This window comes from Thamnophis sirtalis, unplaced genomic scaffold, assembly GCF_051295495.1.
Source record: "Thamnophis sirtalis isolate CommonGarterSnake01/CBP01778 unplaced genomic scaffold, rThaSir2_p1.2 scaffold_2, whole genome shotgun sequence".
Lineage (NCBI taxonomy): Eukaryota > Metazoa > Chordata > Lepidosauria > Squamata > Natricidae > Thamnophis > Thamnophis sirtalis.
In genome coordinates this window covers 52,702,968-52,772,480 of record NW_028261382.1, presented here as the reverse complement: position 1 = coordinate 52,772,480, position 69,513 = coordinate 52,702,968, and the positions used below count along the sequence as shown (strand labels likewise).

General features: G+C 45.1%; 5 protein-coding genes across 7 annotated transcripts in view; 2 read left to right on the top strand and 3 right to left on the bottom strand.

The window, feature by feature from the left end:
- The window catches only part of DDX55 (DEAD-box helicase 55), a 24,811-nt gene extending 4,578 nt beyond the window's left edge, over positions 1-20,233 (bottom strand). The window contains exons 1-11 of the mRNA XM_087705542.1: positions 20,055-20,233; positions 17,305-17,355; positions 17,122-17,208; positions 16,105-16,196; positions 15,946-16,008; positions 13,827-13,976; positions 10,657-10,846; positions 6,317-6,399; positions 5,289-5,420; positions 4,290-4,382; positions 1,966-2,080 (exon numbers count right to left, since the gene is read on the bottom strand). Coding sequence (XP_087561668.1) covers positions 1,966-2,080; positions 4,290-4,382; positions 5,289-5,420; positions 6,317-6,399; positions 10,657-10,846; positions 13,827-13,976; positions 15,946-16,008; positions 16,105-16,196; positions 17,122-17,208; positions 17,305-17,355; positions 20,055-20,162 — 1,164 coding nt within the window. The 5' untranslated portion in view covers positions 20,163-20,233. The remainder of the gene's footprint in view (positions 1-1,965; positions 2,081-4,289; positions 4,383-5,288; positions 5,421-6,316; positions 6,400-10,656; positions 10,847-13,826; positions 13,977-15,945; positions 16,009-16,104; positions 16,197-17,121; positions 17,209-17,304; positions 17,356-20,054) is intronic.
- Positions 20,234-21,726: 1,493 nt separating this feature from the next.
- On the bottom strand, positions 21,727-31,471 carry TMED2 (transmembrane p24 trafficking protein 2). Of its 2 annotated transcripts, XM_087705544.1 has the most exons (5): positions 31,177-31,471; positions 28,501-28,693; positions 26,996-27,016; positions 24,949-25,056; positions 21,727-23,576 (listed from the first exon to the last, which is right to left on the bottom strand). In XM_087705544.1, the coding sequence occupies exons 1-5, from the start codon at positions 31,354-31,356 to the stop codon at positions 23,452-23,454; spliced, it is 627 nt and encodes a 208-aa protein (XP_087561670.1). In that variant the 5' UTR covers positions 31,357-31,471; the 3' UTR covers positions 21,727-23,451. The 2 variants fall into 2 exon arrangements, with proteins under 2 accessions (XP_087561670.1, XP_013911179.1); XM_014055704.2 differs by lacking the exon at positions 26,996-27,016 and having other exon boundaries at positions 31,177-31,467.
- A 3,079-nt stretch (positions 31,472-34,550) lies between these two features.
- RILPL1 (Rab interacting lysosomal protein like 1) lies at positions 34,551-57,541 on the top strand. The gene is made up of 7 exons (XM_087705537.1): positions 34,551-35,028; positions 40,299-40,449; positions 41,818-41,936; positions 42,742-42,960; positions 48,300-48,478; positions 50,360-50,452; positions 57,067-57,541. The coding sequence occupies exons 1-7, from the start codon at positions 34,687-34,689 to the stop codon at positions 57,209-57,211; spliced, it is 1,248 nt and encodes a 415-aa protein (XP_087561663.1). The 5' UTR covers positions 34,551-34,686; the 3' UTR covers positions 57,212-57,541.
- A 1,649-nt stretch (positions 57,542-59,190) lies between these two features.
- Positions 59,191-64,594, bottom strand: SNRNP35 (small nuclear ribonucleoprotein U11/U12 subunit 35). 2 transcript variants are annotated; one of them, XM_087705538.1, is made up of 2 exons: positions 64,277-64,594; positions 59,191-60,665 (listed from the first exon to the last, which is right to left on the bottom strand). In XM_087705538.1, the coding sequence occupies exon 2, from the start codon at positions 60,526-60,528 to the stop codon at positions 59,776-59,778; it is 753 nt and encodes a 250-aa protein (XP_087561664.1). In that variant the 5' UTR covers positions 60,529-60,665; positions 64,277-64,594; the 3' UTR covers positions 59,191-59,775. The 2 variants fall into 2 exon arrangements, with proteins under 2 accessions (XP_087561664.1, XP_087561666.1); XM_087705540.1 differs by having other exon boundaries at positions 59,191-60,530.
- A 3,341-nt stretch (positions 64,595-67,935) lies between these two features.
- Positions 67,936-69,513, top strand: part of RILPL2 (Rab interacting lysosomal protein like 2) — an 8,257-nt gene continuing 6,679 nt past the window's right edge. Inside the window, exon 1 of the mRNA XM_087705536.1 lies at positions 67,936-68,422. Within this exon, the coding sequence (XP_087561662.1) occupies positions 68,051-68,422 (372 nt within the window). The 5' untranslated portion in view covers positions 67,936-68,050. The remainder of the gene's footprint in view (positions 68,423-69,513) is intronic.

Sequence of the window (69,513 nt, the reverse complement as noted above, 5' to 3'; positions counted from 1 at the left end):
TCAAATAAGTTAATTCCTCTTTTGTTATTATTTCTACCCTCTTTCCCCGAAAATAAGACCTCCCTGATAATAAGCCCAATTGGGGGGGGGCTTTTGAGTGCATGCGCTAAAATAAGACCCTCCCCTGAAAATATTGCAACGCAGCAGCAGCCATGAGGTGACCACACTCACTGCCTCCTGCACCTCAAAAGTAATAAGACCTCCCCGAAAATAAGGTCAAGTGTTTATTTCAGGGGTCAAAAGAAAATAAGACCCTGTCTTATTTTGGGGGAAAACACGGTAGATAGATGATAGATAGATAGATAGATAGATAGATAGATAGATAGATAGATAGATAGATAGATAGACAGACAGACAGACAGACAGACAGACAGACAGACAGACAGACATAGAAATAAATATAATGATGGATAGATTGATAGAGATAAAGAGATGACGATAGATAGATAGATAGATAGATAGATAGATAGATAGATAGATAGATAGATAGATAGATAGATAGATAGATAGATAGATAGATAGATGTTGATAGATGGATGTTGATAGATAGATGTTGATGGATAGAAATTGGTAGAAATAGATAGATGATAGATAGATAGATAGATAGATAGATAGATAGATAGATAGATAGATAGATAGATAGAGATAGACAGACAGACGGATATAGAAATAAATATAATGATGGATAGATTGATAGAGATAAAGAGATGACATAGATAGATAGATAGATAGATAGATAGATAGATAGATAGATAGATAGATAGATAGATAGATATAGAGAGATAGATGGATGGATGGATGGATGGATGGATGGATGGATGGATGGATGGATGGATAGATAGATAGATAGATAGATAGATAGATAGATAGATAGATAGATAGATAGATAGACAGACAGACAGACAGACAGACATAGAAATAAATATAGATGATGGATAGATTGATAAAGAGATGATAGATAGATAGAGATAGATAGATAGATAGATAGATAGATAGATAGATAGATAGATAGATAGATAGATAGACAGACAGACATAGAAATAAATATAGATGGATAGATTGATAGAGATAAAGAGATGACAGATAGACAGACAGACAGATGAATATAGAAATAAATAATGATGATGGATAGATTGATAGAGACAAAGAGATGACAGACAGACAGACAGACAGATGGACAGACAAACCGACATGGTTTCCCCAAAAATAAGACCTCCCCAGATAATGAGCGCAATTGGGCTGTTGAATGCATGCTTTAAAATAAGCCCTCCCTGAAAATATTGCAACACAACAGTAGCCATGAGATGACCACATTCGCCACCTCCTGGGCCTCAAAAACAATAAGACCTCCCCGAAAATAAGGCCCAGTGCTTATTTCAGGGGTCAAAAGAAAATAAGACCCTGTCTTATAAGACTATGAACAGGGCCCATCTTACCTATTTGAGGGGTAAAAAACCCTATTTCATTAGATATAAATAATAATAAGGCTAAATGACACCCACAATAGATAACTCATTTCTTAATTTCCAATATTCAGGTTTTCCCTATCCTCAAGCGGATTCTCTCTTTACTAGTTTTGGATCAAAATCTAAAAGAGGGACGTGGTGGGTCAGGGGCTAAGTTGGTGAGCTTGTCGATCAGAAAGGTTAGCAGTTCGAATCCCCAGCACCGCGTAATGGAGGGAGCTCCCGTGACTTGTCCCAGCTTCTGCCAACCTAGCAGTTCGAAAGCACGTTAAAAAAATGCAAGTAGAAAAATAGGAACCACCTTTGGTGGGAAGGGAACAGCGTTCCGTGCGCCTTCAGCGTTGAGTCATGCCGGCCACATGACCACGGAGACGTCTTCGGACAGCGCTGGCTCTTCGGCTTTGAAACGGAGATGAGCACCGCCCCCTAGAGTCAGGAACGACTAGCACAGATCTGGAGGGGAATCTTTATCTTTACTTTACAAGAGAGACTCTCTCACCTTTTGGTTAATGGCCAGGAATCTGATGTAAGCTTCTTCCATAGGAAGTAAGAAGACGAGCGCGCTGCCCAGGTGGCCGATGCGGGCGGTGCGGCCACAGCGATGCACGAAGGCGCTGCAGGAAAAACGGGGGTGAGAAAATGCTCGATTGGGCAAGGAGAAGCTTTTCAACAGTTCACACTCCGTTTATTTAAACCCGCAGGGAATCCTCCTCGTTGAAATGGCTTACCAGTAGGCCCGGGGTCTCTAACCCTGGCCACTTTTAAGACTTGTAGACTTCAACTCCCAGAATTCCCCAACCAGCTGAGCTTTGAATTCTGGGAGTTGAAGTCCACAAGTCTTAAAAAGGTGGCCAAGGTTGGAGACCCCTGCGCTGAGCAGTAAGATAGTCCTATAAGAGCCACGGTGGTGCAGTGGTCAGAGTGAGGTACTGCAGGCTACTTCTGCTGACTGCCGGCTGCCTGCAGTTTGGCAGTTCGAATCTCACCAGGCTCAAGGTGGACTCAGCCTCCCGTCCTTCCAAGGTGGGTCAAATGAGGACCCAGATTGTTGGGGGGCAAGAGGCTGACTCTGTAAACTGCTTAGAGAGGGCTGTAAAAGCACTGTGAAGCGGTTTATAAATCTAAGTGCTAAGTGGGAAGGAAGGAAGGAAGGAAGGAAGGAAGGAAGGAAGGAAGGAAGGAAGGAAGGAAGGAAGGAAGGAAGGAAGGAAGGAAGGAAGGAAGGGCAATGGTTGAGCAGTGGTTAGAGTGCAGTACTGCAGGCTACTTCTGCTGACTTCCGGCTGCCTGCAGTTTGGCAGATTGAATCTCACCAGGCTCAAGTTTGACTCAGCCTTCCGTCTTTCCAAAGTGGGTAAAATGAGGACCCAGATTGTTGGGGGCAAACAGGCTGTCTCTGTAAATCGCTTAGAGAGGGCTGTAAAGCAGTGTAAAGCGGTATATAAGTCTAAGAGCTATTGCTATTGCTACTATTCTTTTTTTTTCAATATATTTTTATTATTTTTACATTTAAAACAAAGTCGAAGTGACCATACATTCACATTATATACAGCTAGTCTCAACCATTGACAATTAGCCTACTTAATACATTATCAATCCTTCTGTCCAATCACAATATATACAGTTTGTTCCAGTCTTATCACCTTGTCTTATACCAGTCATAAAATCTGTTCCAGACTTCAAAATATTCTGATTCCCCTTTATTTTTAAGTTCAAGAGTGAGCCTTTCTGCTTCCGCGCAGGCCAACACTTTCCTGATTATATCTAGCTCTGATGGTGTATTTTCTTTTTTCCAATATTGTGCATAAGTTATGCGCCGCAGTTAGTACATGTATCATTAAATAAAGTGTATCTTTCTTAAACCCCTCCGGTATTATACCTAGGAGAAAAAAATCCCGGTTTAAACAAGATTTGGTCTCCCGCCATTTGTTCTAACCACGATTGAATCATTTTCCAATATTTTTTTTTGCCTTATTGCACGTCCACCACATATGATAAAAAGTGCCTGGTGGTTTTTTTTACGTGACCCGTCAAAACCGCGTTCCACAAAAGCGCGGTCGACGAAAGCGCGTATGTGATGTCATCACAGCGCGACGAAAAAAATTAAAAATTGAAATAAAAATAAAATTACAGCAAGCCGATTCACATAAAGGTAAGGGTTAGGATTAGGGTTAGGGTTAGGTTAAGGGTTAGGGTTAGGTTTAGAGCGTTAGGGTTACGTTCAGCGTTAGGTTAAGGGTTAGCGTTAGGTTTAGCGTTACGTTAACGGTTAGGTTTAGGGTTAGGTTTAGGGTTAGGTTAAGGGTTAGGTTTAGGGTTAGGTTTAGGGTTAGGTTAAGGGTTAGGTTTAGGGTTAGGTTTAGGGTTAGGTTTAGGGTTAGGTTAAGGGTTAGGTTTAGGGTTAGGTTAAGGGTTAGGTTTAGGGTTAGGTTAAGGGTTAGGTTTAGGGTTAGGTTAAGGGTTAGGTTTAGGGTTAGGTTAAGGGTTAGGTTTAGGGTTAGGTTTAGGGTTAGGTTAAGGGTTAGGTTTAGGGTTAGGTTTGGGGGGGTTAGGGTAACGTTTTCGCTTTATTTTTACATTTTTCAATCACAGCGCGATGTTTTCGTCGTGCTGCGATGACGTCAAATACGCGCTTTCGTCGACCACGATTTTGTCTACCGCGGTTTTGTGGTGGAACCTTTTCTTACACTGCCAACAATTTGGGGCCAGGTTTTTAAACACTTTGGAGAGCCGTGCTGGAGGGAGATGCCATCTGTAGACTATTCTTTTGTGGAAGCATTTTGCCTCTGGATGCTTTTATAGAGGGGGGGAGAAGGGGATTACCTTGCACTGCTTGGGGGGTCGTACTGCAAAACCCAGTTCACCTCCGGGATGTCTATGCCACGGGCCATCACGTCGGTACACACCAGGATGCCGCTGGGAAATTGAGAAGGACGACAAAACGTTGAGAAGGGGATGGAGATCAGAGCTACAGCAGCAATGTTGCTTAATATTTGAAGCACAGCAGGAAGCCACATTAGAGCCAAGGTGGCGCAGTGGTTAGAGTGCAGCACTGCAGGCTACTTCAGCTGACTGCAGTTCTGCAGTTCGGCGGTTCAAATCTCACCGGCTCAGGGTTGACTCAGCCTTCCATCCTTCCGAGGTGGGTAAAATGAGGACCCGGATTGTTGTTGGGGGCAATATGCTGACTCTGTAAACCGCTTAGAGAGGGCTGAAAGCCCTATGAAGCGGTATATAAGTCTAACTGCTATTGCTATTGCTATTAAACCAGACATAATAATTATCCTTAGATTTCATGTATCCCATTATTACATTTTAGGCGAGTTATAATACACCTTTCCGCATCGTTTTCCCATTAAGTTGGGTTGGGTTGAGTGAAAGCAACTGGCTCAGCTTTCCTGCCTAAGATGGGACTAGAACTCACCATCTCCTGGTGACTGGCCCAAAGTCATAGCAATAGCAATAGCAGTTAGACTTATATACCGCTTCATAGGGCTTTCAGCCCTCTCTAAGCGGTTTACAGAGTCAGCATATCGCCCCCACAGTCTGGGTCCTCATTTCACCCACCTCGGAAGGATGGAAGGCTGAGTCAACCTTGAGCCGGTGAGATTTGAACCGGCGAACTGCAGCTAACAGTCAGCTGAAGTGGCCTGCAGTACTGCACTCTAACCACTGCGCCACCTCGGCTCTCATTCCTAAGGATGGACTAGAACTCACTGTCTCCTGCTGATTGGCCCAAAGTCAGCCAGCCAGCTTCCATGACTAAGGTAGGACTAGAACTCACCGTCTCCCGGTGATTGGCCTAACTCCCTATTTCTCTACCTTGGAAGTTTCCGGAACTCCGTAAAGATCCTGTTCCTTTTGTGTTTCATCTTTCCATGGATGCACATGATTTTCACGTTCTTAATCAAAGACTCCAAAGCTTTCCCGTAATATTCCACGCAAGCACAGGTACTGAAATTGGAAACAGAGAGCTAGGTTTCAAAAAAAGAGAGAACCATTCTTTATTTATTCCTATAAGCCGCCAACTTGGGAACAACGAAAATTATTCGGGGTAAGCCTCCATCCTCCTATCCATTTTTTTTTCCTAGAAAATTTTTTTATTTTCCATTTTCATAGCATATAATCACATGTATACTATTACATAGTCAATATCATGTTGTATTATTAAGTAATTACATCAATTCATCTTACCATCAACTACCAAAGGGGGGAAAAAAACCAGTTATTGGCTCTTCTGCTCTCCATACACCATATTTATACCTTATCCGACACTTTCTTCCCCCTCTCTCCTCCCCCTTTCTACATCCTGTCTTCCCTCCATCATTTTCTACTCTTCTTCCCCTTCCTTTCTCCTTCTCCTCTCTCCCCTTACCACTCCTCCTTATAAACCTCATCTTCCCTTCACCCTCTCTCCTGTCCCTCTCTTCCTATCTTTCTTCTCTCCTCTGCTTCCCACTCTTCTACATCCCGTCTTCCCTCCATCATTTTCTACTCTACTTCCCCTTCCTTTCTCCTTCTCCTGTCTCCCCTTACCACTCCTCCTTATGCACCTCATCTTCCACCTTCACCCTCTCTCCTGTCCCTCTCTTCCTATCTTTCTTCTCTCCTCTGCTTCCCACTCTTCCTCTCCTTGGTGTATTTCCGCTTCTGAGCAAACTCCCTTTTTGTGTTGATGGTATTTTATAATTCCATTTCAATATACATAAAAAAGAAAAAATAGCAGTATACATGTACAATCATAATACCTTAAAATCCAACACCCCTCCTCCAACCTAGTATACTCCGCTCCCTCCCACCCTCCCCCCCAAACTGCCCCCCTCCCCATCCTCCTATCTATTTTATCCTACCTGAAAAAGAGAAGATGCTTTTCCGGTTTGTGTTGACGCAGGAAGTGAACCAGCTGGTTAAATTTCTCGTCGGCCTTGCAGATCTACAAACACCAAGACGGGAGCAATTAGAATAGAATAGAATAGAATAGAATAGAATAGAATAGAATAGAATTTTATTATTTGTATGCCGCCCTTCTCCGGGAGGACTCAGGGCGGCGAACAATTCAAAAAGGGGAAAAGGGGAACATAAAAACGAAATACAAATAATAAGAAAGCAACAGTCGCACAACCATACATGTCGAGAGGGGAGGGAACTCATCACCCCCAGGCCTGCCGGCAAAGCCAGGTTTTGACGGCTTTTCGGAAGGCCTGGAGAGAGGTGAGGGTCCGAATCCCTGCGGGGAGCTCGTTCCAGAGGGCCGGAGCTGCCACAGAGAAGGCCCTCCCCCGGGTAGTAGCCAGATGGCATTGGCTGGTAGACGGAACCCGGAGGAGGCCGACCCTGTGAGATCTAATGGGTCTGTGGGAGGTAATTGGCAGCAGGCGGTCTCTCAAGTACCCAGATCCAATACCATGAAGGGCTTTATAAGTGACGACTAGCACCTTGAAGCATATCCGGAGACCGATCGGTAACCAGTGCAGTTTGCGGAGGATAGGTGTAGCGTGGGTGTACCGAGGTGCACCCACAATCGCTCGCGCGGCTGCGTTCTGGATGAGTTGAAGTCTCCGAATACTCTTCAAGGGCTGCCCCATGTAGAGCGCATTGCAGTAGTCCAATTTAGCGAATGATACTCAAAGTCCTTTGTGGAATCTCTCCTCAAAATTCCTGGGCTCCAAGATCACCGCAGATGGGGACGGCAGCCAAGGACTGAAAAGGGGATTTTGCTCCTGGGGAGGAAAGCGATGGCCAATCTAGGCAGCATCCTAAAAAGCAGAGAGATCACCCTGCCAACAAAAGTGCGCATAGCCAAGGCTTATGGTTTTCCCAGTTGCAACGGATGGCTATGAAAGCTGGACCATAAGAGAGGTTGAGCGCCAAAGAATGGAGGCCTTTGAACTCTGGTGCTGGAGAAGAAGACTCCTGCATTGAGTCCCTTGGATTGCAAGGCCATCCAAGCGGTCAGTCCTAGAGGAGATCCACCCTGGCTGCTCTTTAGAAGGCCGGATCCTGAAGAGGAAACTCAAAGACTTTGGCCACCTGATGAGAAGGAGGAAGGACTCCCTGGAGAAGAGCCTTATGCTGGGAATGATGGAGGGCAGAAGAAGAAGAAGGGAACGACAGAGAAGGAGGTGGCTGGATGGAGTCACCGAAGCAGTTGGCCTGAGCTTCAATGGACTCCAGAGGATAGGAGAGGACAGGAAGGCCTGGAGGAACGTTGTCCGTGGGGTTGCAATGGGTCAGACACAACTTCACAACTAACAACAACAACATAGAAAAGATGAGATAGATGATGGATGGATGGATGGATGGATGGATGGATGGATGGATGGATGGATGGATGGATGGATAGATAGATAGATAGATAGATAGATAGATAGATAGATAGATAGATAGATAGATAGATAGATAGATAGATAGATAGATAAGATGGACTGCAAGGCCATCCAACCGGTCAGTCCTAGAGGAGATCAACCCTGACTGCTCTTTAGAAGGCCAGATCCTGAAGAGGAAACTCAAAGACTTTGGCCACCTAATGAGAAGGAGGAAGGACTCCCTGGAGAAGAGCCTCATGCTGGGAACGACGGAGGGCAAAAGAAGAAGAAGGGGACGGCAGAGAAGGAGGTGGCTGGATGGAGTCACCGAAGCAGCCGGCGTGAGCTTCAATGGACTCCAGAGGATGGCGGAGGACAGGAAGGCCTGGAGGAACGTGGTCCATGGGGTCATGATGGGTTGGACACAACTTCGCAACTAACAACAACATAGAGAAGATGAGGTAGGTAGGTAGGTAGGTAGGTAGGTAGGTAGGTAGGTAGGTAGGTAGGTAGGTAGGTAGAGATAGATAGATAGATAGATAGATAGATAGATAGATAGATAGATAGATAGATAGATAGATAGATAGATAAAGATGGACTGCAAGGCCATCCAACCGGTCAGTCCTAGAGGAGATCAACCCTGACTGCTCTTTAGAAGGCCAGATCCTGAAGAGGAAACTCAAAGACTTTGGCCACCTAATGAGAAGGAGGAAGGACTCCCTGGAGAAGAGCCTCATGCTGGGAACGATGGAGGGCAGAAGAAGAAGAAGGGGACGACAGAGAAGGAGGTGGCTGGATGGAGTCACTGAAGCAGCCGGCATGAGCTTCAATGGACTCCAGAGGATGGGAGAGGACAGGAAGGCCTGGAGGAACATTGTCCATGGGGTCACGATGGGTCAGGCACGACCTCGCAACTAGCAACAACATGACCCTTTTCACACTTATGGTGGCTGCAGCATCCCCATAGTCATGAGGTCAAAATTCAGAAACGTGGCAACTGGCTCATATTTACTATGGCTGCAGCGACTCGGATCACGTGATCGTCATTTCCAGCCTTCTGACAAAGTCCATGGGAAACCAGATTCATTTAGGAACCGTCTGATTAACTTAACAGCTCCAGTGATTCACTAAACTACGGTGGCAAGAAAGGTCGTAGAGTGGGACAAAACTTCCTTAACAATCGTCTCGCTTAGCAACAGAAATTTTGGGCTCCAAAAAAGACATGGAGGCTCTAGAAAGAGTGCAGAGAAGAGCAACAAAGGGGATTAGGGGACTGGAAAGTAAAACATATGAAAAACGGTTGCAGGAACTGGGAATGTCTAGTTTAATGAAAAGAAGGACCAGAGGAGACATGATAGCAGTCTTCCAATATCTCAGAGGCTTCCCCAAAGAAGAGGCAGTCAAGCTATTCTCCAAAGCACATGAAGGCAGGACAAGAAGCAATGGGTGGAAACTAATCAAGGAGAGAAGCAACTTAGAACTGAGGAGAAATTTCCTGACAGTTAGAACAATTAATCAGTGGAACAGAATTTGCCTCCAGAAGTTGTGAATGCCCCAACACTGGAAGTTTTTAAGAAGATGTTGGATAGCCATCTGTCTGAAACGGTATAGGGTTTCCTGCCCAGGCAGGGGGTTGGACTAGAAGACCTCCAAGGGCCCTTCCAACTCTTGTTATTCCTATTCTGTTCTATTCTATTTTACTCTATTCCATTCCATCCCATTACTATTCTTCTTCTATTCTAGTCTATTCTTCATTCCAATATTCTATTCTATTCTATTCCAATCTATTCTATTCCACTCCATTCCATTACTATTCTTATTCTATTCTATTCTTCATTCCAATATTCTATTCTATTCCACTCCATTCCATTACTATTCTTATTCTATTCTATTCTTCATTCCAATATTCTATTCTTCATTCCAATATTCTATTCTTCATTCCAATATTCTATTCTTCATTCCAATATTCTATTCTTCATTCCAATATTCTATTCTATTCCACTCCATTCCATTACTATTCTTATTCTATTCTATTCTTCATTCCAATATTCTATTCTTCATTCCAATATTCTATTCTATTCCAATCTATTCTATTCCACTCCATTCCATTACTATTCTTATTCTATTCTATTCTTCATTCCAATATTCTATTCTTCATTCCAATATTCTATTCTATTCCAATCTATTCTATTCCACTCCATTCCATTACTATTCTTATTCTATTCTATTCTTCATTCCAATATTCTATTCTATTCCAATCTATTCTATTCCATTCCAATTCTTATTCTATTCTATTCTTCATTCCAATATTCTATTCTATTCTATTCCAATCTATTCTATTCCATTCCATTCCTGTTCTATTCTTCATTCCAATATTCTATTCTATTCCAATCTATTCTATTCCATTCCAATTCTTATTCTATTCTATTCTTCATTCCAATATTCTATTCTTCATTCCAATATTCTATTCTATTCCAATCTATACTATTCCACTCCATTCCATTACTATTCTTATTCTATTCTATTCTTCATTCCAATATTCTATTCTATACCAATCTATTCGATTCCATTCCATTTTTATCTTATTCTATTCTATTCTTCATTCCAATATTCTATTCTATTCCAATCTATTCTATTCCATTCCATTCCTATTCTTATTCTATTCTATTCTTCATTCCAATATTCTGTTCTATTCTTTCTTATCCCATCCTATTCTCTATTCTATTCCATTCTTTTTGATTCGATTCTAACTGGTCATGTCGAGGGCTACCTGTACAGCAAGATGACCGACGGAAAGTATCTTGCCTGGAGACCCGGATCAAGGAGATCTACAGCCCTCCCCCCCCCCTTTTAAAAGCCCCTCCAGAAAACAGAATTAACCTCACCATGTAATAGTTCTGCAGCCGAGTGGGCGTCTTCTGGGTGTTACTGGCCGCCATCCCTTTCTCCTTCACCGAGATACGGACGGGGTTGCGGAGTCCTGCTCTCACTAAATTCTCCACCTCCTGCGTCTGCGTTGCGGAGAAGAGCCCCGTCCGTCTCTGCTTCGGCAGAAAATCCAGGATTGTGTTCAAACTGCAGGCAAAACCAAGGAACGGTGCCGGAAGCATTCGGTTGGCAAAAAGGGGAAACCTACGCCAAAGCCTTACGCGTTTTCTCAAGCTGCAAAAGCGGTTACCGTATTTTTCAGAGTATAAGACGCACCTTTTCCCCTCAAAAAAAGAGGGTGAAAATCTGGGTGCGTCTTATACACCGAATACAGCATTTTTGGCCCTCTTTGCAAAAATGGCCATGAAGAGCCTTTAAGAGGCTTCCAGAATGCTCCTAGGGGGCTGGGGAGGGCAAAAAGGGTCGTTTTTTGCTTGTTTTTGCCCCCCCCCCCGGCGGCACTCTGGAAGCCTCCTAAATAGAATAGAATAGAATAGAAATTTATTATTTGTATGCCGCCCTTCTCCGGGAGGACTCAGGGCGGCAAACAATTCAAGGGGGAAAAAAAGGGGAACATAAAAAACAAAATACAAATAGTAAAAGTAAACAACAGTCGCACAACCATACATGTCGAGAGGGGAGGGAACTCATCACCCCCAGGCCTGCCGGCAAAGCCAGGTTTTGACGGCTTTTCGGAAGGCCTGGAGAGAGGTGAGGGTCCGAATCCCTGCGGGGAGTTCATTCCAGAGGGCCAGAGCTGCCACAGAGAAGGCCCTCCCCCGGGTAATAGCCAGGTGGCATTGGCTAGTAGACGGAACCCGGAGGCTATGCATAGATGGCACCTAAAGGCTATGCATGCCCTTTTTTGACAAAATTGGGCCCGTTTTCGCGAAAAAATGGGCTGTTTTGGGGAGGTCTGCAGAGTGAAAAACCTTTTTTTTTTTTTTATTTGCCTCTTCAAAATCTTGGTGTGTCTTATACTCCCAAACATACGGTAGTTAAAAAAACAAAAAACACTCCTGAACCCAGACATAGAGCTCCAAGGATATATATATAACCTTTCTTTCCTTTCTTCCAAGGAACTCTCGGGGTTCCAAATAATTTGGAACCCATTGCAAAGAGAATCCCGAGGCAGGTTGATTCCTCAAAGGGCAGTTTTATTTGGAAATACCATCTTGGCACAGAGTGGTGGAAAGCCAACTCTTGAGAGTTCCTGCGCTTTCCACCCCCACTAAAAAGCGAAAGTTTCCTGTTCTCCCAAACAATAAGTCAAGCCGTCCAATCTGGGTGCTGGCTGGTTGCCTGGTTACTTTTCTCCTCCTCCTCCTCCTCCTCCTCTGGCCAGCCAGCAGTTGGAATGTCCTTGGCTCCTAAGAGAAGTATTTTGGTTTGGCTACAAAACCCCAGCTATCTCTACAAACACACACACACACACACTCCTCAGCTCCAAGCTGTGTCAAGCCTGAAGCCATGTGAACAGAAATCCCTATAGAAAGCTACCGAAAAGGCAAAGTACAAAGCCACATCAGTTTCAGGGTTGACAGGGGGCTTCCGGTTGGGTGGGGCCTTGTGGGGGGTTGTTGTTTTTAACAGCTCCGGAATCTTGGCTGCGTTAAACTGTCTAAACAGCATCCATCAACTGTTTGGCAGTTTGATTACCTCTTCTTCGGGCTTAGAAGAAGAAGGCGAGCAAACTATGTTTGGGCAGCGCTCCAACTAACCCCCCCCCCACCCCAGAACATAAATCTGGGAAGTGGGGGCCGCCCGGCAGCATAGTATTTCTCCGCGTCAAGAATCTCTTCTGCTTTTTTTGCAGAACGAAGGCGTTCGCCCACCCTCAGGACAAAGACTGATTTATTACTGATTTCAAAGCGGGCAGAACTAATACTCGTGAACTCCTAATTGTATGTATAAATCTTTAACTCCATTTTTTAAAAAAGAATTCCTTCTGACAATTTACTTGCTAGAAAGACACATAAAATGGCGCCGAACAGCTTTGTAGGAGGGGGTCAGGCTTTGACGACATTTTTACGGAGCTCAGAACATTTAAAGATCAAGAAGTGATTTATTACCAAACGAAATAGTAATTGCTGGATAATCGGCTTGCCTGGATTTACTAATTGGGCAGAGTTTAGTTTAGTTTAGTTTAGTTTAGTTTATTGATCTTGTATGCTGCCCACTCCCGAAGGACTCCGGGCGGCTTACAATAAACAAGGGAAGGGGATAAATAAACAAGACAACACCTTAAAATACGCAACATCCACAGTTACCGTGGGGCTGGATGTTTCACAAGCCCTCCTCCGGCCTGCTGGAGCAGCCAGGACTTGGTGGCTTTGCGGAAGGCAAAGCCCTAGACAATTCTGTTGTGGTCCGCTGACAGCCTACGGAGCTGGCAGCAGAGTCGGACAGTGAGGAGGCTGGGGAGGAACCTGGGCCAGTCCTGGAGTCTGGGGAAGGCTCGGACGAGGGCTCTGCATTAAAGGCAGAGAGGGGGCCAGGGCCACCTGGGAGTTACGTGCCTGCCTACAGAATTGGACATCAGCGAGGCAGAGGAACAGGGGGAGCCTTTTCCCAGTGTGTGAATGCGCAGAGCTGCCGGAAGGCAAGAACAGTTAAGACGAAAGAGGCAACATGGGAGTAAGGCTTCGGGGTGATTGGCCCCTCCATTAAGACACAAAAAGAGGAGAAAAACGGACGTCAGACTTTGCAGGAAGCAATTTTGTTCGTCCTGGTCAGTTCAAAGTCTGAGAAACTCTGTTTGACTCTGTGCTCCGTGTGGCCTTGCAAAACTAATTGGCAGTTAGTTCTTTGGCAGCCGTTTCAAGGGAGATAAAAGTGGGTGCTTATCAGCCTTATCCCGAAAGACTTTGGCAGACTTCTGTGGAACTCTTCACAAACTATTTGTGACTCACATAAATGAACATAATTCACAGTTCTTTAAATAAAAAGAGGGTTTTGGGGACTAAGTATGTGGTTTATGCTTTATCAGGAAGCCTACGTCAGAACTAATCCAGCAACGGTTGCAAAACACAATTCCTGGAAGCTGGAGCAAGCAACTTCGAGAAAGGAAAATTAAACCCATCGATCCAGTTTATAAGAATGAATGCCAACCAATGCAAGAGTTTACCTCGCTTCGAACCCCATGTCCAGCAACCGATCTGCTTCATCCAAGACCAAAATATCCAGAGATTTTACAGCCTTGGCCAAATCCAGGCCCTCCGATTTCCTCCTGAACATGTCCTCCAAGCGACCTGGGGTGGCCACCAGAATGTTTCCACTGTTCAGGATAGAAAAAAAAAAGATGATTTGTAGGTTGGTTTTTGAGATGGGTACTTGGGAACAGCTTAGATCCTGCAATGATACTGGTCTGACCCCCACCTTGTCCGTTCAGGAACGAAAGCCAGACAGAACGTACAAAGGAATGTTTTAATCAGTCCCGGCTCTTGTTGGCTGCAAGCCCAAATAAACAAAGATAATAGCTCCGGCAGAAAGTCCTATAACTCACACCACAATGCAAACCCGGCTTCTCTTATCTCAAAACCACTTATCCAAGTTGGCTTCTCTCGGTTTGTGAACGCGAACAAGAACAATCACTAGAACAGGAACTGAACGTTGACTTCTGCAACCAGGGCGTGGCGCCAGCAGTCTCTTTATACTCGGGAGAGGATCCCAATGAGCAACAGCTGCTCGCAATCATCTCCTGTAAGTACTCAGTTGTTCCTTCCGTCGAGTAACCCTTCGACGGGGTGCATCCTGCAACAACTCTCAAGTGTTTCCCTGAACACTCCCTGTGATCCAATGCTCTGCCGCCACCTGGTGGCCAACGGCTCCTGCCGGGCCACAACATATACCTTCAACACTTTCAAGGTGGTGCAGTGGTTAGGGTGCAGTACTGCAGGCCACTTCAGCTGACTGTTATCTGCAGTTCGGCGGTTCTAATCTCACCGGCTCAAGGTTGACTCAGCCTTCCATCCTTCCGAGGTGGGTGAAATGAGGACCCAGACTGTGGGGGCGATATGCTGACTCTGTAGGCCGCTTAGAGAGGGCTGAAAGCCCTATGAAGCGGTATATAAGTCTAACTGCTATTGCTATTGCTATTGCTATTGCTATTGCAATCTATCTATCTATCTATCTATCTATCTATCTATCTATCTATCTATCTATCAGATTGTTGGGGGCGATATGCTGACTCTGTAAACCGCTTAGAGAGGGCTGAAAGCCCTATGAAGCGGTATATAAGTCTAACTGCTATTGCTATTGCTATTGCTAAGGTACAATGTCTGCCTATCCTAGATCTTTGGGAAGGACTCCATAGGTCAGGGGTCAACAACCTTAAACACTCAAGAGAGACATCTGGATCAGTTTCCCACAAAAAAGAAAACACCGGGAGCCACAAAACTCTTTTGACATCTAAAATGAAGATAATGCTGTCTATATCGGCCTACCGAGGGTCGGAAAGCTCAATAAATCGTGTACCAGTGGGTATATCACACATTGGTGGTTGTGACCCATCTTTTGAGCAACAGGGAGCCACAGCAGAGGGATGAAACAGCCACATGCGGCTCCAGAGCCGCAGGTTGCCGACCCCTGCCCATAGCAGAGGTGGGTTCCTACCAGTTCGCACCTATTCGGTAGAACCGGTTCGTCAAATCTACCGAACCGGTTAGAAGAGGTTCCACCAGTGGACCCGGAAAGCCGGCCACACCTACAGAAGAGGTTCCAAAAGTTTTTGAAACCCACCACTGGTCCTTGGATATGACTATTCTACACTATCATGCTCCTATTTATAAAACTCAGTGTGTTAAAGGTAAGGATGACTACTGCGGTTGTGGTGCAATCAGAACATTGCGTGTGTTGAAGTTGTTTTAACGCAAACCAAAGATGCCTATTAAAAAACAAGTTGACATCCTATTCTTATGCATGCCAGTGCTGTGTGGGAGGGAATTTAAGGTGGTTCTGACGAGTGTCGTCGGCATCTTCATATCCGGTCACATGGGCGGCAAGCCACTCCCATCCGGTCACAGGGGCGGCAAGCCACTCCCACAAAGGAGGCCACACCCACAGAGTAGGTTCGAACAATTTTTGAAACCCACCACTGGCCCATAGGTAGATAAAGGTGTCAAATCTAGTCTAAACACCTGGCTGACTGTGTGACCAATAATAAAGTAAATTTTATATATAGCCCGACTGTCAGTGACTCCAGATGATTAATAGTTTTACAGCAATGTAAACACCGTTTAACTCACCCGCGTTCCTTGAATCTTTCTACATCTTCCATCGGATTTTTCCCGCCAATCAAAAGGCACTGGCTGGAGAAAAAAAAAGAAAGAAGAAGCAGCAACATCTTAAGTAAAAAAAAAACAAACGAGGTCACCCCGCTTTCCTAATCATCAGATGGAACTTACCTGAACTGTGGGTAAAATTTAAGGAAATGGGAAAGAACCTCATCTATTTGGATAGCGAGCTCTCTTGTGGGAGTGATGATAAGCGCACCGATCTAAAATCGCAATCCACACCAAAAAAAAAAAAAAGAATTATTACTATAGCTTCAGCTGGAGCCACATGTGGCTCTTTCAACCCTCTGCTGCGGCTCCCTGTTGCTCAAAATATGCCTCATAACTGCCAATGCGCAACACCCACTGGCACGCAATTTATTGGGCTTTTCCACCCTCGGAAGGCTGATATATGCAGTGCTATCTTCATTTTAGATTAGTTGTGTGGCTCCAGGTGTTTTCTTCTATGTGGGAAGGTGGGCCCAAATGGCTGTTTGCGTGTTTAAGTTTGCCGATCCCTGATCTAAGTTATATGAGTAAGACATCTGTTCTGTCCCCGCTTCTCCGCTCGTTAAACAGACGACAGGCAAACAACTTAAAAGGAACTCTCTTTATCAGTTCTCGGCTCAGACTGGCTGCGAGCCCAAAATAAACCTAATTGCAGTCTCTGCCTGAAGATAACGGAACGAAAAACAAATCTTTCTTACGGCAACACAAGTTGAACAAAACGAAAGCAAAGCACTTCTTCCAAAGTCTCTACGAATCAGGGTTACAGAAAAACAAAGCACTTATCCAAGTGTATCTTACATAAACCACGACTGATGATCAATCAATGTTGAACGAACCAAGGAACATTGACTCCTGCAATCAGGGCGTGGCACCATCCGTCCTTTTATCCCCAGAATGTGCCCCTAATGAGCCCCAGCTGCATAGTTCATCTTGCATCCTGAAAAGACTCACAGAAGACTGCTGCTGAGTCACAACAGACATCTATCTTTCTCTCTTTCACAAAATGCAGACACAAAAATAATACTTAATATTTCTTAGGTAACACCCAGGATTTCGGTGCCGGGTGGCAGAGTTAGAAAAGTTGGATTCCCAGATTATCCCACTAGGTCTTAAAAAAAAAGAAATGAACCCAGATATTACCTGCATTTTTTTAAGCTTTTCTTCACGCCGGAGAAGTATTTCTATGAGGGGAATGACAAATGCTAGCGTTTTTCCACTGCCGGTTACCTGAGAGGATGAAAAATAGAGACATCCAAGAGGTTCCTGAAGAGCTCAGAGAAGAAAAATCATGGCTAAAACATTTTTTTTTAAAAAATCACTCACTGCTTCAGCTGCCACGTCTTTATTAGTCATAAATAAAGGGATTGTTGCACTCTGTTGAAGAAGCGAGAGGAGAAATTATGAGGAGCCACGAATGCTTTGAAAAAAATGCATCAGAGGAACGATGTGGAAAGGCAGATTTCTAGTTTGGCAGTTGATTCAGACATCAAAATTTTATTCATTCATTGAATAAATACTGGAAGAAGGAAGACTTGCCTACAATTCAAGAATGGACATTGAAAGTCACAAATTTAGCCGAGAGGGGTAAAATATCTACATATCTTAAGGACCACTCAAACGAGAGATATAAATGAGACTGGAAAAAATGGATCGATTATATACAAAATAAATATGGGACTAAGAAATTCCAGACAGCTTATGATTAAGATCAGGAATGATATAAATTGTTTAAAGTTAGCCTAGCAATGAGGAGCTAAGTTCAATGTAAAGATGTTATCAACTTTCTATTCTTTTTTCCAATATATTTTAGACTGTTTTTGTTAAAGATTTATACCGTGTATGGGTTCTGGGAAGGTTGGGGGGGGGTCGCTGGGGGGAGGGAGGGAAGTATATTAGGCTTGAGGAGGGGTGTTAGGTTTTAAAGTAATATGATTGGACATGTATACTGTCTTCTCTTATTTTTTCTTTAAAACTAAGATATGTTAAGTATATTGATATGGAAGCATAAATACCATCAACATAGAATGGAGTTTGCTCAGAAGCGGAAATACACCAAGTGAATGAGAGGAAGAGTGGGAAGCAGAGGAGAGAAGAAAGATGGGAAGAGAGGGATAGGAGAGAGGGCAAGGGGGGAAGATGAGGAGGATAAGGAGGAGTGGAATGTGGAGAGAGGAGAAGGAGAAAGGAAGGAAAGGGAAGTAGAGTTGAAAAGGATGATGGAGGGAAGAAAGGAGGTAGGAGAAAGGTAGAAGAAAGAGGTGTATGGAGAGCAGAAGAGCTAATAATGGGTTTTTATCTTTCTGGATGTTGATGACAAGAGGAACTGATGTAATTACTACTTAATACAATAGGATATTGGCTATGTAATAGAATACATGTGATTATATGTTATGAAAATGGAAAATAAAAAAAGTATATTTATTTTAAAAAATTCATTCATTCAATTTTTCATGGCTGCCCAACTCAACAAGTGACTCTGGTTGGCTTACAAAGTCTAAACTTTTAAACCAATGAAAACATTTGGGAAGACGTTCAAACATTACAAGCCTCCCCCAAATGATATTTAAAACATCTGACTGGCTGTCCAGAGCATCCAAAAAGATGTTTATTTGTGCTTTCTTTTTTAGGATTTAGGCTTTTTTAATGCTTTGTTAATTTTATTGTTTTACTGGTTGCATTTTTTTTGTATGTAAGCCATTGAGAGTCAGGTAACATGCACATTTCATATATTATTATGATTCGCTGTGCAATCAGCCAGATGTTGGGACTTGATTTATGATTTTTGTCTCCCTAGCAAGTCCCTTCCCAAAAATTGACAGAGGAGGAGGATACACACACACATATATAGATAGACATGTATGTATGTATGTATATAGATATATATATATATATACATATATAGATGGATGTATAGATATAGATATATACATATATACATTTACATATACATACACACATACACACACACACACACACACACACACACACACACACACACACACACACACACATATATATATATATATATATATATATATATATATATATATATATACACACACGTTTATACACACATACACACACATTTTACACACCTTAGGAAGCAGCAAAGAACAACAAACCAAAGCCCTCCAGGTTATTACAAGTAGTCCTCGACTTATGGCCACAATGGAGCCCAAAATATATGTTGCTAAGTGAGAAATTTGTCAAGTGAGTCTTGCCCCCTTTGTTAAGTGAAATGACTGCTGCTGTTAAAGTGAGTAACCCTTCGTTGCTAGTTGAACCTGGCTTCCTCATTGACTTCGCTGGTCAGAAGGTCCCAAAAGGGGACTGTGCGACACTGCGACCGTCGTAAATATGAGTCAGTTGTCAAGCATCCAAATGGAAATCACATGATCAAGGCGATGCTGCAATGGTCATAAGTGTGGGGGGGAGAGGAAAAAGGAGGAGGAAGAACAAGGAGAATAGGAGGAGAAAGAGAAGAAGAGGAAGAGGAGGAGAGGAGGAAGAGAAGGAGAAAGAGAAGGAGAAGAAGAAGAGGAGAAGAGGAGGAAAAGGAGAAGAAAAGGAGGAGAAAGAGAAGAGAAGAAGAGGAGGAGAAAGAGGAGGAGGAAAAGGAGGAGAAAGAGAAGAAGAGGAGGAGAAAGAGAAGAGAAGAGGAAAAGGAGGAGAAAGAGAAAAGGAGAAAGAGAAGAAGGAAGGACAAGAAGAGGAGTTGGAGAAGAGGAAAAGGAGAAAGAGAAGGAGAAAAGAAGAGGAGGAGGAGGAGAGGAGGAAGATGAGAAAGAAAAGAAGAAGAGAAGAAGGAGAGGAGGAGAATGATTAGTATTAGTATTATTAATATATAATCCCTATATGGAAGAGCCTGGGTGGCTTTCCCTTAATCCGAAGAGGCAACAGACTCCCAGCCTTTTGTAGGCTCCTCTTCTTCTTCGTCTTCCTCCAGGCGGGCTGGCATCCAATTCCATCAGCACGGCGGGAGGGGAGGCTGGGGGGAGAGGCTGGGGACGATGGGACTTGGAGTCCAGCCCTGCGGGGAAGCGTCAAGGGAAGCCCCCCCCCCCGCGGCCTACCTGCACGGGCGTCATGTGCGAGAAGCGCAGCTCCCGCAAGGCCTGCAGGACTCCCGGGCTGAGCTCCACAGGCAGCGATTCCCACGTCCCCTCCGTCACCTGCTCCATCTTGCGCCCTGTTGGGGTGATTTTGGGGCCCGGGAATCCAGTCCGACCTCCTAAGAGCCCCCCCTCGCGGCGAGCGTCCTTCACTTCCGGTCCCCGGCCAGGAAACAAATCCCCGCACGGAAGGTTCCGCCCCATGATGAATCGTATCGCAGATCCAAATGAAGAATTTCTAGTCCCCCCCCCCCCAATCTCTGGTCAAGCAGGAGAATCCCCCCCGCTCCCACGAGACCATTCTGGGGCACCCAGTCTCTTCTTGAAAACCCCCAGAGGTGGAAAAGCACCTTTGGGAGTCCAGAGATGGAGCACACCCAATCAGTCTCATCATGTACCTTGGCAGAGTTGCCAATACTTCAGTTGCTATACTAATTCCCACAACTCTGTCAATATAATTTACTAAGACTGTATTACTAATATTCCTAGTACCTACCTCTTCCCACTTATGACTGTAACTATCTTTGCAATATATATTGTTTTGTTTCCTAATTGCTTATTAGTAACCTATGAATGTCAGTTTTCCCAGTTGCAATGGATGGCTGTGAAAGCTGGACCATAAGGAAGGTTGAACGCCAAAGAATGGAGGCTTTTGAACTCTGGTGTTGGAGAAGACTCCTGCATTGAGTCCCTTGGACTACAAGGCCATCCAACCGGTCAGTCCTAGAGGAGATCAACCCTGGCTGCTCTTTAGAAGGCCAGATCCTGAAGAGGAAACTCAAAGACTTTGGCCACCTAATGAGGAGGAGGAAGGACTCCCTGGAGAAAGAGCCTCATGCTGGGAACGACGGAGGGCAGAAGAAGAAGAAGGGGACGGCAGAGAAGGAGGTGGCTGGATGGAGACACCAAAGCAGTCGGCATGAGCTTCAATGGACTCCAGAGGATGGGAGAGGACAGGAAGGCCTGGAGGAACATTATCCATGGGGTCACAATGCGTCAGACATGACTTCACAACTAACAACAATGACTATCACTAAGTGTTGTGCCTTATGATTCTTGATGAATGTATTCTATTTTTCTTTATGTACACTGAGAGCATCTGCACCAAAGACGAATTCCTTGTGTCCAATCACACTCGCCCAATAAAGAATTCTATTCTGTTCTATTCCATATTTATTCTATTCTATACTTAGGAAACGAGAGTGCTTGGGGACAGCTTCCTAGGGTCTTGGGGTGCAGGGAAGACTTCTCACCCCCTCCAAGAAAGGCCCAATATTTGCACCCTTAAAACGTTCCAAGGAATACTAGGGCAAGGCTTCCTTTATCATGGAAAAAGAAAGAAGCAATATTTCCCACAAAAGGAGATTATATTGTTCTAAGGAGGGCGCCTTTTAAAATATGTCCCTAATTTCAAGAATACTTTCTGTGTTGTGTGCATTTCTCTAAAATTATGCTGGTGTGGTTTTGGTTGGTTTAAATGCCAACCTAATCGGTCCCATTGACTTGAAATCATCATATAATCTTCCAGATGTTTGTCTCCCCCTGCCCCATTACACACCTATTTGAAATAACTCGTCCCTTTAAGGTAAAGATAAAAACATACCCAAAAAATAATAACAATGATTGTTGAAAATGTTAAGAGAAGCATCAGGCTAACCAATTTTTATTTTTTTAAAGAAGGCATTTATTTAATTGAATCTGGCCAAATTTCAAACATTTCTTTAAATGTACATTTCCTACGCTGAGCTCCACTGATCTCGGATTAGGATTGGCATACAATGGCTGTACCGAATTGGCGGCGAAGTATTCTTCCAATCTCCGTCTCTGGCTGAAAAGATTACTGGAACCAGGAAAACTTGTAACGAATTTTAATTAAATTAAATTTGGTACAAAACTCTTTTTCTGCAGTACTGACAGAATTCTCCCCCCCCCTCCACACCTCCCCTTTGAAAAGAACCCGTTCCCGCCCCACTCCCCAAATTATAAGCAATATACATCAGTCCAATATACATCAGCCACCACATAATCTCGGACCAGGCCCACCCCGATAGATAGACGTGGTGATTGTTAATTCCATCATCCGGATAAGTAAGGAAAAAAGAAAGAAAGAAAGAAAGAAAGAAACAACACCTCAATTCTATAAAAACGTTATGTTGATGCGTGAAAAGAGAACAAGCAGAAAATAAGATGGCCGGCAAATTCGGAGCAACGGCGCGTTTCTGGAGAAGAGGCTCCTGTGCCTTGAAGAGAAGGGCAACGAGGAAAAGCTGAAGAGAAAAGTTATGGAACTGCACTCATAACTTGAGAATAGGCCCGCCGGTTCAGTAGGGAAATAGCCTCTGGAAATAGCAACCAAAAAATAGGAAGTGGCGTTTTTCCGTTCCATTTCGCTCGGTCAAGGAAAAAAGTGATTTCCCATCCGAGGTTGGCCCAGGCTGCAGAGTACTGTAGAAACCTTCTCCCCCCCACTCCTCTCAAAAGTTGAAACGCTGAGATCAGAAAGCTTGTTCCTACCCTAGCGCTAGAAAAAAAAGGAGCATCTTTGGAAGTATCAGCAGAGAGGGGACGACGTTAGGCTTAGCCAAATCCCCAACTACCAGCTCCTGGGTTTGAAAACAAAGACCATCTGGAACAGGGCTATATCCTTGTTTCCCTAACTTAAATCTCAAGGAACAAATCGGTGGAACCACCATAAAGATATTGGTTTTTTTTACAGAAGACATCTAAGCATAACTTAACCCCACCCATTCCTAGTTTGTGTGAATAGTACCACGTTCATTTCTTCCTCGGCATTTCTTTTTTTGGGGTGGGGTGGGGGAGCTCTGCTAGGATTGGGGTACACCATAACTGTTTAGTGAACTAACTGGTTGAGTTAGAGAATCTTCTCCACAGGTCTGTACGTTATTATCAAAACGCCCTGTACCATTTCAAAGACAAAATGTCAGCAATTTGCTGCAAATAAAATAGAATAACTCCCAGAGAAACCTAAAAAAAAAGAGGGGGGGGGGAGAGACCCAGACTTAAGACAAGCAAGGGTATTGTTTTTCCAACTAACGCTTGTCGTTTTGGTTCAAATCATTTTGGCTCCTGAGAAACAAAATCGTCCAATTTCCGAAAAATAACTCACGGCGGGTTTATCGCCTCATATCAAAACAAAAACAGCAACAAAACAAAAATACCCCAAAGAAACCCAGAATTAAGCTAAGAAGACATTAAACTTAAAAAGTTTTATAGTTCAGGATGCAAGGGGGGGGAGGGAGGGGGTGGAATAAAGGAAACTAATGTGATTTTTGCAACGAAGTTGTTTGGTAAAAGAGTCTGGGGATCACCAGAATGGGGTCTGGGAGCCATAGTTTGATTAAACCACTCTCCGGACTTCGAAAAACCTCTTCAGGTAGTAGATCTGTCCCAGTGTCATTGCAACTAGTACGAGGGCTTCGAAGAACGACCAGAGGACCACTCTGCTATTTGTGTTGTCGTTAACTGAAAAGAAACCAAGAAGAAAAGTCAAAAAATTAGCATGGGAAAAACTACGGATCCAGAACTGAGTAACTTCAAGAATTCCTCTTATCTAAGCCGCACATACTTAGCTCATCGATGGAGTCTCTACTCCATGTCTAGGAATCTTCTGGGGGGAGGAAGGGGAGAACCAGCCGTGCAGGAATTTCTAGGGATCATGCCAACCAAACCTACAAATCATTGGAACACCTAGCAAGTTTCTGCTACCGCTGAAAATCTTCAGCACTTACTATATTTTTATTTCACTTTTATTACTTTACTAGCTGGATACCCGTGCTTCGCGATGAAACTATGCGATTGGGCTATGCAGGAGAAATTTGGCTCACAATCCGTTGGCTCAGTGGTGGTCGGTGATTGGAACACATAAGAGAATGTCGCTCCCGTTGCCTTGAGTCCGGAAACAGTTCTATAGGTGGAAGGCGTAGATTTTGGTGAGGTACCGACGTTTAGTACTACAAGGAGCCCAGGACCGCTCCTGAGGGAAGGAGTAGAACGTCTGCCAGTTTGAACTGAGGTAACGGAATGTGAGGCAACTGGCAGTTGGAACAGAGTTCTTTTCAGGTGGGGAGGGGAAGTAGAACTCCTTAGCATCAGAGCGTGTTAATTACTGTATAAGAATTAGTAATGATCTGACGGTCATTTTGAAAAATCCTTTCTTAACGAGCACCTGGAAGCCAAGAGGAACATACGCGCCAAATTTCAAGTTTGTAGATTTTACAATTCTGGAGATTTCGTGATGAGTGAGTGGTATTTGGCCTTTAAATATAGAAGAATAAATAACTCAAGGCAACAAACAGCTCTAATACTTCCTCCTCCTCCTCTTTTCCCCATAACAACAATCCTGTGAGGTGGTCTGGGCTGAGAGAAAGGGACTAGACCAAAGTCACCCCTCTGGCTTTTTCATGGCTAAGGTGGGACTAGAACTCACCGTCTCCTAGTGATTGACCCAAAGTCATTCTGTCAACTTTCAGGTGTGAGGCAGGACTGGAACTCCCCATTTCCTGGTTCCTAGCACTTTAAGCATCACTCTACACTTAAGTAGCTTAAGTCTTTCTGCTGCTGTGGTTAATCAAACCCCACATTGACCACGCCCATTCACTGCAACTACCCAGTCTCCTCCTCTTCTTCCCACCCCGCCTCCTGTTTCAGAAAAACCACTTCCCTCCTCCTCTCTGTTGCAAGATCGGGTTCCTTCTCTTCCTCTTCTGCCAGCCTGCTCACTCACCTGTGTCAAATGCCGTTGTTGCCAAGGGCTAACAGACCAATCGTTGAGTGCAAAAAACGGAGAGGAGGAAGAAACACACCCCACTAAAAAAGGACACAGAACCGCACTTACTCGCTCGATGTACTCTTTCGCGAACTTCCATGTATTCCTGTTCGTGCTTGACGGCCGTCATGGCCACCGCTAATTCGTTAATCATCTCTTCTAGCTTGTTCTGGTGAGCTGTGGAAGAATTACACAACCTCACACTCGGGCCAGAGATAACGACAACCCAGCTGCAACTGTGAAGCCATCCGACATGTCCACGGCCAGCAAAGTATATGAGCACAGAACCTTCTTAAAATAAAGCCCAAAGCATGCTAGCTAAGCCATTTATTTTAACTCCCACCTAAACTGTTTACGGTCCAAGGAGGGCAGCTGTTAAAGAGACAGAAACACCATTCCGAAGAGTCTCTTTCCTCCCCCACCACTCATACAAAACCCCTTACCTCTGTTCTTTCAGGCGCTGGCACGGATTAATTTTCCATCTTGTGTTACCAAAGAAAGGAGGAATGATTCCCAGATGGGAAGAAAACCAGATCGTATCGTAAAAGAGGACCCACCAAACTTACAGGAACAACATCGAGGCCAAGACAATTGTGCAAGCGAAGAGTGCGTTATTAGTACAATTGGTTTTTACGGTGGCTTCGAAACATGCGAACACTCACAAGCGTTTGTTTCACAGTTCAACTGCCGCTCCGGCAGAAGATATTCCAACTGTGATCTCAACTCAAACGCTTCCCTTATCGTAGGGCACTCAGTTAAAGAACACCACAAAGCCAGTGCAGAATTATTGAGTTTGGGAAGAGACCCGACTTGCTGTCTGATCTGATCCATTGTAGGAAATCCAGAGCACAAGCAACGGGATGAAAGCAGGGAGGCAACAATAATAAAAGAACAATAAAAGGAACGGGGGGGGGGGGGGAGCTTTTGGCATAGGATTCTGAATGTTGTAGCCCGCCAGCGGCCAGCACAGCTGGTGGCAGACTCAAGACAGTGAGGAGGGTTGGGGAGGAACCTGGGCCAGTCCTGGAGTCTGGGGAAGGCTCTGTGTCGGGGGCAGAGAGGGGGCCAGGGCCCTCTGACAGTTATCAGCTGCCTTCAGAGTCAGACATCAGTGAGGCAGAAGAACAACTGGAGCCTGTTCCCCATGGGAGCTGCCAGGAGAAAGGAACAGCTAAGGAACAAGGGCCGACTCGGGAATAAAGACACAGGTGGACGGTGAATGGCCCCTCCCATAGGATATAAAAGATGAGCAAAAGGGGAGTGGAGCTTGGAAGAGACAACTAGTTCAATTCATTAGGGTGAAGATCTGTTCCTGATTTCTTGCCAAGTAATTGCTGCTACAGAGTGGCGTTTGGAAGATATCGGCCTGGCAGCTCCCCAAGCCCGATAAAGGTCTGTAGTTGTGAAATCTCTGGGAAGACTTTGCTGGAGAGGAATTCCCTTTAAAGTAAACAAAAGGGGTTTTATCGGGACGAGGAGTCGGCTTTGTGCTTTTGGGAAGCCGAGGTGAGAACACTGAAGGACGATCGTCTCCAGTCCTGAAGATAGCAGGAAGCAAGGAAAAAGAGACTGGGATATTTTAAAATGGAAGGTGAAGATTGCGGCATGAACAGAAAAGGAAAGAACGGAAGATGGGCAACGCTAATTCTGCCAACTGCCAGCAGTTCGATTCTGACTGGCTCCAGGTTGACTCAGCCTTCCGTCCTTCCGAGATGGGTAAAATGAGGACCCAGATCGTTGGGGGAAAGAGGCTGACTCTGTAAACCGCTTAGAGAGGGCTGTAAAAGCACTGTAAAGCGGTAGATAAATCTAAGTGTTATTGCTAAGGGCTATCTTGGTTTTTAGTCCAAGGAAGGCTCTGGAGCTGCAGAGCCTGTATCTCCGTTGGAGAACAAACATCTATATTGTTTTGAGACGAAGGGGATAACAATCTTGAAGTGTTTCTTTGGCATATAACACTCAGGCCTTTCTATCCGAGCACGACAACCCCAGAGTCATCAATAAGTTAGCAAGGAGCCTCTTATCCCATCACACAAAGCTCTGTAATGCTGTTAACAGATTAGGAGAAGCAAAACCAAGAGGGATTAACAGACTTTCTTCAGAGAAGAACACCTACCATCCCAGGTATCTCCACCACCTAAGGAAAAGCAGAAGAGGTGAGCAGGAGGGAGAGTCAAAAGGAAAGAAGCTAACAACCCCCCCCCCCCCCAAAAAAAAACAAAGGGGACAATTTTAGCACGGCCCTCTTTCCAACAGACTTTAAAAGAGGAGTTGCCAACTCTTAGGACCGGCCGTCCCACTGGATTAACAGCTTCCCCCAAAAGGGAACTTTTTGTGGGGAGCATCGCAGGAGGGGCTCCATCGTGTTCTCTGAGAATCAAATACAGACGATAGCCTGTGCATGATAGGGGGATGAGGATGTGCTTTGCAAATCACAATTCTCTGATCAAGGAGCAGAAAGAAAGGAAGGAAGGAAGGAAGGAAAATAAGAAAAAAATAAAATAAGAAAGAAAATGAAAGAAAATAAGAAAGAAAGAAAGAAAAAGAAAGAAAGTAAGAAAGAAAATAAGAAAGAAAATAACAAAGAATATAACAAAGAAAGAAAATAAGAAAGAAAATAAGAAAGAAAGAAAGAAAATAAATAAATAAGAAAGAAAATAAGAAAGAAGGAAAGAAAGAAAATAAGAAAGAAAATAAGAAAGAAGGGAAGAAAGAAAATAAGAAAGAAAATAAGAAAATAAGAAAGAAAGAAAAAGAAAGAAAATAAGAAAGAAAGAAAATAAGAAAGAAAAAGAAAGAAAATAAGAAAGAAAATAAGAAAGAAAGAAAATAAATAAATAAGAAAGAAAGAAAATAAATAAGAAAGAAAGAAAATAAATAAGAAAGAAAATAAATAAGAAAGAAAGAAAAAAAGAAAGAAAGAAAGGAAGGTGGGAAGGAAGGAAGGAAAAAAGGAAGGAAAAAAGAAAAGAAGGCAAGGAGTTGGCAACCACAGAATAGTCTGTGGAAAGGAAGGCTGGGAATCTAAGAGATAAGAAAGACTAGAGTAGTAGAGAATGAGTAAATAGAAGAAAGGGCTATTCACTGGTATAAACCAGGGGAAAAAGTCTATCAAGGACCGTGTAAGAGATAGGAAAGAGCTGAGGGTAAAGTTGAGCCTGCCAAGCATATCCATACAAACAGCACCATGAAGGCCACACAGAGAGATAAAGACCACGGGACACAAAAAAAGTCAGCCACCAGCCCATGTTCAGAACCATGTTTCAGTGTGGCACCCGCTTCCTATACAGCCACTCATCCTATCCGGAGCTTTGAAGAGAGATGAAAGCTGACACGCCTAGACACGAAGGGACGTTGGGACGGCAAGCTCTGCGGGAAAGGCACAAAAATGAAACGCAAACAAGATCCACCACATGGGAGACCCGCCCCCGCCGTTACTCGGGATGTTCACATCGGAAATCGTTTCCCCTGGAAAAAATTCCATTCTGGCACTGAGAGACGTCGTGGCGACATTTCAAACCCCAAAAGAGAGAAGAGCTTAGAACCTACGAAACACATAATGTCGGAGGGGGGAGGAAAGGCGGCAAGCAGGGGAATTTGTGGGGGGGCGCCTGGCCTCACCTTCTGTCTCCATGTCCTGTCCCTTAGGAGCCTCCCCAATGTCGATGGTGAACATCACGATCTTTGGAGTCATGGTGGACATTTTGTTGCTGAAGCAGAACTTATACGTCCCGTCCATGTGAGCCGCGAAGGTGTACTTCCCACTGGATTCTCTGTCGCCTTTGTGAATGCCCTTGTTATCGGGGCCTGTGATCTGAAAGCAAGGAGGAAAGGGGGGTGTGTGTTATTCTTCAATGCCCCCAAAGCAAAAGAGAAGCTTCTTTGTGGAACTCGTGTGCGAAACGTGGCAAGGGTGGTCAAATAATAACAATATATGTTTCAACGATTTGAGTTCAAAGAGAGCCAATAAGGGAAGGTAGTTTGGTTAGAACACTGTGTTTTATCGTCTCTCCAAGCATCCACACTGTTTGAGTGACTTCGGGTCAACAACTTGCCTCACAAGGTCGTTGTTATAGGAAAACCAGAGGTAGGAACATGAGGTATATAGGTAAAGGTTCCCCTCGCACATATGTGCTACTCGTTCCTGACTCTAGGGGGTGGTGCTCATCCCCGTTTCAAAGCCGAAGAGCCAGCGCTGTCCGAAGACGTCTCCGTGGTCATGTGGCCGGCATGACTCAATGCCGAAGGCGCACGGAACGCTGTTCCCTTCCCACCAAAAGTGGTTCCTATTTTTCTACTTGCATTTTTTAACGTGCTTTTGAACAGCTAGGTTGGCAGAAGCTGGGACAAGTCACGGGAGCTCACTCCGTTACGCGGCACTCGGGATTCGAACCGCCAAACTGCCGACCTTTCTAACAGACAAACTCAGCATCTTAGCCACTGTGTCCCTACTGAGGTTATGTACGCTGCCTTAAATTGACAGGGGGAAAAAAGGCAGAATAAAAACATAATGTATAAGAAATCCAGCAGATGGCATTCAATACTGCTCAGAGATGGAATTCCATAATGAATTTCAGGGTATCAAAATGTGGTATTGTTCTTACTGGATGTTATCAAATTCTAATCAGGAATCTAGTTTCCACAGTAGCCAGCCAGGAGTGTTAGAACGCAACTCACAAGAAAACTATATCATAGCAGACTTCGGAGCAATCGAAATAATTATATACACTAAAAGAGAACAGTATCACGATCCCACACAACTATGTGTCCTTGTTTTGTGTTACTTTAACCAGGAAACACTACAACCCTACACCTGTCCTAATTGATCAGTGATTTCCCAGGTAGCTCCAAACAATTATTATTATTATTATTATTTAGAAAGTTCAACAAGCTCATACAGGTCCACTGCTATTGTTCAACCTTTTCTAAACACACAGACACACCCAATAAAGCTAAACACAGATGATCCTCCAGGAGTTTATCCCGCAAAACCAACAATGGCGACATATTTTTTGTCGTTATAAATTCAAAAGTTCTGCTAAGAAACGACAAATAGCATTTGTCGAATTATTTGATGAAGAATTATTGTTTGCTTGCCCATAATCTGTCCCTGCCTGGTGGACACCTCATCCTTCCTTCTTCCTCACACACAATTACTTCTAGCCCATTTTTGTCCTCGTTCTCAGGCCTTCTGCTCTTCGCCACTACGTCCAAGTAATGGATACTACCGGTAGCAAGTTACGGGTGGTTCTCGACTTTCGTTTAGCGACCATTCCAAGTTATGACGGCACCGAGGGAAGCGACTCGCGACCGTTTTATCACACTTTTGACTGCTGCAGCATTCTCCACAGTTCACAGGATCAAAATACAAGACCCTTGCCCACTGGTTTTGTATTTATGACGGTTGCAGTGTCCTGGAGTTACATGATTCCTTTCTGAAGCAAAGTCAATGGGGAAGCCGGGTTCATATAACAACCGAGTTATTTAACTTACTTAACAGCTGCAGCGATTCCCCTAACAAGGGAAGGAAGGTCGTAAAATAGGGGCAAAGCTCGCTTAACAACTGTCTCGCTTAACAACTGTTCTCGCTTAGCAGTGGAAATCTGAGGCCCAATTCTGGTCATAAGTCGAGGACCACCTGTGCAAATGCATGTGGCTCTATTCCCAGAGCTCCCCTTTCTCAGAAGCCAGGAAAAGATTTCTGCTCTCGTATTTATGACGGCTGCACCCTCCCGGAGTTACATGATTCCCTTCTGAGAAGCAACGTCAACGGGGAAGCCGGTTTCGCTTAACGACCCCGTTATTTAACTTACTTTAATAGGTGCAGCGTTCCCCTTAACAACGCCCACCAGGATGATCATAAAAAAAGAGGCAAAGCTCGCTTAACAACTGTCTTGCTTAGTAATCGGAGGGCCAATCCTGGTCATAAGTCGAGGACCACCTTTGTAAACGCATTCGATGTGCATGTGGCTCCACTCTCAGCTTCCCTTCCTCAGAAGCCCCCAAACTGTCACCGCCTGAGCAGCTCCACCGCCTCTTTTAAGCAGCCCGGAGTAGAACCTCCAGCTGGCAAAGCAGTCTACCCCACTCCCTCCCCCCAAAAAAAACCCTCATTTTCCCCTCCTAAATTTGGGTGGGGGCGAAGATAAAAGCTCCTCTCCACCTCCCAGCTTGCCAAGGCGCAGACCTGAGGCCGGCACTCTGCACGCGCTCAGAGGCACCCTGGCCTTCCCACAAGTCCCGCAGCCCGGATTTTTTTTTCCCACACACGCAGCCCGCCCGCCCTCCGGGACTCGCCTCGACGTCGATGTCGAGGAAGCCTCCCTCGGCCACCTCGAAGATGAGCCCCATCTTGGTGCCGGAGGGGACCCGCTCGAGGAAGCACTCCTCGGCGTGCGCGTCGATGCTGACGAAGTAGCCGGCCGCCGGGGCCCAGAGCGCGGCCAGTAGCGCCAGCACGGCCCGCACCGGCGACATGGCAGGCGGGGGAGCGAGGCGGGCCACGCGACGGACGGAGAGCGAGGATGAGGCGAGCCGGGCCGCGAACAGGCGGGCAACGGAGAGCAAGGGGGCGCCGCTTCCGGCCCAGGCCACGCCCCTTCCGGTGCACGGGGCCGCTCCTCATAGGCCCGAGGCCTCCTCGATGCCACGTACCGTCTGGGACGCAGCGACGCTGGGCTGGGAGGGGGAAGGCGGGAAGAGGGGCGGGGCAGAAGGAAAGAGGCGAACGCTGATTGGAGGAAAAGAACTGGACGAGGGCGTGTAGAGAGGGAGAGAGAGATGGGTGGAGTGGCTAAGGACGGTGGCTCGTGAGGCCAATCGGCGCATCTCCAGACAGGGTGGGGGTGGGTGAAATGACTCCTGCGACGGCGGCTCGGAAGGGACATTTCCCACCAAAAAGCGTTTTGCTCTGCTGGAAAACGGGTTTATTCTAAATGCAACTTTTTCAACAAGCAGCCGCTTCAGAGGGGATGGACTACAAAACCCATTATCCCCGCCTCTCCACCGGCCGCGGGTCTGGGCGTCCTGCAGAGTCTTTCCCCTAACCGGTCCGCCTGCTCGGGGGGGCTCTCTGGGAGTCTCTTGGACTCCAAACCCCATCATTCTGTGTTTGTGTGTGTGTGTGTGATGGGCCTTGGAGTCCACCGTATTTTGAAGACTACCAGTGCATTTATTTGATGAGGTCGATACACCCTGAAAAAAACAAAAATTAATGGTGATCGGATAATGGAACTGGGTCAGGCCAGGTAGTCCTCGTTTAGCGACTGCCCCGTTTAGTGACCGAAGGAAAGCTGGAGGGAGAATCATCAGCGCAGTCACCATTTCATCTGCCAGTGGCTTAGGATACAACCTGTATCCTAAAAGAGGGTGCCTTCTCTTGGCCAGGCCCTTTCTGACCGCTTTATGACATAGGGAGGCTGAAGTGGTTGTAAGTGAGAGGACCTGTCCTAAATCACTTAATTGGGCTGTTTCCTGGGTTCGGGAGTCGGAGTCAGAGTCTTTCCTTTCATTCAATCTCCCTTCCAAATTCCGTAACCCAGACAAAGACCAACTTTTTGCTTTTTAGGTGACTTCCAGCATCTCTTCAAAGATTCACCTCAATTTGAATAATCCTAAAAACTTCCAAAGCACCTAGAAAAAGAAATAGAGGAATGTGCCCATTGAGCATTAAATGCCAGGGATTTGACGTTTATCCAGGCCTCTGTAAGGTGAAAATACTTGACAATCCAATGGAGATTCTCAGTCATCCAGATCGTGGTTGTCCCAAAGGTGCTTTTTCCAACTGGAGTTTCTTTGGTTTTCTTGAAAACATTTGGCTTCTCATCCAAGAAGCTTCTTCAGAACGGAAGGAGAGAAAAAAAAAACCCAAAAATCCACTTGCCTTTGGAGAAACACCTTTGGGACTTAACAGTCCAAGCTTTCCAGCAGGTTGTCATTAATGAAATCTATTTCAAAATATTTAACATTACTACTATACAGAAAGTCCCAAGAATCCTTTCTTGACATATTTTTTGTATTAAATATTAAATATTCTATTTAATAGCTAGAGAGATAGAGACAGAGATTAGATAGATAGATAGATAGATAGATAGATAGATAGATAGATAGATAGATAGATAGATAGAGAATATATCTCATCTATATCTCTATATATCTATACACACACACACACACACACACATATATATAACTATAATACAAACACATACACATATATGTATATAACTATAATACACACACACAAGAATACATAAATGCAAATCACATGACCAAGAGGATGCTGCAATGGTCATAAGTGTGAAACAAAAATAAAAAAGGTCATACAAGTGGATCACAGGACATTGCAACCATGATAAATGTGAACCGGTGGCCAAGCCTCTGAATTGTAATCCATTTAATCCATGGGGATGCTGCAACTGTCATAAATGAGAAAAATGGATAAAATCTCTTTCTCAGTGCCCTTAGAACTTCAGTCATTAGAATAGAATGGAATAGAATAGAATAGAGTGGAATCGAAATAGATTATAATAGAATAGAAATAGAAATATATTAGAATAGAATGGAATAGAATAGAATTAGAAATAGAATAGAGTGGAATAGAAATAGATTATAATAGAATTAGAAATAGAATGGAATGGAATAGAATAGAAATATATCAGAATGGAATAGAATAGAATTAGAAATAGAATAGAGCAGAATGGAAATATATTAGAATAGAATAAGAAATAGAAATATATTAGAATAGAATGGAATAGAATAGAAATAGAATAGAATAGAATAGAATAGAGTGGAATAGAAATAAATTATAATAGAATTAGGAATGGAATGGAGTAGAATAGAAATATATCAGAATAGAATAGAATTAGAAATAGAATAGAATAGAGCAGAATAGAAATAGATTAGAATAGAATTAGAAATAGAAATATATTAGAATAGAATGGAATAAAATAGAATTAGAAATAGAATAGAGTGGAGTAGAAATAAATTATAATAGAATTAGAAATAGAATAGAATGGAATGGAATAGAAATATGTCAGAATGGAATGGAATAGAATTAGAGATAGAATTAGAAATAGAATAGAGTGGAATAGAAATAGATTATAATAGAATTAGGAATGGAATGGAATGGAATAGAATAATATTAGAATAGGATGGAATAGAATAGAATTAGAAATAGAATAGAATAGAGTGGAATAGAATTAGAATAGAATTAGAAATAAAAATAGAAATATATTAGAATGGAATGGAATAGAATAGAATTAGAGTAGAAATAGAATAGAGTGGAATAAAATAACAGAGTCGAAAGGAACCCTGGAGGAAAAATATACAGTAATATACAATAGCAGAGTTGGAAGGGACCTTGGAGGTCTTCTAGTCCCACCCCCTGCTTAGCCAGGAAACCCTCCACCGCCTAAGTCTACCAACGCCTTCAACCTCTTGCCAAAGTCCAGCGGGGAAGCGGGCCGTCTCCTTTCCTCGTTCCTCCAGGAGCCACCCCGACCGTGGGAAAACCCATCGGCGCGCCTGGCCCCCGGAGCATCCTTCCTCCGCCTCCGCCCGTCTCTCTCTCCCTCTCCGAGGCGCTCCGCCTCTCCAAGCCGGGATGCCCAGCCCAGCCAGCCCTCCAGCGGAGGAGGAGGAGGAGGAGGAGGAACAGACCGACTCAGACGGGAGGAGGGGTCTGGAGAAGCCGGGGTCGAGCCGCCCGTCTCTGGAGCGCGGCCTCCGGGCGCCCGGGCTGCCTCCTTTGCCCCCTCCTTGCCTGGCATAACGCTTGGCACCGCTTGGCATCGCAGCGGGCGTCCTATGAAGGAGCCCCGGCCGAGGTCTGCTGGGCCGATGGAGGGCGTGGGGGGTCCGGGGGGCTCGGGGGTCTCGGCGCTGGAGAAGAGCGTGGCGGACCTGACGGTGATGGACGTCTACGACATCGCTTCCCTGGTGGGCCAGGAGTTCGAGCGTCTCATCGACCAGCACGGCTGCGAGGCCATCGGGCGGCTGATGCCCAAGGTGGTGCGGGTGCTGGAGATCCTGGAGGTGCTGGTCAGTCGCGACCACATCAGCCCCGAGGTGGAGGAGCTGCGCCTGGAGCTCGACCGGCTCCGCCTGGAGCGCGTCGACCGGCTGGAGAAGGAGAGGAAGCACCAGAAGGTGGGATGGGAAGGGGAGAAGGAGGGAAGGGGAAAGGAAGGGAGGAAGAGGAAAGAAGAGGCAGAAGGGGAAATGGGAGGGAAGAAAGAAGAGAGGGGAAAGGGGGATGGAAGGATAAGAGGGAAGGAGAGGAAGAGGAGAGAAGAGGCAGAAGGGAAAATGAGAGGGAAGAAAGAAGGGGAAAAGGAGAGAGGGAGGGAGAGGAGAAAGGAGGAGAGGAAAGAAGAGGCAGAAGGGAAAATGAGAGGGAAGAAAGAAGGGAAGGGAAAGGGGGATGGAAGGATAAGAGGAAAGGAGTGAAGGAAAGAGAGGAAGAGGAGAGAAGAGGCAGAAGGGAAAATGAGAGGGAAGAAAGAAGGGGAAAAGGAGAGAAGGAGAGGAGAAAGGAGAGGAAGAGGAAAGAAGAGGGAAAATGAGAGAGAAGAAAGAAGGGAGAGGGAAAGGGGTTGGAAGGATAAGAGGAAAGGGGGGAAAGAAGGAGAGGAAGAGGAGAGAAGAGGCAGAAGGGAAATGAGAGGGAAGAAGGGAGAGAAGGAGAAAAAGAGGAGAGGGGAGGCATGAGGAAACATGAGAGGGAAGAAAGAAGGGAGATGAAAAGGGGATGGAAGGATAAGAGGGATGGAGGGAAGGAATGAAAGAAGAGGAAGAAAGAAGGGGGAAAGGAGGAAGGGAGGAAAGGAGAAGGAGGCAGGAGGAAAAATGAGAGGGAAGAGAAAAGGAAGGGTGAAAGGGTATGGAAGGAAAAGGGGAGAAAGGAAAAGGAAGAGAAAAAGTAAGAAAAAATGAAGGAAGGGGACAGATGAAAGGAAAAGAGGAAGGGAAGGGAGGAAGAGGAGAGGAAAAAGTAGAAAAAAGGAAGGGGAAAGAGAGGAGAGGAAGGGAAGGAAGAGGAAAAAGAGGGGAGGAATGGGGAAAAGGGTGGGGAGGGAGGGAAGAAGGAAGGAAAGGAAGAGAAGAGAAAAGCTAGCAGGAAAAAGGAGAGGAGAAAGGCGATGGAAAGAAAAGGAGAGAAAGAGGAAAGAAGGAAGGAACGAAAGATTGCCTCCCAATGCATTTGCAGGTGAGACCTCTCCCTGCTTAGCCAGAGGGATAACAAATGGATGTCTGCAGGATGGCATCATTTGGGCACAGTTAAGCTCCTTTCCACCCTGGACTGGCTCCCACTGGGTTCCCACGCCAGGCAGAGCTATTATTTGCCAGCTACGCCACCCTCGAACCCAGCACCGTCTGCAGCCACTTCCCAGGGATCCTGCTTGTGTGGGGTGTGGGGGGGGATGCTCCTTTTTGTGCATGGAAACCAAGATCCTGGTGTGGCGTGTGGTCCAGCCGCCCTTGGACTGAGAGACCACGAAACAAGATTTGCTAGTTCATTAAAAAAATCAGCTTAATGCCACTTCTTTTTTCCCCCCAACCGGAACATTTTCATAAGCTTGCAAACTGAAGCCTAAATGAGAAATGAATAAAATGCATCCGTCAAGATGCTGAGGAGAGGGTTTTAGCATCACGCCGGAGGTGACATCGCTCTAATTTGCTGGCGTGAAAATGGCTACGGAAGATGCTCACAACCTCTCTGGCGTAGAAGAGAAATTGCTGATGCCTTAAAAGAAAAAAATTAAAAAGGGCGTGACAAATTCAGCTGAAGCTCAGGTTCGGCTGGGCTGAGGGTTGATAGCTCTCCTAACCACTTAAATAAACTTTAGGACTAAACAAAGATTTAGATTGAGACATTTAAACAGCATTCCTGCATCGCGCAGCCCTTTTGACTCTTGAAATTTTCTGTTTTTCAATGTGCCAGAGCTGGTTTACAAACTTGGCAAGCTTTTGTAGCTCGTACTTAAGTTGAGTTGCATCTTAAGGGGACACCAAACCAGCTGGAAAAGATAAAATTATTATTATTATTATACAATTGTATCACAGCGGCCAGTTGTTTCGCCGGATTTGGCATTGGTTGCTAGTCGGGCCCCACCCAGGGGCCTAGGACGTCCTAACGTATTTTCGTAATATGCGTGTAGATCCAAGCAGTGCGGCTTTTTGCATTTGACTGATGGTGATTTTGTCAATTTTTAACTGTTTTAAATGTAATTCCAGTGCTTTTGGAATAGCACCCAGTGTGCCAATTACCACTGGAATTACCACTGCTGGTTTGTGCCATAGTCGTTGAATTTCGATTTTTAAGTCCTGGTATTTTGCGATGTTTTCATGTTCCTTCTCGGCGACCCTGCTATCACCTGGTATTGCGATGTCTATGATTGTGACCTTATTTTTCTCAACCAGTGTGATGTCTGGTGTATTATGCGATAGTATTTTGTCTGTTTGTATGCGAAAATCCCACAAGATCTTGACCGTCTGATTTTCTGTGACTTTTTCAGGCTGATGTTCCCACCAGTTTGTGGCTGTTTTAATATTATAATTTTTGCACAAATTCCAATGGATCATTTGTGCTACTGAATTGTGCCGCAATTTATAATCAGTCTGTGTGATTTTTTTACAGCAGCTGAGTATGTGATCAACAGTTTCATCAGCTTCTTTGCAAAGTCTGCATTTGGCATCATCAGAGGATTTTTCGATTTTGGCCTTAATGGCATTTGTGCAGATAGCTTGTTCTTGCGCAGCCAGGATTAGTGACTCTGTTTCTTTCTTTAATGTACCTGTTGTTAACCATAACCAAGTTTGTTCACTGTCCACTTTATCTTTTATTTTTTTCCAGAAATTGGCCATGTAGTGCTTTGTTCTGTCAACTCTCCATTCTTGATTTTATCACATCTTTTCTGTATTCTTGTTTCGTCTGTTGGGCCTTCAGTAGATTTTTGTTCTTTACTTGGATTAATAGATGTTCTTGACTTTCTTTTAAATAATCAGCCAGTGCATCTTTTTCTTCTTCAACTGTTTGCTTCAAATCAATAACTCCAGAAAAGATCACAGGCTTAATCTTAATCACTTCTGTGAGATACATTTATTGTGTAGCAAAACTTGGACTGTCCTTCTTCCTGTTTGCAAAAATGCAACTAGTACATTTATTTCTCTGGTTTCCCAGTTCCTAATAGTGGTGGGATTTGGCCTGCTCCTCAGGGTGAACTTCTGAATTGGATGGGCCCTGCCTTTGCAACCCTCACTGATTTAAGAGAACAGAATAACAAGACTTGGAAGGGGCCTTGGGGGGTCTTCTAGTCCAGCCCCCTGCTGAAGCAAGAGACCCTTACAGAATAAGAGAGTTGGAAGGGGCTTTGGAGGTCTTCTAGTCCAGCCCCCTTGTCAAGCAAGAGACCCTTACAGAATAACAGAGTTGGAAGGAGCCTTGGAGGTCTTCTAGTCCAGCCCCCTTGTCAAGCAAGACTCTTACAGAATAACAGAGTTGGAAGTGACCTTGGAGGTCTTCTAGTACAGAATAACAGAGTTGGAAGGGGCCTTGGAGGTCTTCTAGTCCAGCCCCCTTGTCAAGCAAGAGACCCTTACAGAATAACACTTGGAAGGGGCCTTGGATGTCTTCTAGTCCAGCCCCCTGCTGGAGCAAAGAGACGCTATATCATTTCAGACAAAGCATTGTCCAATCTCTTCTTCTTAATTTGGAGATCTTCCTTTGATTAACCAAGTGTTTCACGCAAACCCAGATTTGTCTGGAGCTGTAATTGTGTGGGAGCTGAGAAAGGGGCCCTTGGGTGAGAGACGGGTGGGTGGGTGGGTTGGGTTAGCTAGGAACACATGGATTGTGGGAAGGGAGCCAATGCAATGTAATTGAAGGAGGGATGAGCTCAGCCTGGATTCGAAATGTGCCCGGCTTCCCAGCTCACTTCCTGCATGTCACTTTTCCAGGCTGTGGTGGGGGGGAGGAGGAAGGGAGGAAGGGGGGGGAGGAATGGAGAAGGAGGAGGGAAGAAGAGGAGGGAGAGAGAAGGAGGAAGAGGAGGAGAGGGAAAGGAGAAGGAGGAAGGGAGAAGGAGGGAAGAAGAGAAGGAAGAAGAGAGGAAGAGAAAGAGGGGGAAAGGAGGAAGAGGGAGGAAGGGAGAACAGAAGGGAGGAGGAAGGGAGAAGGAGGAGGAGAAGGGAAGGAAAGGGAAGGAAGAGAGAAGGAGGAGGGGGAAAGCAGGAGGAGGGAGAGGGAACTGAAGGAGCAAAGGAGGAGGAGGAAGACGGAAGGTAGAAAAAGAGGAGGAGGAGGAGAGGAAAGGGAGAGGGAGGAGGGAGAAGGAGGAGGGGGAAAGCAGGAGGAGGAGGAGGGAAGGACGAGGAGGAAGGGGGGAGGTGGAGGGGAAAAGGAGGAAGAGGGAGGAGGAAAGAAGGAAGAGGAGAGGGGAAGAAGGGAGGAGGAGGAGAAAAGGGAAGGAGGAGGAGAAGGAAGGGAGGAGGCAGAGGGGAAAAGGAGGGAGAGGAGGAGGAAAGAAGGAACAGGAGAGGGAAAGAAGGGAGAAGGAGGAGAAAGAGGGAGGAGGAAGGAAGGGGGGAGGTGGAGGGGAAAAGGAGGAAGAGGAGGAGGAAAGAAGGAAGAGGAGGGGGGAAGAAGGGAGGGGGAGGAGAAAGAAGGGAGGGGGAGGAGGAGGAGAGTCTGGTGGGAGAAAGAGAGAAGTACCCCTCCCCCCTTTTCACGTGGACTTCTTCCCTGCCAAGGGAGTGGAAAAACAGATTCCTTGGCCTGTCGCCCCCTGCGGCAAGGACATCATCTCAGGAAGTTCGGAAGGGGAGGGGAAAAATTGTTGTGGGATGGGATCTCACCCTCTCCCCCCCACCCTCTCAAAATCAGAGGAAGTGGGAGGAGGGAAGTGACAACAATGGGTACAGAAAGTCCTCGATTTACGACCAGCAGAATCCCCACTGCTAAGCAAGGCAGTTGTTAAAGGAGACTTAGAGGCCTAGAGACCAAAAATGAAGATCTCTTCATTTGAAATATATATTTTTTTTAATTGTAAAGAAAAAGGACATCTTAGCATCCCATACAATCCACGAAGGTGTCACAGGATGTCATACAAACCTTTACTGGTCTTCTCCAACCTTTGGTGCATTTCTCCTCCAGCTTTTAGTGTTCTTCACCAACCTTTGGTGGTCTTTTCCAACCTCTGGAGGTCTTCTCCAACCTTTGGTAGTCTTCTCCTCCAACCTTTACTGGTCTTCTCCAACCTTTGGTGCATGTCTTCCCCAGCTTTTAGTGTTCTTCACCAACCTTTGGTGTTCTCCTCCAACCTTTCTCCGGGGCAGGGAGCACCTCCATGGGGAAAGACCTTGAAAAGGCTGGTCTTCACTTACCAAGGCTGATAAGCTGGGGGTTTCTGATCCTGCAGGAGCTGGAACTGGTGGAGGATGTTTGGCGAGGAGAAGCCCAGGACCTCCTCACCCAGATTGCCCAGCTTCAAGAGGAGAACAAGCAGCTGATGACCAACCTCACCAACAAGGATGTGAACTTCTCGGAGGAAGAATTCCAGAAGCACGAAGGCAAGTGTCGAGGAAAGAGGGGCAAGATTCCTGGAGCATGCCTGGAGTGCTTTTTGGACCCCCCCCCAAAAAACCCCCCTGTCAAAATGACTTTGCAGAATTCAGCGATGCAAGAGGGCGGGCTTCACTTCAGGGGAAGGTCCCCACCCCATTGGGCTTCGACAGGGAGTCCTCGGCTTAGTGGCCAGTTGCTTAGCAACCATTCCAAGTTGTGACTTGGAACGGTCCTTAGGTTTTAATGTTCGATTTGAAGATATTTATGTTTTAATTGTATATGGATAGACATAGATTTATGACTCTAAGGTGCCTCTAAGCTTTGGTAAGATGGGTGGCCAATAATTCTTTCTTTCTTTCTTTCTTTCTTTCTTTCTATCTATCTATCTATCTCTTTTATCTATGTATATCTGTCTTCATCTATCTATCTATCTCTATCTTTTATCTATGTCTATCTGTCTTCATCTATCTATCTATCTATCTATCTATCTATCTATCTATCTATCTATCTATCTATCTATCTATCTATCTAACTTTTATCTGTCTCTCTCTCTCATCTATCTCTATTTATCTATCTATCTATCTATCTATCTATCTATCTATCTATCTATCTATCTATCTATCTATCTATCATTTATCTGTCTCTGTGTTTGTCTGTCTCTCTCATCTATCTATCTATCTATCTATCTATCTATCTATCTATCTATCATTTATTTGTCTGTCTGTCTCTCATCTATCTATTTATCTATCTATCTATCTATCTATCTTTTATCTATGTCAGTCTGTCTTCATCTATCTATCTATCTCTATCTTTTATCTATGTCTGTCTGTCTTCATCTATCTATCTATCTATCTTTTATCTGTCTCTCTCTCATCTCTCTCTCTGTCTATCTATCATTTATCTGTCTCTGTCTGTTTGTCTGTCTCTCCTATATCTATCTATCTATCTATCTATCTATCTATCTATCTATCTATCTATCTATCTATCTTATCTATCATTTATCTGTCTCTGTCTGTCTCTCTCTCTCATCTATCTATCTATCTATCTATCTATCTATCTATCTATCTATCTATCATTTATCTGTCTGCCTCTCTCTCTCATCTATCTATCTATCTATCATTTATCTGTCTGCCTCTCTCTCTCATCTCTCTCTCTCTCTCTCTCTTATCTATCAATCTATCTATCTTTTATATCTATCTATCTATCTATCTATCTATCATCTTATATCTATCTACCTATGTCACACACAAACACACACACACACACAACTTTACAACACATTTTGCAAGGGCTCTACTACTTAAGGGGGGTCAATGATGAAGGTTATTTGATGATGAGGAGGATTGTTTTGTTTTTTTTAAACCATATACCAGGGATGTCAGAAAGAGAGAGGCAAGTGATGAAAAAGCTGAAGGAAGTGGTTGACAAACAGCGGGATGAAATCCGGGCGAAGGACAGAGAACTGGGACTTAAAAACGAAGACGTAGAAGCAGTGAGTTGTTGTTGTTTTTTTGTCGTCCTCTGCTCTCTCAGAAACTTTGTTCAAGGAATTGCCAAATGCTTTCTTTTTTCCTTTTTCTTTGAAAGCAGATTCCTAGACTTGGATTCCAGAAATAAAATCTCCATGTTGAGGTGGAGAATGTCTCCATCAAGTATCATAATTCTGTAAACTCCTAATTTTTTCTTTTTTTCTTTTCCTTCCTTCCTTCCTTCCTTCCTTCCTTCCTTCCTTCCTTCCTTCCTTCCCTCCCTCCTTCCTTCCTTGCTTCCCTCCCTCCCTCCCTCCCTCCCCTTCCTTACATCCAAGCATCCTTCCTTCCTTTCATCCTCCCTCCCTCCCTTGTCTAGTTCAGTGTTTATTTCCAAACCTGGTCATCTTTCAGACTTGTGGACTTCAACTCCCAGAATTCCCCAGCCAGCATGGAGAATTCTGGGAGTTGAAGTCCACACTTCTTCAGCTTCTCCAAGTTGAGAGACCGTGGATTCGTTTCTAAAATGCGTTATTCATCAGACTAATCCTGATTGGACGTGAAATGAAATCCTTTATTTTTTAAAACACCTCCTTAACGGGAGATGCACTAGCCAATTAATATCCATAGATTTCCTGTCTCATTGGCAGCCGGGAAATCCACCTTGCCCTCCCTCTCTTCCCGTAATTCCTTCAACAATCCGTTTCCCTGCTCTGTACCTCCGAATAAAAAGCGATTGGACAATCGGGGGGACTTGGAAGTAGCGGGGCCTTATCGGTGGTGTCCCTCCGCTTCCCCATCATTTCCCCTTTTTCTTCTTCTCCGTAGCTCCAGCAGCAGCAAAACAGGTTGATGAAGATAAATCATGATCTGCGGCACCGGATTACGGTCGTGGAAGCTCAGGGGAAGGGCTTGATTGAGCAGAAAGTAGAGCTGGAAGCCTATTTGCAAACCAAAGAGCAAGAGATGACGGCGTTGAGAGCGGAGCTGGGGAAAATGAGGGAGAAACTCCAAGGGGAACCGAGTCACAACGGAGAAGCGGCACAGGTGAGTGGGGAATTTTGGGTAGCTTTTTTGAAAAAAAATTTGCTTGGGGTGTTTGGTTCTGATTTGATAAACGTTGCCTTAAATCTTGCCTGTTTGGAAATGAGAGGACTACAATTCCCAGAATTCCTCAGCCAACCTGCTAAGGACGACGGGACTTCAATTCCCAGAATTCCTCAGCCAGCCTGCTAAGGACGACGGGACTTCAATTCCCAGAATTCCTCAGCCAGCCTGCTAAGGACGACGGCCCAGAATTCCTCAGCCAGCCTGCTAAGGACGACGGGACTTCAATTCCCAGAATTCCTCAGCCAGCCTGCTAAGGACGACGGGACTTCAATTCCCAGAATTCCTCAGCCAGCCTGCTAAGGACGACGGGACTTCAATTCCCAGAATTCCTCAGCCAGCCTGCTAAGGACGACGGGACTTCAATTCCCAGAATTCCTCAGCCAGCCTGCTAAGGACGACGGGACTTCAATTCCCAGAATTCCTCAGCCAGCCTGCTAAGGACGATGGGACTTCAATTCCCAGAATTCCTCAGCCAGCCTGTTAAAGACGATGGGACTTCAATTCCCAGAATTCCTCAGCCGGCCTGCTAAGGACGACGGGACTTCAATTCCCAGAATTCCTCAGCCAACCTGCTAAGGATGACGGGACTTCAATTCCCAGAATTCCTCAGCCGGCCTGCTAAGGTCGACGGGACTTCAATTCCCAGAATTCCTCAGCCAACCTGCTAAGGTCGACGGGACTTCAATTCCCAGAATTCCTCAGCCAGCCTGCTAAGGATGACAGGACTTCAATTCCCAGAATTCCTCAGCCAACCTGCTAAGGACGACGGGACTTCAATTCCCAGAATTCCTCAGCAGCCTGCTAAGGACGACGGGACTTCAATTCCCAGAATTCCTCTGCCAACCTGCTAAGGACGACGGGACTTCAATTCCCAGAATTCCCCAGCCATCCTACACACATATTAAACTTGCCCACAGGTTAAGGAACACTGATTTAAAGCATTAGTCAAACTTAACTCACTGATGTTCCCGCAACCATAGAGTATCTTCTCTAGAGAAGCCATGTGCTGGGGAATTCTGGGAGTTGGAAGTCCACGTATCTTTACAATGTTGGGGAATGCGGATTTACAGGGAGGCCAACGGTTGTGATTTTCTCGTAAACTATCAAATTTCTGTGATTTTCTTGCAAACCATCGTCCCCTTAGCTGCTACATGAATTCCTCAACTCAGGGATTTCCTGGTGGTCTCCCATCCAAATTGATTTTGCTAGGGTTGTTTTTTTTTAAGATTAGCCAAGGACGATTGGTTCATGCCCTCCCCAAGAACTGATGACCCTTAACTATGAATAAGTTTACTAACCTATTCTATTCTATTCTATTCTACTCTACTCTATATCCCTCTTCTATTCTACTCTATTATACTGTTCTATTCTATATTCTATTCTATTCTGCTCTACTCCTATTCTTTTCTATTCTATATATTCTATTCTATTCTATTTATCTCTATTCTATATCTCTATTCTATTCTACTCTACTCTACTCTACTCTTCTATTCTATTGTATTCTATTCTACTCTACTACTGTTCTATTCTATATGCCTATCCTATCCTATTCTATTCCATTCTATATCCCTATTCTATTCTACTCTACTCTACTATTCTATTCTATATTCTATTCTACTCTACTCCTATTCTACTCTATTTATCTCTATTCTATTCTATATCTCTATTCTATTCTACTCTACTCTACTATTCTATTCTATTCTACTCCTATTCTATTCTATATCCCTATTCTATTATACATCCCTATTCTATTCTATATTCTATTCTAATTCTATTCTATTCTATATCTATTCCCCTTCGGGGAAAAGGGCGGCATATAAATGTAATAAATCCAAATCCAATCTCTATTCTATATCCCTATTCCATGCTATTATATATCCCTATTCTATTCTATTTATCTCTATTCTATTCTATATCCCTTTTCCATGCTATTCTATTCTATATCCCTATTCTATTCTACTCTACTCTTCTATTCTATTTTACTCTACTTTTATTCTATTCTATATCCCTATTCTCTTCTATATACCTATTCTATTCTATATCCCTACTCTACTCTACCCTACCCTACTCTTATATTCTATTCTATATTCTATTCTATATCCCTATTCTATTCTATTCTATTCTATTTATCTTTATTCTATTCTATATCCCCATTCCATGCTATTCTATTCTATTCTATATCCCTATTCTATTCTATTTATCCCTATTTTATTCTACTCTACTTATTCTGCTCCTATCCTATCCTATCTTATCCTATCCTATCCTATCCTATCCTATTGTATCACAGTTCCCTGCTGCGTTCTCTGCTCCCTCTCTCAGCAAAACTAGAGAGGTCTGGGTTCGAAGTCCCCCACTCGGAGAACCTTTAGCCTAAAATAGCAAGGGAGAGCGGCAAATTATTTTACTCTTTTCAATTCGAGGCGTTCCTTTATCTCTTAGAGCGAAGGGCCGAAGGGAGGCAAGGATTTATTTTAAGATCCCCCTTGGCTGCGTTTCAGTGATTTAAATGGAACAAGCCTTCACGGCTAGGATCGTTTTGAGTTCTCCTTCCCTCCCACCGGTCCTCTTTGCAGTACGGATCTAATTTTTAACTCCAGGAGTTCACTTGAGAGAACTCAACCTCCATGTTCAGGGTCTGCAATCCTGGCTGGTTTCTCTTTTTTTTTTTAACCTCAGAAAAGTCAAAACGTTTGCGGAAAATGCAGGAAGTCCTCAACTTAACGACCGGAACGGAATTTCCCTGGCTAAAAATAAAATAAAATAAAATAAAGGCGGTTGCTCAAGGAATTGCACCTGATTTTATGACCTTTTGTTGTTGTTGCCACGGTCGTTAAGCGAATCGCTACGGTCATTAAGTGAATCCTGCAGCTGTTAAGCGAGTCCTGGACTTTTTGCTTGCGGGGAGCTTGGCTAGGAAGGTCGCAAATAGGGATCACCCCCCCTCTCTCTCAGACACACACACACAAACACACCAAATACACAACCCTTGTCAATAAATGCCTCTTGTCAAAACACCCGAGTTTTGACACCCGTGATTATGGGAATGTTGTGACGGTCGAAAGCGCGGGGACCTGGTCATAAGTCCCTGTTTTCATTTGTACACCATTGTGGTTCAAACACAGAAGACCCACTTCTCTCTATCGCTTCTCAAGACCAATTTTTGCCACCGAAAACACCAACCTGCAGATTTTCCAACCAGATTTGAAAAGTTTTCGCCTTCCGTGTTTTCCTTGAATTTTCTCCCCCCTTTTTTTTTTCATAAAGAGTCTGGCTGTGGGGCGGGGGGGGAGAGAAGAAATTTGAGCAGGCGAGAGGATTTGACCATGAGGACTAGGAGCTTGGTTTTTCAAAACCGAGGGAAAACAAAAGATGTTGTAGGTATCCCAAAATTCTAGATTGGGTGGAAACAGAAAGATGCTTTGTCCAGATTTGCCAGGATCCGCTTAGGTGGACATGGCGCGAGGGGCCAAGTACGCGGAGTCCCAGTTTTTGGTGTTTTTTTCGACTGCGACGCAAAACTCACAACTGCTTCTTTTATTGTGTGATCTGGAAAAAAAGGCTCCCATTCTTTGGTTTTAATGAGATCGCTGACTTTGCCAGGAACGCACAATTGTTCCTTGTGTTCATTGGGGAGTTGGCGTTGCAGCCACCGAGATACATCTATAGAATAGGCACGGATCTCTAAAAATATAATATAAGCGGATAATTTATCATCATTGCCAAGGATTAATTGCGGCGTATTTGACTTCGGGGACAGGTTTTTGCAAAACAATGGGGGATGCGTTTCAAAGGGAGATGTAGAAATATCTATTTCTGTTCTTCCGGGTTTTTTTTTCCATTTCCTTTCTCCCCCCCCCCCCCCCTTCCCTCTTTATTTTTTCTCCGGCAAAATCCGGAATGGATCCTTCTTAAATTGGAATTAAGAATAATCTTATTTCTTCCAGCCAACTCCAGGCAGCTGTTTATAGTCTCAGCAGATGACAGCCTTTAGCTGTTGTAGTTTGGACCCAGGCATTTAAACAAAGAGAGGCCTGATTGGCGTGTGGATAGAAGACCACACAGAGACATTCTAGAGCTATAGATTAAACTAAGAGATTGGGGGGAAAAAATATTCCTGGGAGATACTGTATAGGCAAATAGTGAAGCTCATTCACCAGTATTTAATTAATTAAATTACAGGTAGTCCTCATTTAGCGAAAATTGGGATCTGACAGCAGATTCGGAGAGCGAGGAGGGTTGGGGAGGAACCTGGGCCAGTCCTGGAGTCTGGGGAAGGCTCTGATGAGGGCTCTGTGTCGGAGGCAGAGAGAGGGCCAGGGCTGTCTGACAGTTACCAGCTGCCTTCGGAGTCAGATATCAGCGAGGCAGAAGAACAGGTGGAGCCTGTTCCCAGTGTGCGTATGCGCAGAGCGGCCAGACGAAGGGAACAGCTAAAGAACAGGGTTTGACTTGGGAGTAAGGCCACAGATGGGCAGTGAATGACCCCTCCCAGAGGGAATAAAAGAGGAGCGAAAGGGGAGTGGAGTTTGCAGGAGACAATTAGTTTGTTTCATTGGTTCGGGGCGGTTCCACCACAAAACCACGTTCAACTAAATTGCGCTCGACAAAACTGCGTAGCTGACGTCATCAACAGGGCGACAACAGCGCGGAGACAGAAGCACGCTGTAAACGCTAAACCTAAAATTAACCCCTAAACCTAAACCTAACCCCCCTAAACCTAATCCTAAACCTAACCCTTAACCTAACCCTTAACCTAATTCTAACCCTTAACCTAACCCTAACCCTAACCCTAACCCTTAACCTAACCCTAAACCTAACCCTAAACCTAACCCTTACCTTAAGTTGAATCGGCTTGCTTTCAAAGCGCTATTTAAAGCGCCCTTCTTTCTCCGCGCTGGCTGTTGTCGCCCTGTTGATGCCGTCAGCGATGCGGTTTAATCAGGCGCGGCTTAGTCGAGCGCGGTTTTGACGGGTCACGGTTTGGGACTCTCCGAGGCTCCATGCCAGGTTCTGCAGATCTCCGCCTGGCAGCTCTCCAAGCCAGATGACGTCTGTGACCGTAAATCCTCCCTCGAAAGACTTTGCTGGAGGTGAAGGAGCAGAATTCACAGTACATTAATAAAAGTGTTGTTGTTTTTTTGTTGGGACAAGGAGTTTGCTTCCTGCTCTCGGGAAGCCCAGGTCAGAACAGGCCCCAGGAAACTTTGCCATTCTCCTGAAAACATCTCTTAAACTCCAGTCTGAATGAAATTAAATCCTAAATATTAACCTTGCAGCCGGAAGAGCCCAAGAACGCCGAGGAATTCCTCTCGGAAGCGGAGAAGACTGCTTTGGATTTGAAAGACCCCAATCGGCCCAGATTCACCCTACAAGAGCTGCGGGACGTCCTACACGAGAGGAACGAGCTGAAATCCAAGGTCTTTCTTCTTCAAGAGGAGCTTCTGTATTACAAGAGGTGAGATGTTTTTCCTCCTCTTTCCCTGCTCGATCCGGACCCCAAGCGAGGTTTGTTCTCTATAACAGTGTTTCTCAACCTTGGCAACTTGAAGATGTCCGGACTTCAACTCCCAGAATTCCCCAGCCAGCGAATGCTGGCTGGGGAATTCTGGGAATTGAAGTCCAGACATCTTCAAGTTGACAAGGTTGAGAAACACTGTCCTAACCACTGCTGGGGAATTCTGGGAATTGAAGTCCAGACATCTTCAAGTTGATAAGGTTGAGAAACACTGTCCTAACCACTGCTGGGGAATTCTGGGAGTTGAAGTCCAGACATCTTCAAGTTGCCAAGGTTGTGAAACACTGCTCTATAAGACAATCAGGGAATCTGACTGTCATCCTATATTTTTTGAGGGTGGGGGGGGGCAGTTTCCAGTGGAAACCAGCTTAAATTGGAAGAGCTGCAAGGACAACAGGGTGGATGATATTCAAGAACACGTTTTCTCAACGATGGCGACTTTAAGATGGGTGGACTTCAAATCCCAGCATTCCCCAGCCAGCAAGGGGGATTCTGGGAGTCAAAAATCCACTGGTCTTAAGCATGCTGGGAGTTGAAGTCTCCCTATTTTAACCATGCGGGCTGGGGATTTCTGGGAGTTGAAGTGCTCTGTGTTAAGCATGCTGGCTGGGGAATTCTGGGAGTTGAGGTCTCCTTATCTTAAGCATACTGGCTGGGGAATTCTGGGAGTTGAAGTCCCCCTAACTTAAGCATGCAGACTGTGGGATTCTGGGAGTTGAAGTCCCAATAACCTAAGCATACTGGGTGGGGAATTCTGGGAGTTGAAATCCCCCTAACTTAAGCATGCAGACTGCGGGATTCTGGGTGTTTAAGTCCCAATAACTTAAGCATGCAAGCTGGGGAATTCTGGGAATTGAGGTCTTATCCTAAGCATACTGGCTGGGGAATTCTGGGAGTTGAAGTCTCCTTATCTTAAGGATGCTGGCTGGGGAATTCTGGGAGTTTAAGTTCCAATAACTTAAACATGCAGGCTGGGGGATTCTGGTAGTTGAAGTCCCCCTAACTTAAGCATGCAGACTGGGGGATTCTGGGTGTTTAAGTCCCAATAACTTAAGCATGCAAGCTGGGGAATTCTGGGAATTGAAGTCTTATCCTAAGCATACTGGCTGGGGAATTCTGGGAGTTGAAGTCTCCTTATCTTAAGGATGCTGGCTGGGGAATTCTGGGGGTTGAAGTGCATCTGTCTCAAGCATGCAGGCTGGGGGATTCTGGGAGTTTAAGTTTCAATAACTTAAGCATGCAGGCTGGGGGATTCTGGGAGTTGAAGTCTTATCCTAAGCATACTGGCTGGGGAATTCTGGGAGTTGAAGACCCACTAACTTAAGCATGCAGACTGGGGGATTCTGGGTGTTTAAGTCTCCTTATCTTAAGGATGCTGGCTGGGGAATTCTGGGAGTTGAAGTCTCCTTATCTTAAGGATGCTGGCTGGGGAATTCTGGGAGTTGAAGTTCCAATAACTTAAGCAAGCAGACTGGGGGATTCTGGGAGTTTAAGTCCCCCTATCTTAAAGCCGCGCAGGTTGAGGAATGCACATGTAGATTCAGACTCCAGACTTCCTTTCCAATGAACAGCAACCAATGTTAGATCAACTATTCAAGATTAAAGCTTTCTCTCACCACGCATTAGGGCACAAAATAACCCCCGGCCAATTTGTGTTCTTTTTATTCCTCTGCTCCTTCAAACTCTCAATTCTCCATTTCTTTGTTGATGAGAATTTCGGAGGCTGCCCAACTCCCAAACTGTTGGGGACTCCGGGGAGCAGACATCCTAAATATTCCTAATATCGAGCTGTGTTTTTTCCCTCCCCTCCTGCTTTTAAAGCGACGAATTGGATGAAGAGACCCGATCAGCTCAGCCACCAGCCATCCTTAATTCCAAACCGTTGACTCCGCAAGAATCTGGCATCAAAAGGCTGTAAGTAGAATTTTTGTGGGATTTTTTCTGGGCTGTTGGTTTTTTCAATCGAGGCAGATAAATCATTGTGCTCAAGATGACACTTAGAATACTTGATGGGTGCTTCAAAAACAAAGCGGCTGTCTTTATGGATGCATTTGCAGGAGTCCTACGGGATCGGACGGCATATAAATGTTATTAAACTTAACATTTCCATACCGTCGCTTGTTTTTCTCCCTTTCTCAAAGAAGAGTTGCGGCTTTGTTAAAAAGTTTGATTTCTTGAAACCTGCGGTAGTTTTTGGCTCACTCCTGGTTAAGACCACAGCAGTTATACCCAAAATCCACACCCACGTATCCGTATCCGTCTTGGATCCACTTGCAAACCAAAGGCATTTTTTCCTCTCTTTGTCTGGAGAAAACGCTTTTCCCCCTTACTTTTCCCCCCCCAAAAAATGTTAAATTTTAAACTGGCTTGGGATAAAAAAAACGTGCTCATCGTCTGACAAAAAAATAAAATAAAGAGGAATAAAATATAAAAATAATCATTCAAAGTAATTTAAAAAAAAAGAAAACCGAAAATTAATAAAACTCAAAGGATAGACTCAATGGACCATAAGGTCCTTCCTGCTATCGGTTTTCTGTTTCTAAAATAATTGATCCTGATGGAATAAATCTGTCACTGTTGTGGCCTAAAATAATTGATCCTGATGGAATAAATCTGTCACTATTGTGGCCTGCCGGCAGAGCTGGCAGTAGATTCGGACAGTGAGGAGGGTTGGGGAGGAACCTGGGCCAGTCCTGGAGTCTGGGGGAGGCTCTGATGATGAGGGCTCTGTGTCGGAGGCGGAGAGGGGGCCAGGGCCGTCCGACAGTTATCAGCTGCCTTCGGAGTCAGACATCAGTGGGGCAGAAGAACAGTTGGAGCCTGTTCCCATGCGCAGAGTGGCTAGATGAAGGGAAGAGCTAAAGAACGGGGGTCGACTTGGGAGTAAGGCCACAGGTGGACGGTGAATGGCCCCTCCCAGAGGGAATAAAAGAGGAGCGACAGGGGAGTGGAGTTTGCAGGAGACCATTAGTTCCCTTCATTGGCTTGTGACTCTCCGAGGCTCCTTGCCAAGTTTTGCAGATCTCCGCCTGGCAGCTCTCCAAGCCAGATAAGGTCTGTGACCGTAAATCCTCCCTTGAAAGACTTTGCTGGAGGTGAATGAGCAGAATTCACAGTCAATTAATAAAAGGTTTTTTTTTTGGCGGGACAAGGAGTTTGCTTCCGGCTCTCGGGAAGCCTCGGTCACAACAGTCACCTCCGAACAAATTTGATGACTGATGCTCATATGCAGCCTTCCCTTCCCCTTTTCCAGTTAATGCTTTTCCATCGTCAATTGCAAATAAAGAGAGTCGTATCTTGCGAACAACAGCCGGAGAGTGGTGGTGGTGGTGGTGTGGGGGAACTGAGGATTTATTTGGATTTTCTTTTAAATCCTCCTCTCCCTCCAGCTTCTCTTTGCTCTCCTCTCTTCGTTGCAAATACGACGGGTTTTCGGAGCCAGAAAGGCTGGAAAATACCTTGTGATTTCTATGCAACGTGCAGGATTTATTGGGATTTTTCCTTGAAACGCTGCTGTCTGCCCAGCTTCTCGTCTCGTTGCAAAGAGGATTCTTTTTTTTAAAGTGAGAAAGTGCTCGCGGCTTGCATGCCACGCGCAACCAGCCCGGTGGCGTCATCGCAACCTGCTGGGGGAGCACAATACAGACAGCTGGGCGTGTTGTTTTCGCAGCTCTAAGAATAGCCGTTGAGCTGGGCAACGTTTCAAAGCGGCCTTTTGTGCCCGAGTGGGAAAACAGAAGAGAATTTGCTGATATCAGCTTTGTTCGTCGTTTGGAGATCCAAAAAGCGCGAAGCAGTGGGGCAGACGGCGGGCCAGTTTGGCAGGCTGTTTTTTTTAAAATATATATATATTTTCTTCCTTTCTGCTGGGGCACGAGAGGTAGTCCTCGGCTTACGGCCACAACTTGGCCCGGCGCCTCTGTGGCCCGAGCGAGGCGTTCGTCGAAGCGAGTTTCGCCTCATCTGGCGAACGTTTGGACCGCAGGGGATTAAGGGAATCGCTGCCGTTGGGACGCGAGTCACATGGTAGCTAAGCGAATTGGGCTTCCCCGATTAGCCACTGAGCCACCATGTCCGAAATTTTACCAAGTTGTCTAGGTTGAGAAAAAGCGCTAAGCCCCATCATTCACTGGGCTTGCAAGTTAAGCCATCAAACCTGGCTTCTATTGTTTTGAGTAACCCAGGCTGAACTTAGCTAATTACGGCTCCTTTTTGCAAGCCTCGGATTCCTTTCTCTCTCTCTCTCTCTCTCTGTGTCTCTCTCTGTGTGTGTGTCTCTCTCTCTCTCTGTGTCTCTCTGTCTCTCTCTCTGTCTCTCTCTATTTGTCTCTCTGTCTCTCTCTCTGTCTCTCTCTCTGTCTCTCTCTGTCTCTCTCTCTCTGTCTCTCTCTCTGTGTCTCTCTGTCTCTGTGTGTCTCTCTCTCTGTCTCTCTCTATTTGTCTCTCTGTCTCTCTGTCTCTCTCTCTCTCTCTGTCTCTATTTGTCTCTCTGTCTCTCTCTGTCTCTCTGTGTCTGTTTGTCTCTGTCTCTCTCTGTTTGTCTCTCTGTCTCTATTCGTCTCTCTCTCTTTGCCTCTTTCTCTCTCTCTGTCTCTCTCTCTCTGTCTGTCTCTCTGTCTCTCTTTCTTTCTGTCTCTCTGTCTCTCTCTCTCGGTCTCTGTTTATCTCTCTGTCTCTCTGTGTGTCTCTGTTTGTTTCTCTGTCTCTCTTTCTGTCTCTCTCTGTCTGTCTGTCTGTCTCTCTCTCTGTCTGTTTATCTCTTTCTGTGTGTGTGTGTCTCTGTTTGTCTGTCTCTCTCTTTCTGTGTGTCTCTCTCTGTGTCTCTCTCTCTGTCTCTGTTTGTCTCTCTTTCTCTCTCTCTCTCTTTCTCTCTGTCTCTCTGTCTGTCTGTCTCTCTTTCTCTGTTTGTCTCTTTCTCTCTCTGTCTCTTTTTCTCTGTCTCTCTCTGTCTGTCTCTTTCTGTCTCTCTCTCTCTCTGTCTCTCTCTGTTTGTCTCTCTCTGTTTGTCTCTGTATCTCTATTTCTCTCTCTCTATTTGTCTCTCTGTCTCTTTCTCTCTGTGTTTCTGTCTCTCTTTGTCTGTTTGTCTGTCTCTGTCCCTTTTTCTCTCTGTCTCTCTCTCTGTCTGTTTGTCTCTGTCTGTCTGTCTCTGTCTCTCCCTCCCTCTCCTTATCTCTTTTCATTGCCGTGTTTGAACACCGTAATCTCCTTTTCTCCCTCCAGCCCTCTGATCTCATCTGTCTGTTCCTTTCCTAACCAGGATCTTTACCGCCGTTATGCCCATGGTTGCTGCCGGATTGATCCCGGACGATCCCACATTGCAGCCAATCAGAAGACTTATGTCTCTTGTAGGGACTCTGGATTTTGAATGTTTTTGTTTTTATATCCCTTTTCCCCGCCTTCGCTATATAGTTCGTATGTCCCCACCCCGTTTTTTTTGCATGTCGTTTAATCCCCCCCCCTCTAACTCCCGCTGTGTTCTTGTTGGCTGACTGTGGGATCGTAGAAAAACCCCAACCCCCAAATGAGAAAAATGGGGGGGCTAAGAACACTCGTGGGGTGCCAGGTGTGGCCCTTGTGGGAATATTTTTAATTGCACTTCTGTCTCGATTGCAACAACTTCGGTGTTGGAGACAATAACTTGCAAGAATTTGCCCATCCTCCTGTCTATTTGGTGCTCCGAGAATTTCCCGGGCCCTTCTATCTACCTTCTACAGGTAACCCTTGACTTACGACCATTCATTTAGCGTACAACGGGGCTGAAAAAACAACGCCCTCGCACTTACAGCATCCCTGCAGATCCTGTGATTGCAACCGGCATGTACTGTATTTACGACGACCCTCACGGGAGTGGGCATTGTACAACTTTCCCAGCTGGTTTCCAACAAGCAAAATTAGGGCAGAATCCGGGCAAGGAAGCTCACGAACAGCGATCCCGCGTCTCGCTTAACCACCGAAGCCAAAAGGTCGTAAAATTGGGTCCCATGTCTTTAACGACCGCAGTGCTTAGAGGTGAATTCTCTGCACCAAATTGGCGTCCTAAGTGACGGGCTAACCCGTATAAGGGTTTTCCAGCCTCCTTCATATTATCTGATTTGGCTTCTCCAAGAAAACGGCATATCTATATCTATTTTTCTCAGTAGTTTGAATGTTTATATAAACATTCCTGGATGTTTAAAATACCTTTAAATCTTCTGTGACGTTCGCGGGATGCTCAGCCCATGACCGAGAGTCCTTCCGAGGTGGCGCAGTGGGTAGGGTGCAGTACTGCAGGCCACTTCAGCTGACTGTTATCTGCAGTTCCGCGGTTCTAATCTCACCGGCTCAAGGTTGACTCAGCCTTCCATCCTTCCGAGGTGGGTAAAATGAGGACCCGGATTGTTGTTGGGGGCAATATGCTGACTCTGTAAACCGCTTAGAGAGGGCTGAAAGCCCTATGAAGCGGTATATAAGTCTAACTGCTATTGCTATTGCTATTCCATGTGTTTGTGATTTAGGCCAATTCCTCTAATTAACGTATTTTTCGGAGTATAAGACGTACCAAAGTTTTGAAGAGGCAAATTAAAAAAAACCTTTTTGCGCTCTGCAAACCTTCCAAAAACGGGCTGTTTTTTTCGCAAGGGCATGAATAGCCCTTAGGGGGCTTGCAGAGGGCTCAGGGTTGACTCAGCCTTCCATCCTTCCGAGGTGGGTGAAATGAGGACCCAGACTGTTGGGGGCGATATGCTGACTGTAAACCGCTTAGAGAGGGCTGAAAGCCCTATGAAGCGGTATATAAGTCTAACTGCTATTGCTATTAGGAAGCTTATAGAGTGCTCCTGGGGGCTGGGGGGGGGCAAAATTGAGCAAAAAATAGCCCATTTTCCGCTCATTTCTGCCCCCCCCCCAAGCCCCCAGGAGCACTCTGAAAGCCTCCTAAAGGCTCTGCACGGCATTTTGGTGAAGGCGGCAGGGTTTCAGGAGGCACAAAAATGCTGTATTCAGTGTATAAGACGCACCCAGATTTTCAGCCTCTTTTTCGAGGGGTTAAAGCTGCGTCTTAATACTCCGAAAAATACGGTGTATTAATACATCAGCCGTATTAACGGTTCCTGTGGATTAATGCCGCTTTTCCATCCCGCCTACTCACAGACAGTGGCTCTGTTTTTAGTTTTAATTGCGTTCCCGAATTAGCCGCAGACAGAAGGCGCTTATGCGCTATGGACGGAGCTGATATGTTAAGTCTCATCAGCTCCGTCCAGTTTCAGTCTCCCAAGCAGCTCCGTTAAGCAAGCAGGACTCAAACTCAAGAATTCAGCCGCGTTTGGAGGATTCAGAGGGGTTTAGATTGTGTTGTCGTTAATTATAGGGCAACGATAACATTTCGATAACAAGAACATTGGAGAAAAGACCAATCTCCGTCTCCGTATCATCCCGAGAAGCACTTCAATTAGTAGGATATTTAAGGGAATAAAAATTAATCTATGTTTTTTTCCCCTCTTTCTCGGCTAGTTTTTCTCAACCTGGGGAACTTTTAAGGTGTCTGGGTTTTATTACCCAGTTAGGAAAGCAGTTTTAAGATGCCTGGACTTCAACTCCCAGAATTCCTCAGTTAGAAAAGGAATATTAAGATGTCTGGACTTCAACTCCCAGAATTCCTCAGTTAGAAAAGAAATATTAGAATTCCTCAGTTAGAAAAGGAATATTAAGATGGCTGGACTTCAACTCCCAGAATTCCTCAGTTAGAAAAGAAATATTAAGATGGCTGGACTTCAACTCCCAGAATTCCTCAGTTAGAAAAGGAATATTAAGATGTCTGGACTTCAACTCCCAGAATTCCTCAGTTAGAAAAGGAATATTAAGATGGCTGGACTTCAACTCCCAGAACTCCTCAGTTAGAAAAGGAATATTAAGATGTCTGGACTTCAACTCCCAGAATTCCTCAGTTAGGAAAGAAATATTAAGATGTCTGGACTTCAACTCCCAGAATTCCTCAGTTAGAAAAGGAATATTAATATGGCTGGACTTCAACTCCCAGAATTCCCTAGCCAATATCTTAAGATATCTGAACTACAACTCCCAGAACCCCCCAGCCAGCATCTTAGGTTGTCTGAACTTCAGCTCCCAGAATCCCCCAGTTAGAAAAGCAATATTAAGATGGCTGGACTTCAACTCCCAGAATTCCCCAGCCAGCATCTTAGGATGCGTGGACTTCAACTCCCAGAACCCCGCAGTCCGTTCTGGGAGTTGAAATCCGCACATCTTAAGGTTGCCACACTGGCTGGGGAATTCTGGGAGTTGAAGTCCACGTGTCTTAAGGTTGCCACGCTGATGTGCGTTCAAACAGTCACTAAGCGGACTTTTGTTACGTCGAGGGACACCCGTTCCAAGAGGTTTTTTTTAACCAGGTCTGCAGGCTATTTCCCCCACCTCACCCCTGTTAAAATAAAACCCGGTTACAGAGCTTGCTATAATCCCACCGCCCCGTAAACGGCCCTGGGATGTTTCCCGTTTCTAACCCACGTTATCGTCTTCTTGTTTCGTGCCAGATTTAGCTTCTTCTCCCGCGACAAGAGACGCCTGCAAGCCGCCCAGCGAAACACCTCCTTCCACGGCTCCTTCGGCGAATGGGCCGACAGGAATAAAGACGACGTTTACACCGAACAAGGCTTAGAAGCTCTGCAGCACCTGTGACCCGAACCCAGAACTCTCGCTTCCGCCGGGGCGCCAAATGCAGAAACGTGGAAGCCCACGCGCGGGGAACGGTGCCCGTCCGCCTAACCACCCATCTTCCAGGTCTTAGGCGGTTTTCAGCTCAGGGGGGTGGGGGAGATGCATTACACCAGAATTGGCGCACCAGATTCGTCCTGCAAGCGGGAAGCAAATTGGGGGGGATTCCTGCAAACCGGCACCGCAACCCGGCCATCGTTTCGACTTCTTCTGACTTGTGGGTGAATGTCCCCTCACCAATGCTTCCTTTTGTCCACCCCACTGCTCTCCAAATTTTTTAAAAAAAATAGGATCTGGGCCATTCCTGAAGAAATGCCCTGCTAAGGACCGATGACCGTTGTTCCAGGCACGCATTTAAAGGGCATTTATATATATATATATATATGTATATCAGTGGTGGGATTCAGCCGGTTCGCACCGATCCGAGAGAACCGGTTGGTAACTTTCTAAGCAGTTCGGAGAACCGGTTGTTGGAAGAAATCTCCTTTTGTTTTTCCCCCACTTTCCAGGGCTCATCCTGTAAGGAAGGCAGGAAGGAAACATTCTGGTGTTTTTTTCTAGCCTCATCTTTGTTGCCCTGCTTACAGAAACTGCCTCTCCAGTTAACCCTTATTAAATTGTCAGAGCTAAGGCGAAGCGCCCATCAACGTGAGTGACGATGAGCTGGCCACGCCCACACAGTCACATGACCACCGAGCCCCACCTACCCAGATGGTCATTAGGGCAGAGAACTGGTTGTTAAATTATTTGAATCCCACCACTTATATATATATATATATATATATATATATATATATATATATATATATATATATATATATATATATATATATATATATGTTTGTGCTGATAAATAAATAAAGGGAGACTAGTATAGATCTATTTCAAGCTATTTAGCTCTCATCAGCTAGCCATACCCTTGCTGGGAATCGAACCTGTGCTCTATTGCCTCTTAGGCAGATGTGTTAACCATTGAGCTACAGAGCTCGACTCCTTATCAGCCAGGCCAGGGTGAAAGGTATATATTTAAAGTCACAACCCCTGGTATGCCCAAATATGGGAGGAAGGTCACACTTCCATTCTCTGTCATTCGGTAGAGAATATAATATTATATATTATGGCTTTTTTATAGTGCCTCTAACGTCATGTCCAGGGAAACGGTGCCTTGTGTTTTTGCCCTGAATTCTCTCGACACGGGGACGGCGACCGAACAGCTGAAATCTAGGCTAATCCTTTTTTTGTTGTTGTTTCGTTTCCTTTTCAACTGCGATTCTCACCAAACTCACAGCAGCAAAAGTACTTCCCCCCACCTTTCTGTGTGAAGGCAGCCACTTCAACCAAACACGCCGACTTTCACTTTGATAAGTTTTGGGAACAGGCCTGTAAAAAAAGCTTCCCGTCTTCCCTCTTTCTGGATGAGATCAAAACGGCCTTGAAAAGTTTTCATCGGCCTGAATTCGGTGCGCGGTGGACGGTTGCTGGGATTAGAAATATGAACATTGAGGGGCAACGGTGGGGAGAAAAAAAATGAAAGAGGTGTTTATGCCCCAAACCTCAGAAAAAAAAGAGTGGTGTGTGTGTTTTTCCCCCACTTTAAAAGGTGTGGACTTTCAACTCCCAGAATTCCCCAGCCAACAGGAAATGCTCAGGACACTTCTAATCACATCCAAATAACCTTTTTATGAATTTTAAGTTGCTTTGCACAAGTCGCTTCACTAAATATCCCCAAACCTCTGTATTCTCTCTTAACACAATTATCTGGGAAGGTTTTAGTGTCAAAACTTGGCAGCTTTTAAAACCGGTGGACTTCAATTCCCAGAATTCCCCAGCCGACACGGCTGGCCAGCTGGGGAACTCTGGGAATTGAAGTCAAAAAGTCTCAAAAGTTGCCGAATTTCGACACCCACGGTGTAGGATAACAACAATCGTGTAAACACAGGATATGCAAAGAGGACGCTTTGTTTTTAATTCAAGATTCAGGGTGTTAGATAGTTAAAGGCAATAAAGACGATTTGGCTGGGACTAGTAGAGAGAACTGTAGAACTCTTTTTAATATGCTAAATAAACTTATTTCTGAATTAACAAGAGGCCTCCGGGGTGATTTCACTGACTCATAAACAGTCTTTTGGTCTGAGTCCCTCACATCCCATCTATAAATTCAATCCTACTTCCCTTTTGCCTTCAGGAATGTTTCTCCTGGTGGAATGGAGGCCTTATTTTTAATTTTCAAGAATTAAAGGATATGGGACATGGGGAGGGTGAGAATCCTAAACCAGCTCTCTCCTTTTTGGTACTTTAGATATAATAGGCAATAATGTCAACATGGGATCCAACGTTCAACAGATCTTGGGATAAGACCCGGGAACAATATTGACTCTTCTTCAGCTGGGAAGTTGCCGTTTCTGCCCACAATGTCTGTACGGATTCCAGATGACAATCCACCTTGGCTTGGGAATGAGGTCTACGCTTTTGATGTTCTCTTTCAACGGAGCAACACTTGAAGGAAACGTCCATATCGACGGTGGCCTTCATCCTTTGCCGTCTTTGGCCTCGCGACTCCGATCTTTCCTTTCTCGCTCCCTCCCTTCTGCGCCTCTGCCCCTGTCTTCCCTGCCCCGGTGCTCCAGCTCTCTTTCGCTCTTGCCGTATCGTTCCGATCGCCGGGACTCTCGGCTCCTCTCGTAATCTCGTTCCCCGGTCTTCCAATCCCTCGATCCTCCCCGGGACCAAGCCCGCTCTCTTTTCTCCTCGCCGTAAAAATCCCTTTTCATGGCCGGCAAGTTGATGGGCTTCCTAAAGGGTCTGTCTCGGCCTCCGAACCTCAGTTGGCCCGATTCCTTCTTCCCGCCGAAACCGCCTCCGAGCCTGCGGGGGATCCACCCCTTGAGAGTCCTTTCCAGCTCAAAGTCGACGAAGATTTCCCGCTGGTCGATGATCAGCTTGTTGGCGTCGCGGTGGGCTTTCAGCAGCGCCCGTTCTTCTTTATACTCAATAAAAGCGTAGCCTTTGGAAAAACCCGTCACCAGGTCGCGAACCAGGCGCATTTTCCGAATGTCTCCATAGCGGGAGAAAACCTCTTTTAACTTCTCTTCCGTGGTTTGCAGATTCAGGCGGGCTACGAAGAGGGTCAGGTGGGGGTCTCCGGAAACGGCTTTGTTGGGGACGTAACGGGCAGACATGGCCCTCCAAATAGCCCGGTCGTGAGGTTCTTCGTCGGTGCCATCGATGCTCCCCGCTTTGAGGGGGTCGTACTCTTTAGCGATGGGCACCCACTCGTTCATGGCTGCAGGGACATGTATTTATTTAGCGTACGGCGTATCACATACAGACTAGCACTATGTAGCTCTTTGCTTCTTCCTCCTTTCGCACCCCACTCCCTTTAGCACTGATGATATTACCTAGTTGGGTCGTGAAACGTCTGTAAGAAAACAAGCAAGTTTAGAGAGCAGACAATACTCCACAATCCTTCCATTCCTATCCTGTTTCTTCCTCCCTCCTTCAACACCCCACAACCTTCTATCACTGATGATATTACCTAGTTGGGTGGTGAAATGTCTGCAAGAAAACAACCAACTTTAGACAGCACACAAGACTCCGCAATCTTTCCACTCCTATCCTGTCTCTTCCTCCCTCCTTCAACACCGCACTCCCTTCTATCACTGATGATATTACCTAGTTGGGTCATGAAATGTCTGTAAGAAAATAACCAACTTTAGAGAGCAGACAATACTCCACAATCCTTCCACTCCTATCCTGCCTCTTCCTCCTTCAACATCCCACTCCCTTCTACCCCTGATGATGTTACCTAGTTTGGTCGTGAAATGTCTGCAAGAAAACAACCAACTTTAGATAGTACCCAAGAATCCACAATCCTTCCACTCCTATCCTGTCTCTTCCTCCCTCCTTCAACACCGCACTCCCTTCTATCACTGATGATATTACCTAGTTTGGTCGTGAAACGTCTGCAAGAAAACCAAGTTTAGAGAGCAGACAAGACTCCACAATCTTTCCACTCCTATCCTGTCTTTTCCTCCCTCCTTCAACACCCCATTCCCTTCTATCACTGATGATATTACCTAGTTGGGTGGTGAAACGTCTGCAAGAAAACAACCAACTTTAGAGAGCACACAAGACTCCACAATCCTTCCACTCCTATCCTGTCTCTTCCTCCCTCCTTGCACACCCCACTCCCTTCTATCACTGATAATGTTACCTAGTTGGGTCATGAAACGTCTGTAAGAAAATTAGAGAGCACACAAGACTCCACAATCCTTCCACTCCTATCCTGTCTCTTCCTCCCTCCTTGCACACCCCACTCCCTTCTATCACTGATAATGTTACCTAGTTGGGTCATGAAACGTCTGTAAGAAAATTAGAGAGCACACAAGACTCCACAATCCTTCCACTCCTATCCTGTCTCTTCCTCCCTCCTTCAACACCCCACTCCCTTCTATCACTGATAATGTTACCTAGTTGGGTCATGAAACGTCTGTAAGAAAATTAGAGAGCACACAAGACTCCACAATCCTTCCACTCCTATCCTGTCTCTTCCTCCCTCCTTGCACACCCCACTCCCTTCTATCACTGATAATGTTACCTAGTTGGGTCATGAAACGTCTGTAAGAAAATTAGAGAGCACACAAGACTCCACAATCCTTCCACTCCTATCCTGTCTCTTCCTCCCTCCTTGCACACCCCACTCCCTTCTATCACTGATAATGTTACCTAGTTGGGTCATGAAACGTCTGTAAGAAAATTAGAGAGCACACAAGACTCCACAATCCTTCCACTCCTATCCTGTCTCTTCCTCCCTCCTTCAACACCCCACTCCCTTCTATCACTGATAATGTTACCTAGTTGGGTCATGAAACGTCTGTAAGAAAATTAGAGAGCACACAAGACTCCACAATCCTTCCACTCCTATCCTGTCTCTTCCTCCCTCCTTCAACACCCCACTCCCTTCTATCACTGATAATGTTACCTAGTTGGGTCATGAAACGTCTGTAAGAAAATTAGAGAGCACACAAGACTCCACAATCCTTCCACTCCTATCCTGTCTCTTCCTCCCTCCTTGCACACCCCACTCCCTTCTATCACTGATAATGTTACCTAGTTGGGTCATGAAACGTCTGTAAGAAAATTAGAGAGCACACAAGACTCCACAATCCTTCCACTCCTATCCTGTCTCTTCCTCCCTCCTTGCACACCCCACTCCCTTCTATCACTGATAATGTTACCTAGTTGGGTCATGAAACGTCTGTAAGAAAATTAGAGAGCACACAAGACTCCACAATCCTTCCACTCCTATCCTGTCTCTTCCTCCCTCCTTCAACACCCCACTCCCTTCTATCACTGATAATGTTACCTAGTTGGGTCATGAAACGTCTGTAAGAAAATTAGAGAGCACACAAGACTCCACAATCCTTCCACTCCTATCCTGTCTCTTCCTCCCTCCTTGCACACCCCACTCCCTTCTATCACTGATAATGTTACCTAGTTGGGTCATGAAACGTCTGTAAGAAAATTAGAGAGCACACAAGACTCCACAATCCTTCCACTCCTATCCTGTCTCTTCCTCCCTCCTTGCACACCCCACTCCCTTCTATCACTGATAATGTTACCTAGTTGGGTCATGAAACGTCTGTAAGAAAATTAGAGAGCACACAAGACTCCACAATCCTTCCACTCCTATCCTGTCTCTTCCTCCCTCCTTCAACACCCCACTCCCTTCTATCACTGATAATGTTACCTAGTTGGGTCATGAAACGTCTGTAAGAAAATTAGAGAGCACACAAGACTCCACAATCCTTCCACTCCTATCCTGTCTCTTCCTCCCTCCTTCAACACCCCACTCCCTTCTATCACTGATAATGTTACCTAGTTGGGTCATGAAACGTCTGTAAGAAAATTAGAGAGCACACAAGACTCCACAATCCTTCCACTCCTATCCTGTCTCTTCCTCCCTCCTTGCACACCCCACTCCCTTCTATCACTGATAATGTTACCTAGTTGGGTCATGAAACGTCTGTAAGAAAATTAGAGAGCACACAAGACTCCACAATCCTTCCACTCCTATCCTGTCTCTTCCTCCCTCCTTGCACACCCCACTCCCTTCTATCACTGATAATGTTACCTAGTTGGGTCATGAAACGTCTGTAAGAAAATTAGAGAGCACACAAGACTCCACAATCCTTCCACTCCTATCCTGTCTCTTCCTCCCTCCTTCAACACCCCACTCCCTTCTATCACTGATAATGTTACCTAGTTGGGTCATGAAACGTCTGTAAGAAAATTAGAGAGCACACAAGACTCCACAATCCTTCCACTCCTATCCTGTCTCTTCCTCCCTCCTTCAACACCCCACTCCCTACTATCACTGATGATATTACCTAGGTGGGTGGTGAAATGTCTGCAAGAAAACAACCAACTTTAGAGAGCACACAAGACTCCACAATCCTTCCACTCCTATCCTGTCTCTTCCTCCCTCCTTCAACACCCCACTCCCTTCTAACACTGATGATATTACCTAGTTTGGTCGTGAAACGTCTGCAAGAAAAGAACCGAGTTTAGAGAGCACACAAGACTCCACAATCCTTCCACTCCTATCCTGTCTCTTTTCTTGCTTCCACCCTCCCTCCCTCTCTGCACACCCCACTCTGCACGCCCCACTCCCTTCTATCACTGATGATATTACCTAGTTGGGTCATGAGATGTCTGCAAGAAAAACCCCCCAAGCTCAGAACCCCACAGTTCAACCCCGAGCAAAACAAATATGCTCCTTTATTGGTTACTCTTGATAGCCTAGGATCCTGGGCTTCCCTGGTACGTTGGCAACCCCCATTTCCTGCCTTTCCATGCCCCCCTGCAGAAGCCCTATGGCCTCCCCAATCAAGGCTTGCATCCCCTGAAACACCCCCCCCGCGTGCCCCTCCAATCAGTGCCCCCCCCTCTTCCCCGGCCCTCCCCCCCCCAACGACACCCCCCCCCCCCAAATTATGACTTTGCAAGAGCGAAAGAGACGCCACTCACTTTCCTATGCGGGGATCCTGCAAGAGGGGTCTAACTTCGTTTCCTCCGGGGCAGATTCGTCAAGGAACAGAAATTTCAATGGAAGAGGGATTTCCCCCCCCCGGATCTGGCAATACGAGGGTTGCTTTTTAAATTCAGGGTCTTTTTTTTAAAGCAAAAGGAAACCAATCCCACCCTCGCTCAAAGCAAAACAAACGTGACGAATCGGCCAGTAGGGAAAATAAGACTCGACGGGGGGGAGGGTAGAGTCCGCTACCAGCGCCCTCTGGCTGCAGAAGCATCTCCGACAGGCGTTTTGGCCCCGCCCTCCAATCGAAGCCAAGCTGTAGAATAAAGAATAGAATAGAACCATATAATAATATAATATAATATAATATAATATAATATAATATAATATAATATAATATAATATAATATAATATAATATAATATAATATTATATTATATTATATTATATTATATTATATTATATTATATTATATTATATTATATTATATTATATTATATTATATTATATTATATTATATTATATTATATTATATTATATTATATTATAATAATATAATAATATAATAATATTATATAATATAATATAACATAACATAACATAATAAAGAGAAGAGAAATAGAAACGGAAAGAAGAGAATAAAGAAAGAAGGAAGGAAGGAAAAAGAATAGAATAAAGAAAGAAGGAAGGAGAATAGAATATATAGAAGAGAAATAGAAACAAAGAATAGAAGAGAATAGAAGAGAAATAAAAATAGAAACAGAAAGAAGAGAATAAAGAAGGAAGAATAGAATAGAATAAAGAAAGAAGGAAGGAGAATAGAATAAATAGAAGAGAAATGGAAACAGAAATAATAGAATAGATAAGAATAGAATAGAGGAATGAAGAATAGAAGAGAAGAGAAATAGAAACAGAAAGAATAGAATAGATAAGAATAGAATAGAGGAATGAAGACTACAAGAGAAGAGAAATAGAAACAAAGAATAGAAGAGAATAGAAGAGAAATAAAAATAGAAACAGAAAGAAGAGAATAAAGAAGGAAGAATAGAATAGAATAAAGAAAGAAGAAAGGATAATAGAATAGAATAAATAGAAGAGAAGAGAAATAGAAACAGAAATAATAGAGTAGATAAGAATAGAATAGAGGAATGAAGACTACAAGAGAAGAGAAATAGAAACAGAAAGAATAGAATAGAATAGAATAGAATAGAATAGAATAAAGAAGGAAGGAAGGAAAAAGAATAGAATAAAGAAAGAAGGAAGGAGAATAGAATAAATAGAAGAGAAATAGAAACAGAAAGAAGAGAATAAAAAAGGAAGGGAGAATAGAATAGAATAGAAAGAAGGAAAGAGACTAGAATAGAATAAATAGAAGAGAAGAAAAATAGAAACAGAAAGAATATAATAGATAAGAATAGAATAGAGGAATGAAGAAGAGAAGAGAAATAGAAACAGAGGGGAATAGAATAGAATAGGCCCATTGTACAGGAGGAATGCTGAGGCCTAGAGAGAGAGAATGAGAGAGGCAATCAAGGCTCAGGGTGGAATCTCTTTGCTTTTTGCTGGCAGATGAAAACTTTGGAGGCAAGAGAAAAAGAGTTAATGCAAAACACCTCGTGGGCCCATTTTACAGAGGAGGAACACTGAGGCCCCAGGGGGAGAGAGAGGTCATTGGCATAAAATCTGGGTGGAAACTGTATTTATTCATTATTTCATTTGGTTCGCCAAGCATCTATTAGAAAACAAATATAAATATGAACATAACATATAAACACATAAGCATAAGCAGGTATAAGTGGATACGTAAGAAATGGGTACGAATAAATGGGGACAGTAGGACAGGGGACGGAAGGCACGCTGGTGCGCTTATGCATGCCCCCTTTACGGACCTCTTAGCAATGGGGTGAAGTCCACGGTGGACAATTTAAGGTTGAAACTGTGGGGGGTGTTGAGGATGTAACAAGGGAGTTGAGTAGAGCATTCCAGGCGTTGACCACTCTGGGGCTGAAGTCGTATTTCCTGCAATCGAGTTTGGAGCAGTTTTCCTTGAGTTCGTATCGATTGTTTTGCCCGAGTGTTATTGAGGTTGAAGCTGAAGAAGCCGTTGACAGGTAGGATGTTGTAGCAGATAATTTTGCGTACTGGGCTTCGGTCAGATTATAGGTGGCGTAGTTCCAGGTTGTCCAAGCCCAAAATTTCGAGCCTGGTGGCGTAAGGCAGTGGTCCCCAACCTTTTTATCGCCGCGGACCAGTCAGCCTTTGATAATTTTACCGTGGCCCGCTGAGCGCGTCGATGACCAGCGCTAGTAGCATAGCCTTGCGCAGGCGCAGTTCAGTATGGCTAGCGTAGATAGCGTAGCACAAACTGCGCCTACGCAAGGCTACGCTACTAGCGCTGTCTACGCTAGCCCTACGTAGCTGCGCAGGCGCTCTTAGGTTTTTTTCAGGAATCGGCCAGCGCTGAAGCGCTGAAAAGGAATGAGAAGGGCGGCGCTGGACACAGGGGGGCGGTGGGCCGCTGGTGACGTCAGAGTGCCACCAGCGGTCCAGTAACACCCCTTGTGCCAGTTAGCCCTAATTTGCATACAGAAAGAAACTATGGCCCCCGGCCGCTGCAGCGATCATGGCCCCCGGCCGCTGCGCGGCCCGGTGCCAGGTACTCCGCGGCCCGGCACCGGTCCGCGGACCGGGGGTTGGGGATCACTGGCGTAAGGGATTCTGTTTTGAGCAAAGTAGTGGAGGACTCTTCTCGTGAAATACCCCTGGACTCGCTCGATCGTATTAATCTGCATCTTCTCTTCTTCATTCCTCTATTCTATTCTTATCTATTCTATTCTTTCTGTTTCTATTTCTCTTCTCTTCTATTTATTCCATTCTAGTCTCTTTCCTTCTTTCTATTTTATTCTATTCTCCTTCCTTCCTTTTTTATTCTTTTCTCTTCTTTCTGTTTCTATTTCTCTTCTATTTATTCTATTCTTTCTTTCTTTATTCTATTCTTTTTCCTTCCTTCCTTCTTTATTCTATTCTATTCTTTCTGTTTCTATTTCTCTTCTCTTGTACTCTTCATTCCTCTATTCTATTCTTATCTATTCTATTCTTTCTGTTTCCATTTCTCTTCTCTTCTATTTATTCTATTCTAGTCTCTTTCCTTCTTTCTATTTTATTCTATTCTCCTTCCTTCCTTTTTTATTCTCTTCTCTTCTTTCTGTTTCTATTTCTCTTCTATTTATTCCGTTCTCCTTCTTTCTTTCTTTATTCTGTTCTTTTTCCTTCCTTCCTTCTTTATTCTATTCTATTCTTTCTGTTTCTATTTCTCTTCTCTTGTAGTCTTCTGCAGTGTGGATTCCAGGCAGAGGAGCTGCATCCGAGGATTGGCCTGGCATTTGTCTTTTGCATTGCAATTGTAAGAAATTACAATACTGCAATTTGTTGTTGTTTTTTTACCAGCTGGGGGGAAAGGCTCTGCGCCTGGTGACCACCAACATCTAGGAAGGGAAGAGAAAAAAAAGCAGCTTGTGCAAGAGCTGGGCCCTCCCCTTTGTGTCTCTTGAGCCAGGGGAAGTCTGCCCCCACGCCTTCCCCACCAGCTCCATGGTTACAACCCCCCCCCTTTCACTTTCAAACCCCCCCCCTCCTCCACCTTCCTGCTTGCTTGCTGTTGATTGGACTCTTGCAAGCTTTGCAAGAAAAGTTTGAAGAGGTTTGGCTGGGAGCTGAAACTTTAAAGTAAAGACTCTTCCTGGACTCTTCTTTTAAACTTTCCAGGAATGCAGCAGCCTTGCGAAGCAGAGGAGGAGGAAGAAGAAGAAGAAGAGGGAGGAGGAGGAGGAGGAGGAAACAACCACAGCGCCCCAGAGGGTCCCTTCGGGAAAAGCCCCTTCCATCTGACGGCCGAAGATGTCTACGACATCTCTTACATCCTGGGAAGGGAGCTGCACACCCTCAGCACGGAGCCCCAGGGGGAGATCCCCGCCCGGGTGGCCCGCCTCCAGTTCAAGGTGGTCAGCATTTTGGAAATGTTGGAAGCCTTGGTGAACGAGAACCACCTGGCCGTGGATGCCCTCAAGCTGGAAAGAGAGAGCCTGAAAAGGGAGTTGGAGGATCTGCGGGAGCGCGTGACATCTGGCACCGCTGGAGAGGTAAACGGGAAGGGAGTGGGTGGGTGGGTGGGTGATGGAGAGGAGATCCCTTGGTGGACCTCTGGATCTTGGTCCTGTGGCTTCTGTTTTGACCAAGGCTTCCTAAGAGTTCCTAACTCTTAATCTCAATCAAAACCCCTTTTATTAATTGACTGTGAATTCTGCTCCTTCACATCCAGCAAAGTCTTTCAAGGGAGGATTTACGGTCACAGACCTTATCTGGCTTGGAGAGCTGCCAGGTGGAGATCTGCAAATCTGGCAAGGAGCCTCGGAGAGTCACGAACCAATGAAGCGAACTGATTGTCTCCTGCAAACTCCACTCCCCTTTCGCTCCTCTTTTATTTCCTCTGGGAGGGGCCATTCACCGTCCACCTGTGGCTTTATTCCCAAGTCAACCCCTATTCCTTAGCTGGTCCCTTCGTCTGTGCATGCGCGCACTGGGAACAGGCTCCATCTGTTCTTCTGCCTCACTGATGTCTGACTCCGAAGGCAGCCGATAACTGTCAGACGGCCTTGGCCCCCTCTCTGCCTCCGACACAGAGCCCCCCTCAGAGCCTTCCCCAGCTGCCCAAGATAGGTGGGCTTCAATACCCAGAATTCCCTAAGTTCTCCAGAGCAGTAACTTTCTCTAAACTTGTCAACTTTAAGACTCGTGTAATTCAACTCCCAGAATTCCCTACCGCCTGGCTCCTCTAGAGCAGGGGTCTCCAATCTTAACAACTTTAAGATTCGTGGACCTCAACTCCCCGAATTCCTTAGGGTCTCTGGCTTCATTAGAGCAGGGATTTCCAATCTTAACAACTTTTAAGATTTATGGACTTAAATTCCCAGAATTCCTCGGCCCGGCATAGATTCCTAGCTGGCTGAAGAATTCTGGGAGTTGAAGTCCACAAGTTTTAAAATGGCCAAATTTTTGGAGACCCTTGCTTTATTTATCCGGATAGCTCAGAATCAGCTGCTCCGGGGCACCCTATTTTTCTCCAAGTTTAGGATCAGTTAATGGCTGCCTTTGGCATGGTTTGGAGAACAAGCTTGCCAGCCGTTGACGTGTGTCAGTCACAAGGCTGCTGGGTGGAAAGTTCTGATTTAGG

Excerpts from the sequence above, each read along its gene's own strand:
- TMED2 (XM_087705544.1), bottom strand. The coding sequence starts at position 31,356 with ATGTCGCCGGTGCGGGCCGTGCTGGCGCTACTGGCCGCGCTCTGGGCC. Across the intron at positions 28,694-31,176 it reads TCCTCGACATCGACGTCGAG|ATCACAGGCCCCGATAACAA; the intron begins GCGAGTCCCGGA and ends CCTTGCTTTCAG. Across the intron at positions 25,057-26,995 it reads TGGTGGAGATACCTGGGATG|CTCACCAGAACAAGCTAGAA; the intron begins GTAGGTGTTCTT and ends ATTCTTCCACAG.
- RILPL1 (XM_087705537.1), top strand. The coding sequence starts at position 34,687 with ATGAAGGAGCCCCGGCCGAGGTCTGCTGGGCCGATGGAGGGCGTGGGG. Across the intron at positions 41,937-42,741 it reads AAAACGAAGACGTAGAAGCA|CTCCAGCAGCAGCAAAACAG; the intron begins GTGAGTTGTTGT and ends TCTTCTCCGTAG. Across the intron at positions 48,479-50,359 it reads GAGCTTCTGTATTACAAGAG|CGACGAATTGGATGAAGAGA; the intron begins GTGAGATGTTTT and ends CTGCTTTTAAAG.
- SNRNP35 (XM_087705538.1), bottom strand. The coding sequence starts at position 60,528 with ATGAACGAGTGGGTGCCCATCGCTAAAGAGTACGACCCCCTCAAAGCG.